General features: G+C 38.1%; 4 protein-coding genes across 13 annotated transcripts in view; 3 read left to right on the plus strand and 1 right to left on the minus strand.

Moving 5' to 3' along the window:
- Nucleotides 1-1,049, plus strand: part of DGKD (diacylglycerol kinase delta) — an 86,696-nt gene extending 85,647 nt beyond the window's left edge. For all 3 annotated transcript variants that reach the window (XM_081955118.1, XM_081955119.1, XM_081955120.1), the window contains one exon: nt 1-1,049. This exon is cut by the window's left edge and continues 2,560 nt beyond it. The gene's annotated coding sequence lies outside the window, so the exon portion shown is untranslated.
- A 3,400-nt stretch (nt 1,050-4,449) lies between these two features.
- Nucleotides 4,450-15,137, plus strand: PROC (protein C, inactivator of coagulation factors Va and VIIIa). 2 transcript variants are annotated; one of them, XM_081955122.1, is made up of 9 exons: nt 4,450-4,586; nt 5,106-5,196; nt 5,659-5,819; nt 6,402-6,426; nt 8,760-8,870; nt 9,542-9,688; nt 11,470-11,564; nt 13,020-13,137; nt 14,544-15,137. In XM_081955122.1, exons 2-9 carry the CDS (start codon nt 5,127-5,129, stop codon nt 15,092-15,094), a joined length of 1,278 nt encoding a protein of 425 aa, XP_081811248.1. In that variant the 5' UTR covers nt 4,450-4,586; nt 5,106-5,126; the 3' UTR covers nt 15,095-15,137. The 2 variants fall into 2 exon arrangements, with proteins under 2 accessions (XP_081811248.1, XP_081811247.1); XM_081955121.1 differs by having other exon boundaries at nt 4,451-4,590.
- Nucleotides 15,138-19,307: 4,170 nt separating this feature from the next.
- Nucleotides 19,308-33,781, plus strand: LOC309393578 (coagulation factor X-like). The gene is made up of 10 exons (XM_081955937.1): nt 19,308-19,353; nt 19,951-20,074; nt 20,414-20,574; nt 23,143-23,167; nt 23,577-23,690; nt 26,779-26,913; nt 28,017-28,309; nt 28,923-29,040; nt 30,616-31,473; nt 31,995-33,781. The coding sequence occupies exons 2-9, from the start codon at nt 19,999-20,001 to the stop codon at nt 31,161-31,163; spliced, it is 1,470 nt and encodes a 489-aa protein (XP_081812063.1). The 5' UTR covers nt 19,308-19,353; nt 19,951-19,998; the 3' UTR covers nt 31,164-31,473; nt 31,995-33,781.
- Nucleotides 33,782-33,927: 146 nt separating this feature from the next.
- On the minus strand, nt 33,928-55,655 carry IWS1 (interacts with SUPT6H, CTD assembly factor 1). Of its 7 annotated transcripts, none has more exons than XM_081955932.1 (15): nt 55,506-55,586; nt 53,224-53,295; nt 51,189-51,319; nt 48,922-49,711; nt 47,366-47,555; nt 47,132-47,189; nt 45,288-45,382; nt 43,996-44,146; nt 42,636-42,718; nt 40,824-40,953; nt 40,269-40,386; nt 38,903-39,014; nt 38,458-38,514; nt 38,174-38,285; nt 33,928-34,313 (listed from the first exon to the last, which is right to left on the minus strand). In XM_081955932.1, the coding sequence occupies exons 2-15, from the start codon at nt 53,285-53,287 to the stop codon at nt 34,182-34,184; spliced, it is 2,223 nt and encodes a 740-aa protein (XP_081812058.1). In that variant the 5' UTR covers nt 53,288-53,295; nt 55,506-55,586; the 3' UTR covers nt 33,928-34,181. The 7 variants fall into 7 exon arrangements, with proteins under 7 accessions (XP_081812058.1, XP_081812056.1, XP_081812057.1 ...); XM_081955930.1 differs by lacking the exon at nt 55,506-55,586 and adding an exon at nt 55,347-55,492; XM_081955931.1 differs by lacking the exon at nt 55,506-55,586 and adding an exon at nt 55,347-55,491 and having other exon boundaries at nt 51,204-51,319.
- Nucleotides 55,656-60,948: the final 5,293 nt, after the last annotated feature.

Genomic DNA, 60,948 nt, shown 5'->3' on the forward strand with positions numbered 1-60,948 from the left:
AATGAAATTATTCACATTTTTGGCAATGGTTTCTCACGAAGTAAAATTCCACTGATTTTATTTCTCCAATAGGAACTGAAAAGGCACACATTGCTTGTTGTCCCTTGAAAACCTCTAACACCTGTATTATTTTGAAATTATTTGAGTATTATTTAAAAGTGAATATAGTATGAATGGTAAATTAAAGACTGTTTACACAAAACTCGTATCTTAACAGATATTTGTGATGTAAAAAAAAAGAAAGTTGTTTTTATAAGTCATTTGATGTGTGTATTGTTAACCGTGATAACAGGGGAAATATAACTATTGCAGTGATCAGACAAAAGCATAGGGAAACATTTAAGTTCTGTACAGTCTGGGGAAGAAGGTATTGTGCCTTAAGAATATAACATGCTATTTATTATTTAATTTATACTGTCATTACCGTGAAAGCATCTCTTGTTTGTACATATTTTGCAGTTGATCGGTTGTAAATATAATGTTCTTGTATATAAAGACAATCTCTTTCTGATCTTGCTGTAAATAATTGATTTGTTGCTATAGTAATTAGAGAAACAGTATTTAATATGCCTTGTCAGTAGTGAGAGAAATGCAAATGTATTAAGTAAAACTGACCTTAAAATTATAGAAGGATCTTGAAGTATAACTATACTGAATGGCATCTGTAATGCCCACCAATTTGTGGGCAGAGGTGGAAAGAAGGAGGGGAGGAGGGAGAGAAAGGGAGAGAGGCTGCCTCAAACCATAGTTGTAGTCCTTAATACTTTGTACTTTATGATATGCATTGTGATTCTCTGTAAACAAAGAACTTGGAAGCATTTCATTAGAAGTGTGTCAATTTTTCATCTAAGAAATTCAAGGAATATTTATCCATAAAATACCACACAAAGTAGATTAGCTTAAAGTTGGTAAATGTAATTTTATAATTTGCTTTATTATTGAGATGAAGTACACAAAGTATTTTAAAAATACAACAACAAAGTAAAACAAATAGAAAAGTGTAAGCTTGGTTTTAAGAAGAACAATAAAGATGCATAACTCTAACCACATGCAACGGGTGGTTTTATTAGGAGAAAAAAATTATATAGCCAATGTTCTTGCTCATTGTTGTTTATAGCCAGATTGTGGTGAATTTCATAATTCAGATGACTGACATGACTCTTTGTGTCTGACAATTGCAATTGCAACTTTTCATATATTTTCTTAGGCAATTCTCAATACTTTTTCCTTATGGAGAATATTGTTTTTTACTCTTCTCTTTTAGACATCTTAAATTAGAAGAAGGAAAAAATATTTTGAAACATCCTGAACTGGGCACTTTAATATCACATTTTGGATTACAGCCTCTAGCCATCCTAGCAACCATAATTTGTTTAGAGACACAAAAGGTGTCTTACTGAATGGTCTCCACTCTAAAACCTGAGAGGGGGAAAAAAGAAGAAGCTGAACCTGCATTTCTAACTTCAGTCCTTATAATACAGTATATGAGAATATCACAGGTTATTTTTCTAAATCTCAAACTCCGATAAATAAAGTATGTTTTTCTCTACTCTTGTGGTTAAAAACAAATAAGATACATTATTGATAACATCAAGACGTGAGGTGTACCTCTACAAATACTTAATTGCATGGAGCTTCACATTCACTTACTCTGGATACTGACTATGTTTTATAATTGTTCTTTTAGTTCTGTTATGGACTGAATGATACATAATGCAATTTATTCATTTTGGTAGTATGGTATAAAATCTAAAAATAATGCAGAGTTTATGGGTGCTATTAGCATGCTAAGCCATAGCTTAACAAACTGTCTTAATATGTTGGATTCATGCAATTTCAGCCAAAACCAAGTCATATGGTCTATTGTGGGAAATAAGTTAATAAACAATCTATTGCAAACAATGATGCCACTTCCTAGCTCATGGTGAGAAAGTAGTCACATAATCAAACTTGGTTGTCTGAATGTTACAAGATATCCACCACTGCATAACTAGCACAATTACATTTTTGGTTTCATAATATAGTTGGAAAGAGGAAATGGGCCAAAGTTTAACTGATTCCGAAATATTCTCCTTATTTCTTGTTTAAAACAAAAGGGGGGGGGGGTGGTTATTATGTTCATCTCATAAGCAGTGAAAAGTTTCTGAAGTTGCAGGCTTTACTCTGTTTCAATTTCATGGGAAGGCTATATCATACTGGCAGGTAGGAATTCCTATAATAGATTATATATGCATTCAGGGAATTTATAGCATTGTTTACATGTGTAGTCTACTGGATTCCTGTCCTAACCGATTGCTATAGTAGTTTTATGCAAACTCTGTTCTCTGCACCTTCATTTACTTCTAGCTTATGCTGAATAAAGGTAGGCTAACATACTCTACTTGGCCTCTTGTAATAAAATAATAACTAATTCAAATTATTTTAAGGATGTGTAGAACAAAATCTAACCAAATGAGCTATTAAAGGAGAATCACCACTATCAAATACCTTTTTGCCTCAGAATTTACAATAAGAGTTGTATTCACAGAAATAATTTGTTACTAAAGATTTTGACTTGGTGGCACATAAGAAGTAGTCAAGCCATTAATGGATTTTATACATGATGGTTTATATCTAATGTGGTCCTTAAAGTCTTCCAATGGTACACCCATCACCACTGTATTATTACAGATGACAAAGACACTTGCAACTTTAATTTTGTAATTACTAAAATTCTTTCTCAAGTCTCATAATTTCCCGATCCTTCTGGCTGCCATTTGCTTTTCAGAACTACATATCAATTGTTTCTACCTTTACATGACCCCAGAGTAGAATTTTTATTTAAAACAATTGCATCATCGTAATAGATAATGTCACAACACTAAGTACCAAATCTGATTGGCTGGGTGTGCTGTCATTCAAGATAAGGCTAGAGTTTTCTGAATTTCTTATTGGTTAATTCCATGGAGGAACAGAATACCATGGAACCACTTATGAAAGCCTTTAACAATAAATTTAAATTTTAATAATGGAGAAATATGGGTCAGATGTGGCAAAGTACTTAAAAGCAGTGAATTGTTATGGGGATACAGTTTGGTAAGTAGCCGTTCACAAACGCTTGCTTTCTGCACCAGTTTTTCTCAACCTCAGCAACTTCAACTTGTAGGCTTCAATTTCCAGGATTCCCCAGCCAGCCCCATAAAACAGTCTCCATATTAAAGAAATTGTACTCAGATAAACAAACCCATTTTACCATTTCTTTGGTGACTATATATACCTGCAGCCTTAGCATTTGTTGATTTTTGAGCAGTCTTTTCTACATCCTTTTTATCCTCTCCCCCCCCCCCCCTGGATACTACTCATTACTCAATAACCCCATGGCAACAAAAAGCCACAAAAAAACTTGAAAAGCTGCAGGCATGATATGGCCTACTCAGGCCTTGAAAGATGGATATGGGAAGAAAGCTTGACTCGCTTCACTGTCTTGCATTGATACCTTGCTGGAATAAATAGGGTAGCTTGGTATATTTTCATACTGAATGTGACCAAAGAGTTGTTGACAGTGATAGAAAAGAATCGGCTTTCATTACGTAGCATGGGTTGAATTTAATTTGTGGGATGCTTTTGCAACCTTCATAATTGAAGGTCAATGAGTTGCCCATAGGATTAAATGACTTTGACATGACATAGATGATAAATGTATCTTTTTAATCAAATTAAGTAGCACCTTGAAGACATGGAGCAGATGTTTCATTCTAGCACCACAGGGAGGATGGACTAAGCTGTAAAGGACAAGAAATTACCCTTAATCAAGAAGCCTTAAAAGTAACAAAACATAAGAAAAGTGGTACTAATTAAAGTAAAAACTAAGTGGAGGCAAGAGATAACATATTCGAATTAACCTCTTGCAGAGGGAGGTGGTAGAATTCTAGGAGTTCTGGGGGAGGGGGCTTGATGTGGGGGACATGTTAGTTTAAGATGATTGCTTCCTGGCAGAATGTCACTAAATTCAGGTAATCGGTGTAAGGAGCAAACAACTATAGCTCTCTGGTGCTCTCTTGTGGTCACCTTAACTTGAAATTGTTGATAGGCAATCTTAAGAATCTTAAAGGGTCCCAAGTATAAAATTAGAAGGTGTTAGTCAAAAGACCTGGTATACTGTCCTGTTTCTTTTCGTAGCATATCTGTTGAAGGAGGACAGGCTTAAAAAAGCAATGACACAAGTGAGGCAAGAAGGACAGTGATATCTCATACTATCACGTGGAAAATTTCATGATTCACTTCTCAAATATCCAATAATTAGGCCATTTTGTTAAAGCAATAAACCTGAACTAGAGCTGAATTTATAGAATTTTTTTTTAAATTAGCCATTGCTTACCTAGACAATAAATAGAGAAGAAAATCAGGGTGGGGGGAAGCACATGTTAAAAAGCAAACCATTCCTGGTTTTCTTTTCTACATGTAGAATCCCGTAGGAGCCGTTTTTCTTTAACTGAAAGAAAGGCTGTCACAGTGTATCTCCTGAGTAAATATTTGAGATTATGGATTAACTAGTGTCCTCTGCATTCAATGGTGGAAGAATAGACTACTGTGATTCAGCCAGGGAAGTCAGTAAGTCTTTTCTGTTGTTCATATATTTCAGTTAAAATCCGAAACTATGTTTTTACCTAAATCAAATGCAAAGAGGGATAAGAAATGTAGAATGTCATCGGGGAAAGCTTAAAAGAGAACTGACAATACATTTAGTTTAGTTCTGTTATCTTGTGTATGCTTTGTTTTGGTTTTGGATTGGGTTTGGGTTCACTTAACCATGCAGTGACTAGATTTTGAAAAGGATTTTTAAAAACACCTTAAACTATATTACTGTCAAATAAACAGAAAGTTGCCAACTAGTTAATTAGATAAAGAGACAGAAGTAGTAGATTGGAAGACGTTATTTCCAAGGCCAATATATGGTGTAAAACCTAAGAGCAATATTAAACTCTGCAGGAGAATTTGGAGGCCCTATTGTAAGAATCAAGTATTAGCCTGTGCTTCCTTAAATATATAATCTTGAAAATATATAAAGTATGCATTTCTCTTAAACGAATCACCATTTATTTATTTTTTTGCTGGTGTTCTCATAGTTGTGTGGATTCGATTGTGCAATGGGTAGAATCATTTCTCTTCTGGTGTTTTCAGCTGCCTTCATATTGCTTAATGGATATGAAGCCTCAGGTATGTTATCCCTTTGAACATCAGGTTAAACATTATATTCTGCCAGCAACTGTACAAGTCTCTAAGCATAATTGAAAAAGCCCAATGTCACTTGAATTCTGTATAATACAATCCTTTTCCCAATAATTCTTAGTTACACACTGGAGATATGGGGCATATTTTACCATCATCTTGATGTGAAAACAAGTCCAGAATTACACACACACACACACACACACACACACACACACACACATATTGCATCATAAGAGTTTACATTTCATTAACAATAGTTTGGATTTTACAGAATAGCACTAGAAGCAATATTTCTGATGGTCATTGGCTTCATTATTTTACTCCAAAGCATATGGGTTTTTAAAATCATTTTAAAAATTATTTCTCATATCCGGTAAAATAACAAGACAAATATGTTTCTGAAACTAGTAAGATAAAAATATCATAAACATATTCTCCATTCCCAAGTGTTTTACAGCAGCCAAGAGGCCAATCGTGTCTTGAAGATTCAAAAGCGGGCAAATTCTTTCTTGGAAGAATTAAAGGCAGGTTGCTTGGAAAGAGAATGTGTAGAAGAACAGTGTGATTTTGAAGAAGCTAGTGAGATATTTGAAACCATGGAAAAAACTGTAAGTTACTTTGCAAGATTGGGAAATAGAGTGAAGCTTCATTATCAGTTGAAAGAGCAGAATAAGTTAATGAGCAGAAAGAAACATCCTAATTTAGTAAAGTGATCCAAGATATTCTGTGTCCCAAGCAGCTGGTGGGACTACTCTTTGGTGGGTTTGAAGGGTACACTAACAAATTATCACTCCTAACATTTGTCATCAAAACAGACAATTTGACTTCTTATTTGTTCAGCTTCTCTTGGCCTTGGTTGTTTTTAGTAGTCCTTGATCCAAATTGGATGCTTTACATGGGTGTACCATCACATCCAATTAGGTCCACTTTTACTATTTGTAATGCCCATTACTTTGGCAGTTGAGTTTATGTCAAAATAAAAACATCATTGCTTCACCAAATATTGGAAACATTTGTTATATTTTCATTGTGGTGGACAGATGATAATACATATGATGGATAAATGACTGAATAATTGTTCATTCTATTATTATCAGATTAAGGAACAATCTGCAAAAAGTTGATGCTACACAATGACTACTTATAAAAAATATTTTTACAGTTTTAACTTGAAATTTATTTCATTTCAGCTAAGTTTCTGGGCAAAATATGTTGGTGAGTAAAGATATATTGAACATTGCTAGTGACCATTTTTATATCTTTTTTCCTCTTCATTATTGTATTTACTCTGTTGCCATTACTTGTGTTTCATTAGTTAATATCACTTCCTGTTTTATGCTATTGAGAGAAGTGATTCTTTCCCTTTCCAAGAGAAGAACTGGCTTCAACTCAGTTCCATCAAAGCTGAGTAGCAGTGGGTCTTGGGGCCCCCTTGATATTATGACGAGATTTTTCCATCCTTGCAAGTGGCAGAGATTTACCACACAGCCCTCAGTGACTATCATAGTTGTTCCTGATTGGGAAGCCTTGTTCACTCTCATTCATGACCTAGGCCAGTGATGGCAAAACTTTTCAGTACCAAGTGTCCAACTCCGCACACTGGAGCACCGGAAACAGGAAGATCAGGTGGCCAGTGCGCATGCACACACCGGCCAGCTGGTCTTAGGGTTTCCGACACGCACATGTGCGCTGGCCAGCTGGTCTTCATGTGCACTGGAGCCCAGGAAACCCAAAGACCAGGTGGCTGGTACGCACCGGCCACCTCGTCATCCAGTTTCTGGCACTCTGGGGCACACAAAGACCAGCTGGGTGGTGTGCATGTCCACAAAGAGGGCTCTGTATGCCACCTCTGGCACGCTTGCCATAGGTTCTCTATCATGGACCTAGGCCTTTGGCAACTTGATGTTGTGCGCTAGTTGTACCCTTTCCTTCGGGGAGAGGGGGCGGTCTATAAATCAAATAAACTTGAAATAAACTTTCCTGGATTACAAGTCCCTGCAAACAGTCACTCAGACCCTAGTCATCACACTGAAACACTTTCTACATAAGGCTACCTTTGAAGAATATTTGGAAGGTATGACTAGCACAGAATGCAACTGCCTGGATAGTTCTGGGGACCCTTAGGGTGGTACACCTTTGTTGTACAAGCTGCCCTAGTTGTCAGTTTGCTTCCAGATTCAATTCAAGATGTTAGTTTATTACTTTCAAAGCCCTTTAGGGCATAGGTCCAAGGTACCTCAGAACCATTTCACCCCAATGGGATGCCCTTCTGCCAGCCTACCCTCCCCCCCGGCTGGCAGAAGAACATACTGCAAACCCTGTCAATCAAGGAATTCTGGCTGGTGGGGTCAAGAAGAAGAGCCTTTTATGGCGTGCTCCCATTCTCTGGAACACTGAGCCCCTAAGGTGAGAGCTGCACCCACCCTTTTGGTCCTCCAAAAGGACCTTTAAAATCTGGCTCTTCCAATTGACCTGGGACACTGATGTTGAAGTGTCCTACTGAGGTGGTTAATGGACTGAGATAAGACTCTTCTTCCATCCTGTTTGTATCTTTCCCCCTTCCTTGTCATCTTTGTTAATGTTAATGTTAACATTTATTATCTTAATATTTAATATGTTAATGCTTACGCTGTTCCTTTTACTTTGTTGAAAGGCACCTAAAGTTGCCTGAACACAAAATAAGCTGCTTATAAATTTAACAAATAAAGTCATCTTCTGGCTGGATAACTGCAATTCATTCTACATGGGGTTAAAGACAATCCAGAAATTACAATAGGTCCAGAATGCACAACAAAAGTGGTTATGAGTGTACCTTGGGATTCTCCTATAACACCATGACTCTGCATGCTTTGTCTCCCAATAAGCTTCCAGATGTAATTCAAAGTGCTGGTTATCATCTACAAAGCCTTTCAGAACCAGGTTATTTATGGGACTACCTCTCCCCAATATTATCTGCCCATCCCATTCATTCTAATAGAGTAGACATACTTTAAGTCCCATCTCTGACGCAATCCAGTCTGCTCTCTGGAATGACCTTTTCCCTGACATACGTTTGGCCCCAATCTTCCTGACCTTCAGAAAGACTTGAAAACCTCGCTCTTTCCTCAGGCATCAGGATACAGATAATCTGTGTCTGGAAGAAGATAATTGTGAGTTCCTAATCTCCCATTAAACAAGTTCCTGCTTCTCTTTTTCCTAATATCTTCCTAACCCCATTCAAAAGAAGCAAATTGCAACAAAGGGAAGAATTTGTGTGGCAGACCGAAAGGGGAACTGCATTCTGTACATACTAAGGAGTTGGATTAAGAGGAGAGAAATCCAGGTTCAAGTCCATCCTCAGTCACAAAAAGTCACCAGTGACTTGTGGCCAGTCACTAGCTCTCAGCCAAGTTACTTATAGGGTTATCATTGTGAAGATAAAATGAAAGACCATTTCCATTTAAGCACTTTATGCTCTTGGAGTAAACATTAATAGAAACATAACAAATGTTAAGTACTGTGAAGATCTGTACGATCTGGGTTTTCTGATGCTTTTTTTTTTTTTTTAGATGGAGATATGTGTATTTCCAATCCATGTTTCAATGGAGTCTGTCGGGACGGCATTGGGCGATTTGACTGCATATGTAACAAAGGCTGGGAGGGACGATTATGCCAAAATGGTAATGCTATTTTTGACACTCAGATTTATTATCACTGATATTATACCATGGGTCTCTTATCGCAAACAACTCTGATTGATTACTTACAACTATACAATGTGCATATGTGATGGCATTTGCTAACAATTTTCACTCAAGATTACTGTAATTTATAATTGTTAAAATATGGGATGGTAATGCAAATAGCTCTTTATTTACAACCGTTCATTTAACAATGGTTCACAGTTATGATAATTTGGAGAAAGGACTTGTACTCGTACTTACAATTGTCACATTTAGCATCAGTTGCAGTGTCTAGTTCACAAGATTGTGATTTACTAGACACTTGATTTTGCCAATTTCATTTTGTCACAAAGCAATAGCAATAGCAACTTAGACTTACATACCGCTTCACTATGCTTTACAGTCATCTTTGCAGAGTCTGCATATTGCCCCTAAGAATCTGGTCCTCATCTTACCAACCTTGGAAATATAGAAGGTTGAGTCAACCTTGAGACGGTCAGGATCAAACTCCTAGTATATGGGCAGAGTTTGCCGGCAATACTGCATTCTAACTTCTGTGCCACTGCATAACTTTATAGGGAAAGGATACATGATATTAACTGATCTGTAAAAAATAATTGATTTCCCTTCATAAGAACATCTCATTCCACTGTATTTTTGCTGCCCAGAGATCACCTACGCTAACTGCTCCTTTGCCAATGGTGGCTGTGAACATTTCTGCCACGAGAGTGAAAGGAACCATGACCGATACCGTTACTGCAGCTGTGCTTTGGACTATCACCTGATGGATAATCATGCTTCTTGTGCACCTTCAGGTAAAGAGATGATCAGGCAAACATACATTTATGTAAACATTATTTAAAGTGTGTTAGATTTTGCAGAATTTACCATTCTTTTATTGCTTAGAACGTAATAACTCTGAGAATATTATTCAGTACACTAGAGAAATATTGCTGTTCATTTTACTGAGGGACAAGCATTACTCAATGAATTATACAAAATACAATACAATACAATAGTAGAGTTGGAAGGGACCTTGGAGGTCTTCTAGTCCAACCCCCTGCCTAGGCAGGAAACCCTATACCGTTTCAGACAAATAGCTATCCAACATCTTCTTAAAGACTTCCAGTGTTGGGGCATTCACAACTTCTGGAGGCAAGCTGTTCCACTGATTAATTGTTCTTACTGTCAGGAAATTTCTCCTCAGTTCTAAGTTGCTTCTCTCCTTGATTAGTTTCCACCCATTGCTTCTTGTTCTACCCTCAGGTGCCTTGGAGAATAGTTTGACTCCCTCTTCTTTGTGGCAACCCCTGAGATATTGGAACACTGCTATCATGCCTCCCCTAGTCCTTCTTTCTCTTAAGCTAAACATACCCAGTTCCTGCAACCATTCTTCATGTTTTAGTCTCCAGTCCCCTAATCATCTTTGTTGCTCTTCTCTGTACTCTTTCTAGAGTCTCCACATCTTTTTTACATCGTGGCGACCAGAACTGAATGCAGTATTCCAAGTGTGGCCTTACCAAGGCATTATAAAGTGGTATTAACACTTCACGTGATCTTGATTCTATCCCTCTGTTGATGCAGCCTAGGACTGTGTTGGATTTTTTGGCGGAATAAGGTGGCAGAATTCTGTAATATGCCACTTCATTCTTGGGACAGGAAAACATTTTAAAATCCTACATTAAAAATGAAATAGCGATTTCCGCCTGTAATAACGTGGCATATCTTTTTGTGGAGGGAAGTATGGTTGTAAGCTTCTTGGAATCTGAGAAATGAATAATGGTTTGCCAGAGATTACTATCTCAAAACATCCTACATATAACTCCATCCCTGGATTTCAGCAGTTCCTATCTAATGGCTAAGCAGGAGAATTAAGAAATCTGTACCGTAGCAAACTTAGAGATAAAGAGAGAGTCCTGAAGTAAAAAGCATCCAGTTTCCCAGACATCTGTACCTAATGCATTTCAATAAATCTTATTACAGAAGACTTTGTGAACATCTTATTTTGTATTGCTAAGAGCTTAATAACAGGTAAATTACCCAAGAGATCAGATTCAGAGATTTAGTCTGATAATGCATTTTATAGTAATAGTAAAATAAAAATAAAAATCTGCCATTTCATTTTTAGCATGATGTCCATTTATTATTCTCTTTAAATGTTGTCTTTGAATTTAATATACTGTATGTATTAGTCACTAAATGTCACTGGTACTACAAGAAATAGAAAAGGGTTGTGTATATGTCTTTAATTGTATTCCACAGAAGTGTTATAAAAAAGTTCTTAGATAGACTTGATTGGATCGATTCATGAAAATATTAAGGTATTGCTGAACATTTTACAGCAGAAATAAATGAATCACAATCTCACAATCATATAAATACAAAAATGCTTAACTTTCCTTATAAAAGCCAAAACAACTGGAGGAACATTTCCCACTATTTCACTGAATTGGGAGGGCACCTTGGAGGTAATACAGAAGTTTTAGAAAGAGGCAAAATACAAACCAGCTGTAAAATTTAGGTTGAATATTGGGATAATTGTTAAGGGATCATAGTAGTATTTCAAACTTTCTTTTCCTTCCTTTTTTTTTTGCAGTGGAGTATTCCTGTGGGAGAGTAGTTGAATCCAAATTAAAGGTTGCAAAAATAATTGGGGGTGATCCTGGAAAAAGAGGAGACAGCCCTTGGCAAGTATGTAGTGATGAAATCTTCATTTTGTAGTAGCTTTGATCTTTCTGTGAAATGGGCATCTGTTTTATCCCATGTGTTGACCTGTAAGTCCTTTTTATTTCACTGTTTACAGCATCAGATACTGTTCATTATATTTTCTTGACACGTGCTGTCGTGCCAAAACTATAGGCTTTGAATATACTAGAATTGACAACTTTTAGGCATCTAGGGTACATACTTAAAAATGGAATGATGACTGGTACAAAGAGGAAGAGGATGACCTATATATCTCATTCAATGAGTAGGGTAGAGTTTGGTTTTTTTTAATTGTGATATTCTCATGTTAGGACTTACAATAGAGTTTTCCACTTCAAAATGATAGGAAGCTATGCTGTAACCTTTCAGCAACCATACAAGTAGTCCTCAACATACAACAGTTCATTTAGTGACAGTTCAAAGTTACAATGTCACTGAAAAAGTGACTTATGACCGTTTTTCACATGACCATTGCAACACACAAACCCCAGGATCATATGATCAAAATTTGGACACTGGGCAATTGATTCATATTTATGACTGTGTCTGGGAGTCATGTCATCCCCTTTTGCAACCTTCTGAAAAGCAAAGTCAATGAGGAAGCTGGGTTCACTTAACAATTCTGTTACTAATTTACCAACTGCAGTGATTCATTTAACAACTGTGGCAAGAAAAGTCATAAAATGGGTCCAAACTCACTTAACAAATATTTCACTTAGCAACAGAAATTTTGGACTCAGTTGTGATCTTAAGGGTTACCTGAGGACTACATGTAGTCAGAGGGATTGCTGAAGGCTGAAATCTACAAAAAAGATGATTTGGAGCTGATATAGTTATAATGGATTCTAGTTACTATAACCAGTTAAGGAGAACTTTCCAAATTGTGTTGTTGAAGAACGTACCAGCTTCACTCAAGCACACAAATGTCTAAGAATAAAACTGTCAGGACTCTCATCTTGGGACTGGGAGATACAGTCGCTGCATTTTAATAAAAGGACATAAACTGGGCAATGCAGAAGCAATTGTAATTTAAAATTAGGACTGACAGCACTTTGAATGCTTCAACTGCAACTCCATTTTAGAACAATTTCAAGACAGTAAAGATTTCGGCCTGAGCTGCCAACAAATTAATAATTCCATTTAGAGTTACCATAATATAATATATCCCGATGGTTTGCTGAGCATACAAGTGGCAAGTTCAATACCACTTGGAAAGATAAGTACATCAGAAGAAATTTAAATTTAAATTTATGCAGTTCCTACAGTACTTGTCCCACTGTTTTCCATTCAGAATACCCTGATCAGCAAAACATCCATAGGCTATTGCATGTGACCTAACAATTTGGTAAATTCAGAATTTATGATCACCAGCGGAGCAGTATAGAGAACGGCATGGGCAAGGCAACAGATTTAACAGCCTCTTCCTCCTTTCCATTGCAGGTTATGCTGGGCAATAGTGCAGGAGACTTTAAATGTGGTGGCGTTCTCATTCATCCTGCTTGGGTATTGACAGCTGCACATTGTGTGGTTGAAGAACCCAGAATCAAACTGACCTTAGGTAAGGAAAATCCTAATGCCTGTATTCTTTTTTAATGTGACATACGGTATATCAATAAGTCTTTTACCCTGTATAATGTGGTGTTTCTCAATCTCAGCAATTTAAAACGTGTGGATGTCAATTCCATCTTAGTTGTTCAGGTTGAGAAACATTGGTCCAATGCATGTTCTTGCAGAGATTGTTCAATTCTTAACTCTGGATAGATACAACCATCATTAAATGCAAGTTAACATGAGTTATATTGAGAGACAATCTAAAATAGTGGTGTTCTTTAAAAAAAAAAAACTCAATGTCTGAACTGATCTTTCCAGAAATAACTCTTAGTAACAAGACATTAAAATGTAAACTTTGTTAAATCTTGCCTGTGAGGCAAGGTAACTGACAATAACAATCCAAGGCCATTAACAGGAACAAGGAATTACAGTTGACATCAGAGCTATGATTCCAGTCTCATTCAAATTTAAGAAAAACAAAAGTATCTTATTAGTAGGCAGGTTCAAAGATAAGAAGGTGGGAAGTCAAGATTTCCCAGAACACCAAATTTGTTTTATTAATAATCATCCTGTTTTAAGGTAGAGGTTTAATGATGGAGGCACCTAGTCTGGGAGATTTTTCTCCTTTTCTCACAGAGATTAATTAATGAAGCTCAGTGGTGAAAGATAAACGATTAATAAAAGAGGACTTGTTGATACACCCTCTAGTTAAACTATGAAATTCCTACCACAAATGTCCATATTAATTTTGATGGCTTGAAAGGGGGGGAGTTTAACAAAGTTGCTGATGTATTGTAATCAGCATCAGACTGACAGGAGTCAGTGTGTCACTCACTGCTAGCTGTTGAGGAACACAAATAGGAGACGGGGGACTACCCAGGGCATTGTTTGGTCACAATAGGAAGAAAATGCTGGGTTAGATTACAGAAATGTATTATCTCTTCTAAACAGGGTTTTCTTAATTTTTTAAAAATATCTGGTATTTACATACTTTATATCTTGGCTAGAAGCCTGTAGCTGATGTTTTGGTTTGAAAAAGTGAAATGTGTGTAAAATGTTTTCTTGCATCTCCTATCCTCTTCAACCAATGAGCTATACAGAATGAATGGAATTCTGTCTGCCCACTTTTAATTTTCTCCATCCAATTCCATTATGTGCATATTTTCTCCTTTCTTTCCTTTTTCCTTTTCATCTGATTCTTGGGTTAACAAGAACAATATAGTAAGCAATTTTCCTATTGCATGCAAATCTATATTATAATTGCATCACTCTTTATTCCTACTATAGTTTGGAGTTTGCTTATTCTAACATTCAAGGAGAAAGTACAATCTTTATTAATGTCTTTTTTAACTGTTTAGACTTGACTTAGTTCCAAGGAAGTAGTATTTCCAAATCTTTATGTCGCTCTTACAGGTAAATACCACCGACGGCGTACAGATGAAAGTGAGATAACTATAATTGCTGACAAGATATTCTATCATGAAAATTACTCTTCAGACACCTATGATAATGACATTGCAATACTACATCTATCCCACCCAGTTGTTGTCAATAGGTATATTATACCCATTTGCCTACCTACCCAAAACCTGGCAAATCAACAGTTGATGACCGAAGGGATTCAAACAATAGTAACAGGCTGGGGAAGCCAGAGTGCGAATCATAAGAAGAATTTCTCCTCTGTTCTCAATTTTATTGAAATTCCTGTAGCATCACGGAATGACTGTATCCATTCTATGTGGAATTCCCTAACAGATAACATGTTCTGTGCAGGGATACCAGGAGATATACGGGATTCTTGTCATGGAGACAGTGGTGGTCCTATGGTTGTAAAATTCAAGAATACCTGGTTCCTACTTGGACTAGTGAGTTGGGGAGAAGGCTGTGGGGATCCTAATAACTTTGGAATCTACACTAAGATCAGTTCATATCTTGATTGGATCATCCAGAAAATGAAATCATAAAATTATTACACTAATGATCAATAAAAACAGAACATACAAGTGATTCTGTGCTGTGTGTTATTTTTCTTCAATGGTCTCACTATTTTATATACCAAGAATATGTGATACATCTGGGATGTATCCTAGTTTCTTTGCAAAAAAAAATGTTGGCAAATTTACTTTGATCAAATGCAGCAAAGATTTTCTATGACAATCCTAGTTTTACAACAATCTTGCTTTCAAGAGGACAATCAGGGAATTTCCCAACATTTTGACAGACCGTTCAGCTCAAAACAGGGTATCAGGATGCAAACTGGAACTGTATTCTACTGTGAAGTAGCTTCTTTCTGGATGCCATTTGCAATTGGTGCCTTAGTTTACTGAGTTCCTTTGGAAGATGATGTCTGGAGTGCCAGTGAAGAAAGATGAAAAACTAATTCAACTATGAATGAGTCTATGTCCATGTTTGTGTCTATAGTGTGGTGATGAAGGAGATGAAAAGACATATATTTCCTCCCTTATTACAGACTTTAACACCATCAATCATATTATCTTACTGGATCTCCTGTGGTGGTTAGAAATTGGGGAAGAGTTTTGCAGTGCTTCTGCTCCATTCTCTATGAATAGTTTCAATCTATTGTAGAAAAGGTTGGTCCAGTGACCCCATACTTATGAGGTACCACATGAATCAGTCCTCACCCCCTTGATTGTTAACATTTACAGTATGTGGAGCTACTGGGGAAGGTCATTGAATAATTTAGAGTAGGATATCATTAGTATGCTGATGATATCAAAGCATAAATCATTATCCTGAGTTGTGCAATGCTGCTGCTATTACTGTGTCTTAGTGCCTGGAACTTGTGAAGGTCTGGATGGAAAAGAACGAGCTCAAATTGAATGCAATTGGCTCCTGTGTCAAAGTGTTTTTCCATCTTATTTGGTTCCGTTGATATCAGTGACCAATTAAACTTACAATATTTGAATATTTGGGAAGATTATATTTAACATACATATGTTTTAGGAATACAAATTATTGGTCCATCTTATTTTACATATTTTAGATTGACTCCTTTCCATGTTTGTGACATGGGGTGTCTCCCATCCTCCAAATCTCTGATATATATGCTGGTCTTGTTGTATTCGGGTCTTTTCCCATGCAAGGAACTGGGTATGTTTAGCTTAAGAGAAAGAAGGACTAGGGGAGACATGATAGCATTATTCCAATATCTCAGAGGTTGCCACAAAGAAGAGGGAGTCAAACTATTCTCCAAAGCACCTGAGGGTAGAACAAGAAGCAATGGGTGGAAACTAATCAAGGAGAGAAGCAATTTAGAACTGAGGAGGAATTTCCTGACAGTGAGAACAATTAATCAGTGGAACAGCTTGCCTCCAGAAGTTGTGAATGCCCCAACACTGGAAGTCTTTAAGAAGATGTTGGATAGCTATTTGTCTGAAACGGTATAGGGTTTCCTGCCTAGGCAGGGGGTTGGACTAGAAGACCTCCAAGGTCCATTCCAACTCTACTATTGTATTGTATTGTATTATTGTATTGTATTGTATTGTATTGTATTGTATTGTATTGTATTGTAAGATGGGAAAAGACCCGAATACATGGGAATATCTTACATGGGAAAAGACCCGAATACAAGAAGACCAGCATACCTACACCTGTGAAAATCTACGAAAACAAACATATATATATATATGTATATATATATGTACGTCTTTGGTTGTTCGGGTTTTCTCCTGCGTAGAATTGGAAGTATCTTCACGACGTTTCGAAGATACTTCCAATTCTACACGGGAGAAAACCCGAACAACCAAAGACGTACATACAAACACCCGCGAAAACCTCAGAAAACATATATATATATATATATGTATGTATGTATGTATGTATGTATGTATGTATGTATATGTATATGTATATGTATATGTATATGTATATGTATATGTGTGTGTGTGTATACCGTGTTTCCCCAAAAATGCAACCTGTCCTGAAACTGAAGCCTTGCCACATTTTTCTCGTGGGCAAAAATATAAGCCCACCCCCGAAAATAAGCTCCTTAGATAATCCCCCCCTCTGGCCAGGCAGAGCACCGCTCGCCGACCTAGCGGTATCCTGAAAGCAGCAAGCCGTGGGAACGAGGTGGGGGCAAAGGCGCTCATGTTGCTTGGTGCTTTTGGGGTACCGTTAGGTTGGTCAGCAGCGCTGTGCCCAGCTGAAGAGGGGAGGTTGCTGCGGTCAGGGGAGGCAGGGGAGGCAGAGCCGCACCGCTCTCATCATGAAAATAAAAAAAAAGGGAAAAGGGAAAAGGGAAAAGGCGCTGAGGAGCCTTCTGCACACGTGGTCGGGAATGGGAGCGCTCCGTGGTCCCCTTCATGTTGACTCAGGAGTCAGGAAGGAGGGGAATGTGACCACGTGTGCAGGAGGCTCCTCTAGCCTCAGCCTCCCTCCTGCGCACGTCCCATTCCCCGCCTTCCTAAGTCAACATGAAGGGGACTGCGGAGCGTGAGCCGCGGTCCCGCGGAGCACGCTCCGCGGTCCCCTTCATGTTGACTTAGGAAGGCGGGGAATGGGACTTGCGCAGGAGGGAGGCTGGAGGGATTGCGGAGGAGGGATCGCGCAGCGGGAGCCGTGGTCCTTTCATGTTGACTCAGGAGTCAGGAAGGAGGGGAATTCCCCTCCTTCCTGACTCCTGAGTCAACATGAAGGGGACCGCGGCTCACGCTGATGACGTCACCAGCCTCACCAGCCGTAAAGCTCACCGCACGTCACTGATATATACTGTATGTATGTGTGTGTGTATATGTATATACACACACATATACATATACACACATACATACATATACACGCATACATACATATACATACATACATACATACATACACACACACAGAAATGCACATATTGCTATATGAATTATCTTCCAGCTAGAAAACATGTTGAGGAAGACTTTTAATTCAAGGCATCTGCATGTGCTAAAAGCAGAATATTATCAAAATAAATATTCTACAGCTACAGCTGTACAGCTCAGTGGGATAAAAGTGCAGACATCCAGAAAACATTGCATTTGAAGACAGAGGAATAGAAGATTTTGTAAGAAAGTGTCTTTCAAAAAGTCATTTGTGGAATGATGAATAAATTATAGGAAAGGATTCTCCCTCCCCTTCCCCAAGTTCCATACAAATGTGGGGACGACAAAAAACGACGCCACAAGTAAGGACAAAGCTTTTAGAATCTGTTTAATTTTAAAATGTTTGGGCTGCAGTGTTTTTTTTAATTTTTCCATAGTATCCTGAGACCAGAATGTCTATGTCAATATTTGCAATAGTTTAATCATCAACATATAATTTTCAATAGCTTTCTTTCCTAGCTTTTGTAGCTGTTCTAAATAGCATTTTCCCCTTCCTAATCAGGTAAGAGAACACAACATTTCTAATTTTCTGCACACACAAAAAAAGCAGACTCTTTCTTTTAAAACTGCCTGTTCCCCCCCCCCTCTTTATTTTGTTCCTCTTAATATGTACCTGGTTTCCTGAGTGACAACGTTTCTGTTATTCAATGCCAATTGTTATTTGATGAAATGCGCAAAATCAACAGCTCTCCGAACATATACTGTATGTATGTGTGTGTGTATATGTATATACACACACATATACATATACACACATACATACATATACATGCATACATACATATACATACATACATACATACATACATACATACATACATACATACATACATACATACACACACAGAGAAATGCACATATTGCTATATGAATTATCTTCCAGCTAGAAAACATGTTGAGGAAGACTTTTAATTCAAGGCATCTGCATGTGCTAAAAGCAGAATATTATCAAAATAAATGAATAACTACAGCTCAGTGGGATAAAAGTGCAGACATCCAGAAAACATTGCATTTGAAGACAGAGGAATAGAAGATTTTGTAAGAAAGTGTCTTTCAAAAAGTCATTTGTGGAATGATGAATAAATTATAGGAAAGGATTCTCCCTCCCCTTCCCCAAGTTCCATACAAATGTGGGGACGACAAAAAAAGAGGCCACAAGTAAGGACAAAGCTTTTAGAATCTGTTTAATTTTAAAATGTTTGGGCTGCAATGTTTTTTTTTATTTTTCCATAGTATCCTGAGACCAGAATGTCTATGTCAATATTTGCAATAGTTTAATCATCAACATATAATTTTCAATAGCTTTCTTTCCTAGCTTTTGTAGCTGTTCTAAATAGCATTTTCCCCTTCCTAATCAGGTAAGAGAACACAACATTTCTAATTTTCTGCACACACAAAAAAAGCAGACTCTTTCTTTTAAAACTGCCTGTCCCCCCCCCCCCTCTTTATTTTGTTCCTCTTAATATGTACCTGGTTTACTGAGTGACAACGTTTCTGTTATTCAATGCCAATTGTTATTTGATGAAATGCGCAAAATCAACAGCTCTCCGAACAAAATGAAATGCGATCTGTTCCTGTAAGGTGCCTCTTACACACTTCAGTTTTAACAGGAGATTAAAAGGAAATAGGCCTTATTTGCTTGCACTGCTATTCTTCAGATGTTTCCTCACTCGGACATATTGTATATATAGCCATTGCTAGTGCATCAGATCTTCTATCTTCCTCAACATGTTAATTTTTCCTTAAAAAGCAAAATACCTGAGTTATTATTCCAGTACAAATAATTTCTGGTTTTAGGAGATATGGCTTCTATTCTCTTTATTTCTAGATCTGTAGCCTTCTCTGCTAGTCTCCATCTTTGTTTTTCATATGCACATAATTCTTATTGTCCAGTTCTCTCTTTCTCGTCTCAGTACTTGAAGAATAATTTGTTTAGTCTTGTTTTCTATGTGTAGGTGACTGTCTCCAAATCAGTATATTCTACTATTCACTTTGGATATACAATGGCTAGAATTTCCTTGGGGCCAACCTTGGTTTTCTTAATCTACTGCTTCATCACCTTTTCACATTCGTTATCAGGTACCTATTATTCATTAGCAACAGTCACAATATGGATCATGTATTAACAACCGTAGTTAATTTTTAAACTCATATGTTTCTGATTGTTACCTTAAGAATAAAAGTATCTTATTTTAATTTCATAAGTGTGGCTTTGAGATAAATGTTGGAGATGAAACTCAATCAAATGTTTCATTTATGGATCTGCCCCACCCCATATTTAAGCCCTGGAGAAATAACCAAACATATCCACCACTTTAGCCCTGCAGCATTCAGTATGTTCAGTATGAATATAAATATATATTTACCCTGAATTGAAGAAACTGGAATCCTTAGTGATACATTACTCTTTATCTACAGTATTTGTGAAAAAAGAGAAGGCAAACCAGGTTCTGAGGATTCAGAAACGTGCTAACACTTTCTTGGAGGAGATTCTCCCAGGAAATTTGGAGAGAGAATGCAGAGAGGAACAGTGTTCATTTGAGGAGGCAAAAGAGATTTTCAAGTCAAAGGAGAAAACGGTGAGCAATGGAAATGGAGGGACATCTGACTATTTTTTGCAAATGTAAGAGGAAAGTGCACCTATTCAAGTATCCCATAGAAACTGCTTGGTTCTTCATTGTTGTTGTTTGTCCTTTGAAGTCAGGACACCTGGTATTGACACCTGGTACCTGGCTGGACAAGTTCTTTTAATTTTCTTGGCAAGAGTTTTTTTCAGAAATGGTTTGCCATTGCTTCCTTCCTAGGGCTGAGAAAAAGTAACTGGCCTAAAATCATCCAGCCGACTTTGTGATAAGGCAGAACTAGAATTCACAGGTTCCTAGTTTCCAGCATGGTGCCTTAACTACTACACCAAATTGGCTGTCAGAAACCACTGTAGTTATTGTTGAAACATTTAAAATTAACAGAAATTTGGTAGAGCATTAAAATCAATGCATACAAAATTACACATACAGTGCTTGTCTGAGCAGTTGTACAAACTGAATAAATAAGTTAAATTCAAGGGGCAGCAATCTTCTGGCTTTCAGTGGCTGGAATAAATATTTTGATTTCTTTAAAGAGTCAGCAAAAAATCCTCACATATTTAAAATTGAGTTGTATATATACTTTTTCAGCTGAAATCATGATTTCCTATCATTTGCCCTTCACCTCCTATAGATCTTACAGGATGCCATACTAAGGTGTGGGAATATTTTGGCCATTTTTCTTATACCCAAATCCTCTTTGAACAGGTCAACTGTGCGATATATAAGAAGGAAATGGTGAGGCAAAGCATTTACACAATGGTGTATAATAACAGCTTGCCTCCAGAAGTTGTGAATGCCCCAACACTGGAAGTCTTTAAGAAGATGTTGGATAGTCATTTGTCTGAAATGGCATAGGGTTTCCTGCCTAGGCAGGGGGTTGGACTAGAAGACCTCCAAGGTCCCTTCCAACTCTGCTATTGTATAATCCGCATCAGTCTGGGTTAACGACAAGGTTGTGGAAACTATATATATATATATATGTATAATAGAATATTAGTTCAAAAGTCTTAACTAAGAAAAAAAAAATCTGCACTCAGCAAATTGCTTCGAATGCCAAATCTGTTCAGTGCCCAGACTAATCTTGGTATGCTTGATTACACTCGCTTTTTAGCTTCAGTGACATAATTGAGGCTGAAGGAGAATCAATTCAACGAGACACCTCCTGCAGATACAGGCACATTTAACAGCATTAATAAATAAATAATAATTGCAGCTAGTAAGTAGAGTCTTACTTTGGAGCAAGCTGCTGTTTAAGTTACTATAGGCCCCAGTGACGTGCGGTGAGGTTTATGACTGGTGAGGCACTGACAGTGCTGGTTTCAAATATTTTTAGACTTGTGGACTTCAACTCCCAGAATTCCACAGCCAGGCATGCTCAGTTCCATTTTAAAGCGACAGCATTTGTTTTTCTCCTTTGCTCCTCCTTTCTTTTTCTTTTTCTTCTCCTTCCCCTCCTTCCTCCCTCTCTCCCTTCCTCCCCCTCTCTCAAACACACACACACACACACACACACACACACACACACAGAAGTTGGATTGGACTATCTCTCCTACCCCTTCCCTCTCTCACTCACTCTCAAACAAACCCCCACACATACAAAAGTTGGATTGCATATCTTTTCCAGTGGCTTGAAAGCAGCTCCTCTGCCATTCCCCCCCCCCCCATTCCCCTGCTGCCTTTCCCAAACACCTCCACCATTGCAAATGCAGCCTGCTGTCTTGGTGGGAAATGCCTGGAACACAATAAAGCCCACCCACCACCTCCTGCTGGCAGGCTGGGATGAGAGGAGAGGCAGAGAAGCTGGAGGGGAGCCGAGCCGAGCCTTCCAAAAGAAAGAGGCTGGGGGGAAGTGTGTGTACTACAGCATGGCTCTTTGCCTGGCTTCCTGCCTCCTCCTGTGGTCTCCTCAGTGCTCCCTTGTGCTCTCCCTCCCCAAGTGTAGTTTGATTGCAGGTGGAGCCACGTTGCCTTTTCAAACTTGTAATCAGTGAAGCTGGGCTAGATTTTTATATAGTTTTATCCAGCTGTGTGTGTGAGAGAGAGAAATGATTGGGGGCCTGGGGAGGAAGTCACTACACTTGGGGAGGGAGAGCACCAGTGAGGTTAAGCAGAGTCATCCACGGTGAGGCAGCAACTAGCTCAGCTTTTTCCTTTTACTTTTTTTTTTCATGATGAGAGTGATGAGGCTGTGCCTCACCTGCCTCACCTGACTGCACGTCACTGATAGGCCCTTTCCGTAATACAATCGACAGTCTTTTTTTTAAAAAAAATCCAGGCTTTTTAGAGCTTTTAGCTTTACAATCCTCTTTATGTATATATGTGAAAGTTAGAATAATTCAGAAGTGGGTTCCATATATATTTGCATTTGTCAATAATAAAAGATTTACATTCATGATGCAAATCCTCAGAGCCAGATCCACGTTTTGTCCAAAACTTTTCTATAGAACCAGGTTGATTTTAAATCATAATGTGTCTTAATTACTTACATTGAGTTGTTTAAGTTAATTTATAAAGGTACTTTGGTCTAATCACATCTGTTTTTATTTTTTATTTATTTTGCAGACGGAGTTTTGGTTCGAATACAAAAGTAAACATTTTATTCATTTTCTGTGTATTCTGCATAAATAATTATTCACTAAAACTTAAAGCTTATTATGCTAACTTTGGCCCCATAAATCTTGAGTTTTTATACATTTTGAAATCTATTGAAGGTTTTGCTTTTGTTCTGGCAAGAATTTTGTTTACATGATAAAATTACTTTAATGTATTGTTCATATAATGAACTGTTACAGTTTTCCTCCTTTGCTCATTAATCTACTGTATTTTCATATTTCATTGACAATACTATTTGTGTTGTTGTTTATAATTTTAATATTTTAGATTGGGTAGTCTGTTATTGAAACTGAAGTGGGTAAGAAACTAATGCATAAAAAAGAAATTACTCTAAATACTTATCTGGATTTGATTTGTATCATTAAATCTCTTTTTCCAAACAGATTCCAACCCCTGTAAAGAAAATACATGTCACAATGGTGGAATATGTAAGGTCAAACACTATACATATTCCTGTACATGTCCCCCGAGATATGGAGGAAATCAGTGTGAAATAGGTGAGTGAGGTATAATATTAGCCGACCTGCTATTGTTTAAGAATCTGCTATCTTTTGTGGTAGCTTTCTAGCCAGGTGAGACTTTGTTGGCCAAATGTCATACTGGTGACGGATTTAAAAGGATAGTTCAGAGCAGTGGTCACCAACTGATGGTCCGTAGAGAAATATTTGCATTTCTCTCGGGGAGTCCAGTCGAAGTTTCCTGCGCTGCTCACGCTTCAGCATTTTAACTCCCAGGGACAGGATGAGGTCCTTCAGACAGTTAGCTTGGCCGCCTATTAGCAGAGAGAAATGCCCAGGATTAACTCTAGCTTTGTTGTCCATTGCCGATGCTGGATCTGCCCCCTGCAAACTCTCATCCCTTGAGGAGCGCTCTCTGAAGCAGTGTGGGTAACTTCGGCAGGGCTCCTCGAGAGACAAGAGTTTTCAGGGGGCCAATCTAGCATCCGCAATGAACAGCAAAGCTAAGGTTGACTCCAGCTGCTTCTCTCTGCTGTAGTTCTTCCTGGACAGGGCTTATCACTCTGAGTCCCAAGCAGCAGGAGACGAGGGCTGCCATGGGACCACCAGCTGGTACAAATATACTGCAGTGAAGGCAGAATGCTGATGACACACAAATGCAAGTAGCGCTTCACTCCCGCAACTTCCAGTACTACCACAGGCCAGTCCCAGAGCTGTAGTAGCTCTAGTAGTCACAGGACTGGCCCTTTGGTCATCCCAGAGCAGCTCTTCCACCTGGGGAACTGGCAACTCCCCTGCAGGCCAGTGCACCCGGGTGGAGGAGCTGCTCCGGGATGACCAAGGGGCCAGTCATGTGACTACTACAGCTCTGGAATCTGGGACCAACTTTCCCACCAACGTCAGCAAGCCACCGTCAGTCTGCTCGTCTTTAGTTTTCCTTCACTCAGATTGACCAAACTTCTGCATCAACACAAAAGAGGTTTCTAGGCTGTGTGCCTGGACCAGGTGCTGTTTCTCAGGCCCCCCATCCAGAGCCTTGCAGAAGCAGACAGGTAGGCCCATAAGGTGGCTGAGCCTCCCCCCACCAGGGACATGCGGTCAGGGGAAGCAGGGGAGGCAGAGCCTCACCTCTCTTCATGAAATAATAGTATATAATAATAATATATATTTCGTCCCATCCCTTTTACACTGCTCCCGCTACGTTACGGTAAGGAGAAGAGCTTTTGGGGAGTGAAGAGGAAGGCAGGAGGGTTCTCGGAAGTGCCAATAACCTTCCTGCCTCCGTTGTACTTTGTGCGCTCCTCGCGACTGCAATAGACGTCCAGAAGTGGCAGGGGATGTTGGGCTGGAAGCCCAAACCCCATTAGCCACAAAAGCCGCTTCTGGACATATATTGCAGTCGCGAAGAGCGCACGAAGTCCAGCAGAGGCAGGAAGGTTCTCGTCATTCCCCAGTTGCTTTCGAGGACTGCGGAGCGTGAGCCGGCGGAGCATGCTCAGGAAAGCGGGGAATGGGATCACGTGTGCTGGAGGCTGAGGCAGCCTCAGCCTCCAGCACACGTGGTCCCATTCCCCGCCTTCCTGATGACGTCACCAGCCTCACCAGCCATAAACCTCACCGCACGTCACTGCCCCCCGCCAGTGGTCTGCAGGATTTCAAAGTATGAATGTGGTGGTCCCTGAGGTCCAAAAGGTTGGAGACCCCCGGTTCAGAGGGCATATGTCAGGAAAAGCAGTCATGCTGATGGGTAGTAAAAGAACTGGCAACCCACCACTGAATTTAACCAACTCAATATCTTTATTTCCTCCATCATTAACTGTACTGTACGGGTAGTCCTCAACGTGCGATCACAATTGAGCCCAACATTTATGTTGCTAATTGAGAAATTTGTTAAGTGAGTTTTGCTCCGGTTTATTACTTTTCTCATCACATTTGTTAAGTGAATCACGGCAGTTCTTGAATTAACACGGTTGTTAAGTGAATCTGATCTCCCCATTGACTTTGCTTCTCAGAAGTTTGCAAAAGGGGAATCACATGACTCCAGGACACTGCAACCGTCATAAATGTGAGTTAGTTGTCAAGCGTCCAAATGTAAATCCCGTGACCATGGGGATGCTGCAATGGTCATAGTCTGAAAAATGGTCATAAGGCGTTTTTTTCAGTACCATTGTAAGTTCAAACTGTCACTAAATGAGCTGTTGTAAGTCAAGGACTATCTGTATGGCATGCAACTACTTAAAGTTGAAAAAGAACGATAACATTCTTGTTAAATAATAAAAAAATATATTTTATATGTTATTTTTTAAAAATAATGTTGGCTTCTATTTATTTATTGTGTGATTAATCTATCTCCCCCACCAAAGGAGGACAGGCTGAATTCCCTAGTTGCATATCGCAGAGTCCGAAGTTTGGTGCTATAGAAATATATTTCTTTTTAATGTATATAAATGGGTTACTTTTGCTCTAAATGGGTTGGTGTTCCCCTTCTACTTGCTAATAAGAGGATAGCCTGCGAGAGTCTTCTCTCACATAAATGGGGATTGGAGAAAATATCAGGTAGAAACCCCCTCCCCCAGAAAGTAGGTGGTGGTAGCAAATAAGCTGCTATGTTAAGGCAGAGGGTAAAGCTGGGATCAAAGAATTCTAAAATTCTAAATCCTAAATCCTAAAAATTCTGGGAGAGATGGTGTGAGATGCCAATTTTTCTCTTAGGGAGTAAGTCATAATACTAAACACCATAAACTGGTGATCCAGTGGAATCTGGAGAGCCAGTTTAGTCTAATCCAGTGCTTGAAGGCACTGGACTAGAAACCATGAGATGTGAGTACTACTCCTGTCTTAAGTATAAAGCCATCTGGGCTATACTGAGCAGTCACTGTCTCTCTCATCCCTAGGCGGTAGTAATCGCAAATAATTGCCAAGAAAACTGCATGGACTAACTCAAAGGCGCATGCACCCCCACCCCACCCCCACCCACGAATAACTTGAAGATCCCTCTACTAATTTTAAAAATGATAAATTGTGATTTGGGTTCCCATTACTGATAGTCTATTATTAGAGGATCACAGTCTGCTGGAGAGAGTAAGTAGTAATGACTTAAGAACCACCTCCCCTGTCTCCAATGCAGAGAAATTTGAATGCTGGTACAAAAATGGAGAATGTTGGCAATATTGTCAAGATACCGAACATTCACGTCATGTGATCTGCTCCTGTGAAGCAGGATATACGCTAAATGAAGACGGGAAGCGTTGTACGCCCTCAGGTGATCCTCTTACTGGTTTAAAAATGTGGGTTTAGAAACTAAATGTTCCAGAAGCCCTTTTCAAACTGGTTTTCCCTAAATGAGCTGATGTTATGGTTCCTGAATTTCCAACCAGTCAGCATGAAAAGCAACAGATTGTCTACTTTAGATGCACAGACCATGATTATGTTGAATAAATCAACATAAATAAATGATTATGTATTATGTTGAATACAATTTGACCAAATTTCCTCTTTATATGTAGAATAAGCACTCTGTGAATGCTTTAAATGTTGAATTCATTTTGCCCCAGCACAGCTGACGTAAGTGAGGGGTGGCAGTTTAGGATAACCTACTGAAGTATATTTATGGGTGTTATTTAGCTAGTTCTATAAGTAATTAGAGGTAGCAAGACTGCTCAGACATTTTCCCCAATCAATGTAAGCAGGAAGGTTGCCTAAATCTATACTTAGGTATTTACCATAATTTAACTTGTTGCTTCTTGATTCCACAAGATTTCCCAATGTAGAAAAGATAGCAAGAGAATTAGTAGGCAGAAGGCAATTATAAAGCTGGAGTTATTAAATAGAACAACTTGGGAAGGGGAGGATTTTATCCCTTGTTTTATAACCTAAAAATATTGGCCTGTGACCAACTGGAATATTGTTAAGACGGCAATTAATGGGAGAATCTAGCAATTATTGGAAGTTCATATTCTGGCTGGCTATTGGTACTTTTATCCATCAGGCATGCTTTGATTTTTCCTAGTGTTTGACAAGTTACATCCATTTTTTATGTATGTATTTATGTATGCAGTATATGTTGAGAATTTTATACAAAATAGAAGACAAATTTAAAAAGGAACAAAAAAGGAAAAGAAAGAAAATAAGTTTTGAAATATGACTTTTAACCTTCAACAGATAATTAATAACAGTTTAATAATCTTTTCTACCTCTTAAATGTTACACAAATTCTTTCACCTCCTCCCTTACTGTAGGTGACATCTTTTAAAATCCTCAAGCCCATAAATCATCATACCTTTTTTTCTTTTTTCAGCAAAATAAATAAGGACACAATGTAAATTAAGTACAGTTACCCACACTGTTTAATCTCCCTGATTTTAGATCGCTTTCCTTGTGGGCTGATTAAGCGATCCACACGTTCTTATGAGGGAGGAAGAGTCACACAAAGTGAAACAAATGCTCGTGAGAACATTACCAACTGGAATCAGACGTTAAATAGGACTTCCTCAGGATGGTTGAATCTCACAGCAGAAACTGAAGATGACATGGAAAAGCTAGAAAGAAATTCCACAGAGGAGGATTTACTCGGATGGCCAAATATTAATTCCACAGATGAAGAAAACACCAGAATAATTGGGGGAACTTTCTGCCGCCCAGGAGCATGTCCTTGGCAGGTAACACTATTGTGCTTAAAGGGTTTGATAAAATAGCCTCATTTTACAGGATATTATTAGAATTGCAGGGTCAGATTCCTCTATGAAGCAGCAGGGCGCAATCTTTTTCAATGGAAGTTAATTCTGAGTGGCAAGCTAGGAGATGAATTCCAAAAAGCAAAGAGAGACAGAACACAGAAATTGGAACTCTCAATAGTTCATAACTTTCTCATATTCAAGATATTTAGCAGCATCTTTTGCAGAGACCCAGGTCTCTTTAAGGCTGAGGAGAACTGCATGTAGACTTGGAGGCTCAGGTCATGAATGTTTCCTTTCAACAAGCACAGTACCAACAGGACCTCTAAAAAATCTTCCAGGTGTGTCCTTAAATGATACCTTTGCCTCTCAAGGGAGGACAACTGATTGTAGGTGCTGTCCTTTTGTATAAATATTGGAAAAAGGAGGTTTGCAATATTGTGGGCATATGAAAAAATGTGTTGCTTGACATCCCTGTATTTTTGTGTATGATGATCGACCTCTGATTCAAAGCTAAATATTTCAAATGAAAGTGTAGAAAATTCATACAGATTTGCAGTTGGGTTAGACATCAATTTATTTTTCTTTTTCTTCCTAGGTACTGATTCAAAACAATAGAGGTTACGGTTTTTGTGGGGGCAGTTTGATCAGTAGTCGGTGGGTACTTACTGCAGCACACTGTTTTGAGAACATTATTTCACATCACGTTACAGTGGGTAAGTAGTAGAGATGCAAACAAAATTACAGTCTTCTAATGTTTGTTTTTCCCCACAATGTATTCCTGAAGAAATAGTAGATTCTCCTGTTCTGATATCATATTCCTGTTGTAAAAAAATTAATGCATTTCTAACCTTTGAAATTATAGAAGCAAACATACATCTTAATGTTTCTTAGCCTCAGTACCCAGAATTCTCCATCCAGGAAGTCAACACATCTTAAAGCTGAGATTGAGAAACATTGATATACTTTAATTAATGTTATAAAATGATACTCTACCCTGATTATTTACTGGCCTGAGTATGTTATGCAGGTGTACTTGATTTCAGATCACCCGATTCGCCAAGGCCTTTGGAGAGAATTGCTACCATAATGCTATTTTCTTTCTTTTTGATCCCTTCTGGATTTATTTTCATTACTATCATTGTTCTTTTGTTTTCTGCTGTTTTGATAGTTTTTTAATATTATTCTTTGTTTTTTAATGTTTTAATGACTTCGGTCTTAAAGGTATCATCACATGATATAAACTGTTCTAAGTAAAGCTGCCTTTTGCAATTGACTGATGTAATTTTGTCAATGCTGATGATGTTCAAGTGGTGCTCCAGATGTTTTGGGATTGTTCCCAAGGCTCCTAATACTATTGGTAATATATTTGCCTTCTTTGGCTACAGTCATTCTACTTTTTCAGTTTTCATATATTATTTCAGAGACATCACCTAGCTTGTTCTAGGACAATCCTTTGGGCTAGTAATGTAATGGTAGTATAATTCTTCAATGGTGAAATTCAATATTCTTTACTACCAGTTCTGTGGGCATGGCTTGGTGGGCGTGACAGGGAAAGGATATTACAAAATCTCCATTCCCTCCCCACTTCAGGGGAAGGATACTGAAAAATCCCCATTCCCTCCCAACTCCTGGGAGAAGGATATTACAAAATCTCCATTCCCTCCCCACTTCAGGGGAAGGATACTGAAAAATCCCCATTCCCTCCCCACTCCTGGGAGAAGAATATTACAAAATCTCCATTCCCTCCCCACTTCAGGGGAAGGATACTGAAAAATCCCCATTCCCTCCCAACTCCTGGGAGAAGGATATTACAAAATCTCCATTCCCACCCCACTCTGAGACCAGCCAGAGGTGGTATTTGCCGGTTCTCCGAACTATTAAAAAATTCCGCTATCAGTTCTCCAGAACCTGTCAGAACCTGTTGAATTTCACCCCTGGTATTCTTCCCTTAAAAAAAAACAACCTAAATACCAGTAGAAGAACAATGATAATGTGACTAATAGAAGACAATATCATTTCAATTTCCCATAGAGTTCTCTAAACATGGTAAGACAGCTGTACAATGACAGCTTTATTTAGAAGCCCCCTTGTTTTTGAAGTGCCTAAGAAAAAAAATCTGCATACTTTAAAGCATTTTAATGTACGGAATCAGTATTTCAATAACCAAATGACACTATTTCTACTTGGATTTAAGGCTATTCTTATGTTTTTGTTTTTCAGTTTCCTTGTTTTCCACTGTCAATACCTGCTTAGATTTTTCTACACACACACTTTTATTTGCTTTTCAGGAGACTTTGACAAACATCAGCGAGAACGAGATGAACAAAAAGTAACAGTACTGCGCTACTGGAGACATCCTCAGTTTAACTCACAGAACTACAACAATGACATTGCTTTGGTCCAATTGACTAGCGATGTGATTTTTACTCAGAACGTACTTCCTATTTGCCTTCCTCGTCCTAACCTAGCTAATTTGCTGCTTGAAGACGTAGCCCATGGAATAGTTAGCGGATGGGGTGCAACTCATGCTAAGGGTAAGTTAACTCGCTTTCTCATGAAAGTTAAGTTGCCCATTGTGAGCATGGAGACCTGTCGGCAGTCCACCAAGAAGCTCATTACAGACAACATGTTTTGTGCTGGCTATGATGAGGAAGGGCAGGATGCTTGCAAAGGAGATAGCGGTGGACCTTTCGCTGTGTCTTATCACAATACTTGGTTTCTCTTGGGGATTGTCAGTTGGGGAGAAGGTTGTGCTGAAGTGGGAAAATACGGAGTTTATACTCTAGTGCCCAATTATATTTCATGGATAAAGGAAGTAATCGAAACTAATTCTTGAAGGGTTTTTTTTGCCTAACCTGCAGTGAAGGTCAATCTGTATAAAATATTTTTTAATGTGTTTGGTAATATTTAACAACTTGAATAGCCAGGTCACATTGCAAGTTTGTTTCCTACAGCTGCTCTTAACTGAAATAAACAATTAAGTTGCCCTTTTCTTTGTAAACAGAATTGTTCTATAAATCTGTATCAGCATCCAATTCAGATTTAAGCATAAGCAACTGGATAGGTAGAAATACTGCCTCAGTCCCTCCTTCCCAAAGTGATTTTTTAATCCTTGTAAAGGATTTCAGGGATACTGACAAAAACCAGTTGCCTTGTCGCTCCGCGCGTGTGCCCTGCTCACTTTAAAATGGTGACCACCAACCACGTGGTCCGATGCCTAGAGCAGCTCCGACTGAGCCGCTCCTTCTTCTTCTCGCTGCCTCCGGAGTCTTTGTGGCTCCAATGGCTTCCTCTTCTCGTCCGGATGGCAGCAGGCGACGAGGCTTGGCTTTTGCCCCCCCCCCTTCCACCGGAGCTGGTGTTGCGGGGCCCTTGGGCTGCAGCTGGCGCAGGAGCGCTTAGGCAGCCAGACAAAAGGGTGCGAAACCGAGGCAGAAGAGGCAAGATAGGCTTGCTTAAGGAAAAAATAATAATTTCTAACTAACTACAAAAACTCTATCTAAAATTACTGGAGTCACTGTATAGCTCCTGTTAGGCCGAAGACTGAGGTTGATCTGGGGAGTCACCAGGAGGAGCAGAGGGAGTGTCCTCAGATTTACCTCAGTCTCCAGGCAATTGGGCCGTAACAATACCCATACAGTGACTCCTCCCACACCCCACCTCGGAGACTCAGTGTCATGCCACAAGTTGTTTCTTTCATGTTTGAACAAGATCACGATAATTGTTAAAAAGTGTGGGACTTGCAAGGTGATCCTACAACTCTTTCATCATTCTGACCCTATCTTGAAATCTTTCTCCCTACCCCCACCTCCACAAATGCCATGGGGTTGTGCGATCCTGCAAAATGCAGTAGGCTATGGTGGAAAAGGAAGACCTGTGTTTGTGTTTATGTGAACATGCATAATTTGATGACTGACCAGACTGACAAACCATTGTCATGGATTCACAAAATACATTTGAACTCTAAAATAACCAAAGATGAGAAACCTGCAGCTGCACAACTTGCCATATTTAGTTACTGTTACTCTTAAATAGCTTTTTGTGTTGGCCAAAAAACACCCCGCAGAAGCATACCGCTGCAGATTTTTAATTGATCTGGTTAATTGTATCTCTTGAAATCTGTCCTATAGAGGCAAAATGTAAATACATAAGGGATATTTTTCAACCCCCTTCCGATGCCCATGATTATAGTTCTTCCCCACTCATTCTGATGAATAGTATTCAGAGACATATTGAATGTGGAGGGAGTCTCAGGCACAGAACTGAATTATTCTTAATGATGTGCTGTGACTTGCATTCCATAAAGTGGGTAGAGAGCCAAGTGAAAGAAAAGATTAGACAATTTGATTTCATTCCATTAATTAAATTTAATGAATGATTTAATGAATAAAATATGGTTCATCTTGTTACTTTTGGAGCAGTATGCCTAAGGATACGTACTTATGCCTCATAGTTGTAAGAATATCAGTATTGTATCCTGCAGCGAGAGGTTGGAACAGTAGTGCCAATAGCAAACCACAAGGATGGCCAGAATGGCAGGTGCTTGATGACATTAGACTTGCATTTTGGCATCGGCTGCTCACCAGTCATGCCATTTGCATGACATTATTGTCAGGCAGATTTTGCCACTTGCTCCCCCACGCCCCAAGCTCATAACACTATCTACTTTGGGAACTCAGCCCAAGCTGATCTATTTGCATATATCTGAATGACAAGACAAAGCTCTTCTAATATGGAAAACAGATCTACAGAACATCATCTTTTACATGATTTAAGCAACTGGCGAGGGGAAAGATTTCAAGAAAGGAATGTTTCACATTCTTCAAATCCTATTTCCAAATATAGCCAGGATTGGTTCAGAATTAGTCATGGCACGTAAGCAAAAATAAAGCTTTTGAGCATTTTTACAACTGAACAGATTCGAGACCCTGTGACCCTAACCCTAACCCACCAGACAGCAAAACAGATTGCAGGAATTTCAATGAATCCATGTGCTCCTAAGCATATTAATGACTCCAGATGAATTATTTTAATAATCGGCATCAGGCCATTGCAAAAGGCAGCTTTGTTTGGAACAGCTTGCATCCTGTGACAATATCTCTAACCCCTTCAAGTATTAATAGCTGTCAATCATCCCAGGTCGTTGAAAATAATCTGATGGATAAAATCCAGTCTGAACATCTGGCTGACTCTATAGTAGGAAATGGAATATCATTACTTCCAACTATTGTTGCTTAAATACAGTCCTTCTGTGATAAGCATTAAAATAAATGACAATGCATTTACAGAAGAGATGAAATAGATTATAAGGTTCAGAAGATTCTTAAACCCCATGACATAAGCATACTAAATGTTTAATATGTTATTTCTTTCTCTAGAACAAGTTCCGAAGTAAAAATGATATTTTAAAAGAAAAAGATGGCTTATCATAGTATTTGATTAGTTAACAGAAATCTATATACAATATGTAAACAAACACACTTTATCTTTAATTATCAAAATATAATGCAAGAGTGCAAGCTCTTGTATTCTTTGAGGCTTCAGAATAGTAAAACTTCTATATACACATTCAATTCACAAAATATCACACAAACCCCATCTCAGAAACAGATTTTAATGTATGAGATTTGCAGCAATACAAGGTTTTGTCTGTACAAAGGAAACGAGATCAAGGTTAAATAAAACCATAATGAACAATGTCCCAGGGTTTATCACCCTGAATCTACATGTATTACAATCAGTCGAACCAACAATTTGAAGATGCGCTTAAAAACCCCAAAGTTTGTTTTTTAAAAAATGTAGACATCTTCTGAGAGTCTATACAGGAGACCATCAAAGGTGATTCTGGGGAAGGTCACAATGGCATTTTATTGCCTTCGATGCTGATTTTTACAGCATGGGATGTTCTGCTTTTTTTCCTAATGTCTGTGAACTTCCGCATCTGTTTGTCCAGGCGACTGACCCCTTTCTTCGAACTTGCCTGAAACTTGAAAGAAAACTTTCATTTAGTACTAGAACATTAATCAATGACATCTTGATGTTTATAAACCACAAAAACATACATATGGCATCCCTTGTTGCAGTTGCTACTGTTCATTACAGCTGGTAACACTGTGAGGGACTCTCAATAGCTTACTTTCAAATGAAGTCTAGAGATGTATGGTATGTTACAGATATACAAAAGAAAGTGCTGCTTTTTAGGGAAAAAATTCTGGACACAATTCTTTACATGCTGCTGAAGTTCAGAATCTAGATCGTGAATTTAAAAGTCAAGCATTAGCTCAGCTATTCAGACAAACTCATTCATGAGAGACGGATAGGAAACAAGCATTCCATACATCACACGAGTGTGCAAAAGGGAGAGTTCACAGGAACATTAAGGACATTATAAGGAGTCTATTAATGACTCTCTGATGTCTTAGGCCAGGTTTATTTTCTTCTTCTAATTTAACATTTGGTCTTGTTTCTAAGCATTAAAGGTAGAAAGAAATATTTAGAAGATTCTGATAAATATACAATTCTGACACTCATAAATGCACTGCTTAAAAACTGGCTAATGACGTAATTAATTGTTCTCAAATTTTAATGCTGTGTTTCAAAATGAAGTTCTTTTTCCTGTATTGGATTATTATGTTTTGGGTTTCCTGTTGTATATTAAATCAAATAAAAATCTACTCTAAAAGATTATTAAGTCTGCAGTCTTTTGCAGAGTGGCTTGGTAAATACTGTACAATATGGAAAATATCACTCAGGATGAGAAAAAGGGAATATTTATGATGCATCACCACCCCTAACTAGAATATTAATTTATTGAACCCCATTGGATTTCCTTCGACTAGCAATTTTCTGTCCAACAGTAGGTGACTAGAAACTCTTTGAAGGGAATGGCATCTGTTGAGCTCCCAAGCAGCTATATTTTTCTCTCCTGTTTCCCTTTGGAAAAGTCTAATGAAATTAGAAATAATAAGAAGCATCAGAATCTACATGTGAATGGGATTTTTTCTTCTTTTTATGACCTTGTAATCATGGAGTGGCTGAATGGACCTGAGTGTTTACTGGCTGGATGCCCTTCCTGACACCTATGCAAAGGTTACAGCAAATATTTTCTCTTTGCACCCTGATAAAGAAACTTCTGTTGCTGCCTAGGACTGAACTCTCAATCTCCGGATTGCGAAGTGAGTGTCTGAACCTCTTAGCCACCTCTGCATGTGAATGGGATTCAAAACTATGAAAGTCCCTAGTATACATAACAACATATTGTATAAGACAAAAGAACAAGACAAAACAAAGAATATTATTAAACAGTTCCATGAGGAATGTTTTACAAATTTAGCTTACACAGTGGTATTCATGGCAACAAAAACAAAAAGCAAAATGCTTTGCTGCATTCATAGAAAATATCTCCAAATCTGTATTAGGACAAAACCTTTATTAAACCTTTTATCAAATAATGTAAAATATCTTGAGTTGTGATGTGAATTCCCAGGACTTTTGGGAGAAGATAGCTGACTGAAGACAGGAGTCAAGACAGCTCCACAGACAAGCGGAACGGACAATACAGCTTTGTACATGGGAGTGAAGGCAGACTAGTTCCCTTTAATCTTTTCTAGATCAAACAGAACAATGTGAGATTCTCCCAAGCTGATTCTCCTTCTGGCCATTCCTTCTGCTCATAAGGACACCACAAGACAGCAATCTAGTGTGAGAGCAGGGGGAAGGAGTCAAGAGACAGGGAATTCACCATTTTGCTCCAGCTGCAAACGGGGGCCTTTCAAGGACACAGGAATTTTTTCGAACAAATTTGTAATAAGGATCAACAATCATCTGAATGGGTCACAGAAAAAAAAACTGTCTTACATAAAAGGAAACACACACACACACCCTGTAAAGTTTATGTATTTGATCAGGGATAAAATAGATGATGTTACTTTTCTGGGTGATTCTTTCTGGATTATTGATATATTATTGGATTTGTCCAAAATGGATATGATGTAGAATCTTCTTCCCATACCATTGTATGTAATTATAATTTTATATTACTTAAATTGGTTTTACACTCAACTGTTCTTCTTTAGTGAAAGTTAAGGAAATTTGGAGATTTTTTTAAAATGAGAAATTATTTCTTTTTGTTATGTTACCTTTAGCTTTTTTTAGAGTTCTCAATTTATAGGTATTTGTTTAGTGACTATTTAAAGTTAAAACAGCACTGAAAAGTGTAACATAGGACTGGTTTTCGCATGACCATTACAGTATTCCCATCGTCATGTGATCAAAATTTGGGGGCTTGGCAACTGGAATGTATTTATCACAGTTGCAGGGTCTTAGGGTCATGTCATCACATCTGTAACTTTCCAGGTGGTTTTCATACTGTAATGAAATGGGCTGGGGAAGAAAAACAAAATTACCCATTTTCTAATAATAATAAGAATCCAAGCTAAGACACATAGCAACCTAAATTCATAGTTCTTTGTGTTATTCCCATGAAAGCATATTTCTCAATTACAGGATAATTAGGCCTAAGGAATGTGTTAGGATGGTGGAGTACCAAAGGATTACTTTAGATGACATGCTGCTTCTTTTATGCCAGAAAATGTACAAAATCAGTTCAAACCAATCTTCTCAGGAATTATGTTTATAATAAACTACTTCATGCAAGGTAATTTGTCTAAGGTTGAGATTAAGGAGATGAACATGTATTATATTTATCTATACTGTATTGAAAATTTTTTTCATCATTAAGAAATTCTGTTTAATTATTTAAGTTCATACATGGCAAATAACCTTCTATAGCGATTTTCTCTAGCATAATATTTTTATTTTCCAGACGTCTTGGGTTACAATTACAATTTGCACCAATGAGGTCAACTGACTAATCAATAAAATTATTGATACTCATCTGGAATTAGTATGAGCTAAATTGGTAAGAATTGTTAGGATACAGTAAAAGCAACAAGTTGCAACATGTGGAAAACTCATTGCCACAAGATAACGGTATATAAGACTGCTGTTAATATCCTTACTGGAAAAAATGCAGTTTTTAAATAACAACGCTTAGTTTTAGTTTTTCAGTCACAAAGCCCTGGAAACCTCAAAAACAAACAATAGCAACAACAAAGCCCCCAACGTATTAGTTATTTTCCCTGACCGGAAAACTTTAATGAAACCTCAGCGTTGCTGAAAACATGCCCTTTTGTCTAAATGGATAACAATGGCAAGCAGTGCAGCACATGCACCCTCTTTCAGGGATACCTCTTGGATCAGGGACAAGAGAAATATAAGGCTACAAGGGCATCCTGTTGCCTTCAATGCTGAACTTGACAGCTCGATGCATTTTGCTGAGACGTTTCCCTTCAGCAAACCGCCTCTTGTGTTTTTCCAGACGATTAATACCTTTTTTAAGAGTGCTGGGCTAGAAATTAAAGAATGGACTACTGATAACAGGCAACACAATCACTTAACGCTCATTTGCTCTGCCTTGTTTCACATATAAAAAATAACAATCAGAAGAGAGGAATTGCTTTAATTTCATACCGTGATGAACAGTAAGAATGGAGCAAAGAAAGACACCTACAAGCTCTGTGGGATAATTTATGGGATTGGATTGAGAAGAACCCTTTGTGCAAATATTTCAAGATCGTAGCCATAGCAGCAATATAAAACGGTTAATAAATATACAAATATTCACACTGGAAAGCATAGTAGCACATGGAGTACATGGATGGAACTATGGAAACGATACTAAAGGAGAGCAGTAGTGTAGAAGAATTTCAGTGAATCCTGCACAACATCTAACGCAGATCTAATTTCAATGTTACAAAATGTTTTCCTTTTCCAATAGCCACTTACCCGAGAGGACTCCATTTCCACATTCCATTTTGGCCTCACTACATAATCCTTATTCGAGGGCATTGGAACTCTGGCACGAGCACAAAATCCTGGATCACCAGGTCTGAGAGCTCTAAAAAAATATAACAAAGGTACTGCTAAATAATACAAGGGTATTGCAGGCTCTCCCTCAAACCATTTAGTTGGCCTTTTTGTCCTACAAAAGCTCAACATTCTTCATTACAAACCACAGAATGTAAGTGTGAGATATCAAAATGATATTTGAAGAATTAAGTCACACATACTTTTCCTCTCCTGTTAATACTTTCTCCAGGTCCCTGCGGGGTGTCTGACCACCAGAGCTGCAAAAACAGAAGAAGGATGGTTAGTACTACAAAAGATGAGTAAACAAATCATAATCCAAATAGTCTCTTTCCTATAAATCAAAATTAAAAAAAAAACAAATAATAGAAAAAACATGTTTGGCAAACTGCAACTCACAGGAACAAGAATGCTCCTAAGGAAGAATGCTTCAGGAAGAAGCAAACAGTTTTTGAAAATAAATATGACTTTTCATAAGATCAAAAACATTTACAAAATGAATGACAAGTTTCAAAAGGTTCCAGGGAAGGGACTCTAAGCTATATACAGCAACTTTTTGGATTACTCTTTAAATTATTACATAGCTGAAATCACTACAAAGCTTTTGTAGTCAAAACACTAAAGGCATTATACATTTGTATAAGATACCTGCTTAATCGCCTTCGTTGAGGCATCTGCTCCAGATCTCTCTGTTCTCTTTCTTCTCTGGTCATTCCCTTATAGTTTGATGTTAAACCAAAAATGGGCCGGGACCATTCATCTATTTAGTATTATTAAAAAAGAGAACAGAATTAATTAAATAAAAGTAACAAAACAGCACATACTCAGTAGCTACCCAATAAGAAACTTGACCTCAGGCAGCCACTTGAACCGCTTAACCTTAAACAGAGAGTTTAGCCCATTTAACTAAATCTGAATATGTATGTATGTATGTATGTATGTATCATAAATACCAAAAAATATACATTGTAGTTATTGTTAAATTCAACACATGTATAAAAGTACTATACCAGTTTGACATATTTTTAAGACAGCTGTAATTGGCATTTGCCCAGGAATGGAAGAGCAATCAAATACCAATGGATAGGGCAGTAATAAATAAAATTAATGAATGCGCAGAATCGGATAGACTAACAAAATTAATTAAAGGAAAAAAGGACTCAGAATTCTATAACTCGTGGAAGAGGTGGTACAATTGGGTACGGGAACGACCGAATAATAACAACTGAAGCAATAATATATGTTTAAATCAGATACTGGTAAATAATATTAATCAGAAATTAATGGACGAATAAGAATTGACGATGTAGGTACGCTGACTAGATGGGCTGCATATAGTGTAAATGTTGGTGCTAAATATTAGGCCTATTATTAGGACGGTAATGTTAAGTTTAGTTATTTAAACGTCATGATTTCTTGCGCTGTGACGGCAATATGTTTGAAATTATGTTTGTATGATTTTATTTTTATAAGAATAAATAATTTTTTTAAAAAAAAGACAGCTGTAATTTAGTCCTTTCACTTAATAATGAGTTTTAAAAATTGGAATTTAAAAGCTTTATGTATATTTAGGCCTGCATTTATCAATGCTAATCTTGTAAACATTTACCTGAATTCCCGAACACAAACAAAATGAAACATAAAAAGGATTTTTATAAAAAATATATTGAAAATACAATAAAATAAGCATTTTCTATTTTAGAAACAGATTAGAAAAAAAGAAACGAGTGAACCATTAAGTCTGCCCTTTGAGGGTTTTTTTTTGTTCTTTCATTAATTAATTTTTTTAATTATTGTTTTTATAGTTTGTCTATAAATTATTTTTATAGTTTTCTTATAGTGAACCAGAAGGTCAGACTGGATTTGGCATTTTATCCATTTATTGAGTCCTTTCAAAAGACTTGAGATAGATGGATTATTTTTAATTTATTTAATTTAATTTTTTAATTTTTGTCAGATGGAGGACTTTTATGATGATTTTTTTTAGTAGCCTACAGTACATCAGTTTACTTACTAATTAGCTTTCCTGCCATATCCTTGTTGGACCGCGATTCCTTTGGGTGTTTGTAGAGATACATCACTGCTCTTCCAATCCCACTGTGTTTTAAGGTCTCCTGGCTCACACTAGGTAACTACAAAAAAGAATGACAGAAAACCATACTCTGCTTAAACTTCAGAATTGCAGCTTTGTTTTGATAATAAAAGCATATTAGGTACAATTATCAGGAAGGATTTTTTTAAAGTAGAAAGAAACAGATGCTCAGGTGAGCTATGGCATTCCAGACAGGGAAGCTGGAAGACATTAAGCATCTATTGGAAATAAGTAAATTCAGAGATTCTCCTATGTTCAAGTTTCTTTCTTAACTTTTATAGAATTTGGTTTTACAGAGCAGCTATACTTCATTATTATATTGGTTTTAAAATGAAACTACTTCTGTAGGTACTGAAACTTTGCAGGCATCACGATTCATCTTATTGCTATGTGCTTATCAATCTCACAAAGATAAATTTTATACAGAGCAAGGCTGCCAAATAAATTATGCTGACTCTACATGCATGGGAGGCTGACCTCTTGCAGAATCTTCAAAAGCTCTTCTCGAATTTTCAGGGCAGGAAGACTCCGATCTGGTAATGGAGAAAGCCACTCTTTGATGGCTGACATCACACCACTGTCAATGAACGTTTCCTTCAAGTCCTGCCTAAAAATTGAAAACAAAATGTTAAGCTACTTCAAAAGTAAGGAAAAGGGTATATTGTTGGAAATGCATCCATTTCTTTCTTTATTGCCACTGAACAGTCCATGCTTAAAATGACAAAAATATTAAGAGAGGATGGGAAGCTTTTTTGAATTTTAAATCATCTACACTATATTGCCAAAAGTATTCGCTCACCTGCCTTTACTCGCATATGAACTTACTGTAAGTGACATCCCATTCCTAATCCATAGGGTTCAATATAACGTCGATTCACCCTTTGCAGCTATAACAGCTTCAACTCTTCTGGGAAGGCTGTCCACAAGGTTCAGGAGTATGTTTATGGGAATTTTTGACCATTCTTCCAGAAGCGCATTTGTGAGATCACACACTGATGTTGGACGAGTTTATGTAGCCTACCACTTCGTGGCTGAGTTGCTGTCGTTCCCAAACACTTCCACCTTCTTATAATACAGCTGACAGTTGACTGTGGAATATTTAGGAGCGAGGAAATTTCACGACTGGATTTGTTGCACAGGTGGCATCCTATCACAGTTCCACGCTGGAATTCACTGAGCTCCTGAGAGCGACCCATTCTTTCACAAATGTTTGTAAAAACAGTCTGCATGCCTAGGTACTTGATTTTATACACCTGTGGCCATGGAAGTGATTGCAACACCTGGTTCTGATTATTTGGATGGGTGAGCGAATACTTTTGGCAATATAGTGTATGTAGTCACCTTCTGGTTACAACACTTTGCCCTGTTGATCTATCCGTTTGATTTCTATATTGGGCAAGATCTTTGAACAGACTATCAAGCAGCATCTCTATGAGCACTTGAGTTAATTAACAGGAGCAGGCAAAGTATTTTTGCAAACAAACCATACGAGCCTAATTTTATAATCTTCTTGGATAAAATTATTAGTGGATCAGGGAATGCATAGATAAAGGATACTGGACATGTACCTTAGCAAAGCCTTATAACGAATTGCTTCATAGCAAAATACAGGTTAAATTGGTTAAAATCTTCTGGCTGAACTGTAAACCAGTGGAACAGTCTGCCCTGTGATGTATTGAATTCTCATTTGCTAGATGTCTTCAAAAGATACGGATTGAGACAGGATTGTCACCTGTCAGATAGCCTTTTGGATCATACTCTAAGCAGGTAGTTGGACTAGATGACTTCTAAGTTTCCACTGAATCTTATGATGCTTAAACACTTAAAGAACAACTTTTAGAGGATATAAGCTAATTTGGTGCAAATACCTAGTTTGAATGCACATGAATATGTAGATCCTAGTTATTATAAGTAAATGATTCACTGATACTGTCAACAGATTTGTAGCTAGATGGGTTATACTTCAAACAAGTTATTTGAAAAAAAAACTATCATGGTAAATGTTATTCACATCATTTAAAATCATTTGAAAATCCAGTGATTTTAATAAAACTTTCCAAAGTATATCAAAACTTTAAAAGTCATGTTATTTTCAACAGAATGTTAGTCTTCAAAAATTTTAATTCATCTCATTTTAAAAATAACAAATCCAATTTATTTAAACGAAGGAGAATTACAGTATCTACTTATCTAGATAAAAATAAATAACGGTTAGCGTATGACCATCAATAATATATCATAGCTTTTTTCCAATACTGTACAGAAAAAACAATTAAGAGTTTTCCTTACTTTTTAAGATGCATGACTACAGTTGGGAGCAAAGTTAATTTCTTTAGTGCTGGTTTCTTCTGTGTGTTCAACTGTCTGTCCTCCTGCAAGAAATTATATATGGCATTAAAAATAAGCAGAAAAAAGCAAAATGCTTAAAACGCTTGCAAATCAACTACTATCTTTTTAGAGAGATAACTAAAAAAGGAAGCCTAAGCCTTAATCATAAAACTAAGAAAAAATAGCAATTATGCTTGTTTAAATTTCACTGATATTTCTTCATTTATATATGAGGGTTTTTATGTACTGAATTTTTTATGTACTAAAGAGACGCGGTGGCTCAGTGGCTAAGACGCTGAGTTTGTCAATCAGAAAGGTCGGCAGTTTGGCAATTCAAATCCCTAGCACCACGTAACAGAGTAAGCTCCTGTTACTTGTCCCAGCTTCTGCCAACCTAGCAGTTTGAAAGCACGTAAAAATGCAAGTAGAAAAATAGGAACCACGTTCCATGCGCCTTTGGCATTTAATCATGCCTGCCACATGACCACGGAGATGTCTTCAGACAGCGCAGGTTCTTCAGCTTTGAAATGGAGATGAGCATCTAGTCACGAACCTTTACTATGTTCTGAATCAATGAGATTTCTGTATCCAGATAGTTCACAGAATTTCATTCAGTGTACCCATCAGCCACACAAGAGCACATATACTCTTTGTGATATTTTTTTAAAACCTCTTGATACTCTCCTAAGGAATGTGAACGAACTAAATAAGAAGGGCAAATTTAACAAGCAATGCTGTACTTTGTAAACAGAAAGAATGTGATGAGCCTCTTTTAAAATATTTGCAGATTAGACATCAGCATTTAGATCACTATAAGCTTTGGCTCTACAGGTAATCCTCAACTTATAACCATTTATTTAATGACCATCGAAAGTTGACAGCACGGAAAAAAGTGATGTGACAGGTCCTCACATTATGACTGTTGCAGTGTCCCTGTGGTTATGTGATCAAATTTCAGGTACTTTTTGACCATTCTTCCAGAAGCGCATTTGTTTACAGAAGTTGTCAGTGTCCTGGAGTCATGTGACCAGCATTTGTAACCTTCCCAGGGGGCTTCTGACAAACAAACTCAATGGAAAAAGCTGGATATGCTTAAATGATTGCAGGAAAAAAAAGGGTAGGCGAGGATTTAAAATCAAGCACAGCTCACTTAGTGACTGCATTGCTAACGGCAGAAGTCTGGTCCCAATTTTGGTCATAAGTTGAGGAATCCTGTACTCAATTCAGTGAGACAAACGCAATCCTTTCCCACAATCCAGCTTAAAATAATTTCATTTGCATGAACTATATCCTTACAAGCCTTGGAAAGCAACAAACGCACCTCTGCGGCTTCATTCATCTTAACAATCATGGCACTGACTACATCGTCAGCATCACTAATGAATGTCCCACCATCCCGATTGCGCCGGCGTTTGCCACTCATGCTCTTTTTCCGTTGTAACATCATATCAAAATCTGACATGAAGTCCATACTGAAAGACAAATTCAAAGATTAACAGAATATAGTAACATCTTAAACAAACTTAAGCAAGGATGGCTCTCTTACATATAATACATGACATCTTTGGTACAAGTCAATCAACACAATAATAAAGAGCACTTTATTTACTTCTAAAAATTATGATGTAGAATTTACAACTTTGGCCGCAATCCTGAAATTATAAATGTGCTGGTATTTAAAGAAAAAGAATAAGCTAGCAGCCTTAAGAATCACAAAAAGCAATAGTATGGAAATGTTCTTGTTTTGTTACTCATGACAAACAAAAGTTTCAAACTGTAAATTAGGATTTGAGTTATCTGTTATCATCACAGTATAGAGTACATGAAACAGCCAAGTGTTTTTTTTTTTACATTTTTATCACTTTAGGACTATAGTTCCATTTTTTACCTTGAATCCCATGGGATATGTTAAAGCCGTGGGTCTCAACCTTCCTAATGCCGCGACCCTTTAATACAGTTCCTCATGTTGTGGTGACCCCCAACCATAAAATTATTTTATGTTTTCCGCATTTTTTTTAAAATATGTGTTTTCCGGTGGTCTTAGGTGACCCCTGTGAAAGGGTCGTTCGACCCCCAAAGGGGTCCCGACCCACAGGTTGAGAACCACTGTGTTAAAGGATCTGCATAGGCAAAAACACACAGAGCCTAAACAAAAGTTTTGTGAAAGCAAGTTGGCTATGAAACCAAAAATACAAACAATGAAAAAGTGCCTGGCTTTCAAAGGGTACCTTGTCCAGTATATGGTATAGGAGCATGGTTGGAATGGTTTTGTAGAGGGTTTGATTAATATCAGAAATTTATTGATCTACAGAAAACATTGACATCCTCATCTGTTTAGCTCTGCCTTCTTTGTAGAAGGCGGCAACATAGAATTCGAATAAAAACAAAACACTTGCCCCAATTAATTTTTTTTACTAAAGTTTAGTATGTGGGTCTTCCTCAAACTTGAATTAGGATTAGGAAAAAATAATTTTAAACTGGGGAGGGGGAGAGAAATACTGTATGTATGCTATGTTGAAATGCCTAAAGAAACGGCAGGATTTTTAAATGTGATACATAATTTGATATACATCAGATCAATTTGGTTTCTTGTAACTATTATAAGAGACTTACTGTTTTCCTCTTTTGATATTGTCATCAGAATCTGACTCATCTGCTACTTCTTTTCTTTCTGCTTTCTCCTCTTCCAAATCCTCTTGGTTAAATCCCTTGGGTTAAACACAATAGAAGTTGGTTAAATATAATGTTCATTTTTAAGAACACTTAACAGAGATCAATCATAGCATTTAAAGCTTTGAAGGGTCACACTAATATTTCATCCATGACATCACATTTCCAGCTGGCAAAGGCTATCGATTGTGCATCCAGCAACTGATAAAGCTAATAAACTAATGCAATTCAAAGGTGATGAAACAGCATGCAGGATTTTGGAAGTGTCCAGAATATTTCCATCAGGCAAGATGATAAAAAGGTAAAGAGAGATAACCCGGCTTCAAGCAAAACTGATATCCTTACGTAGGTTTTTTAGCATTATGGAAGTAGCTTGCTAATGGTCTTCAGAAGATGCAAATATAGCTAATCTCTGGGACTAAAGCAAATAGCATGGCTTCAACACCAGCAACTTATGTTTAGTTAGGTTATTCTTTTTCTGTTTGTTTTGTCTTTATTACTATTTATTCATTTTTATGTTTTTATTGTGTTTTTATATTTTACTAGCTGTACCCGGCCATGCGTTGCTGTGGCCCAGTCTGGTTAAATGGAAAAGAAAGAAAAGAGAAAGTGCAAGTCCCCCAGCAGAGGTGGCCCCCGCATGGAAGTGAGCCACGGTGGCCCCTGCAAGAGCCGCCACGGAAGACACTCCCACAGGCCCTGGCCTGGCTGAGCTGAGGAGGAGAGGAGGAGGCGGCCGACGCTCCCAACCCAGCTTCTCTCAGTGGTGGCGGCAAGAGGAGGCATCCGGCGTCCCCTGAGGAGCAGGAGGAGGAGGAAGGAGCTGCCCCTGGCGATGCAGATGCGAGGCAGCCCACGTTGGCCGCAGCCCCATCCAGAGACGCCGTCACCGCTGCAGTCGCCACCTCACGGGGCACCCAGCGGCCGCCCCAGCCCCACTGCGCCTCAGGCTGACACCGCTGCCGCGCCGTCGGAGCTGCCTTGGTGAGGCCGTAGCTGGCTCCCTGTGAGGGGGGTGGAGAGCGCGTGCAGCCGGCTGGGCTGAGGAGACGCTCTGCCTCTACCTCCTCTGGAGCTCCACTGGGCTGGACGGGGGAAGGCCGGCTTAAGGGTGGGAGGAGGTGGCCGAGGAATGGGGCAGGCGCCGCCCTGCTGCAGACAGCAAAGGCCTGGCGGGAGGGGAGGAGAGGGGAGGCCGAAAGGCTTCAGCTCCCTTCGTGGAAATGGCGAAGCTCGTCGGAGGGGAGGAAAGGGGAAAGGGTGCAGCCGCAGCCCAGCCACACATATAAAGGGACCATCGGGACGAAGCTGGAGAGAGGCCGAACTGTTCCGAATATACTCAAGAAATGAACGCTATGGTATAGCATGTGTTGCTTTTACGTCCAGCAGATGGCGCTTGTTTTCTAAAAAGCATGTTTTTACAAAAAAAAAACATATATAAAAACGTTCGCGTAGTCGAATACAACATTGGGTCAAAATTTCAAAGCAATCGGTGAAGAACTTTCGGAGATTTGAGATTTTGGACAAACAAACATTACATTTTTATTTATATAGATGGTATACAGTGGGGGTTGTCTTTCAAATCCAGGAGCAGGAAAACAACAACAGTATTTTCCCAATGAAGTGTGGTGAACTTGAAAAAGGCTTATTATTTTGTTATCCCAGTCTAAGAAATCTATTTAACTAAGATGAAAGTTACTTAAAGGAACATGCATTGGCAGATGCCTCCAAAGTGCAGGAAGGAGTGATGTTATGGGAGGAAAAAATACAAATTCAAGATAACTTACCGTAAATTCTTCTTCTTCCTCATCTCCTGATTCTCCAAATATATCTGCTATGAGGTTTCTAGGGAGGGAAAAAGCTGATGTTCATAACCATTTTCTGCTATCTAACGCTACAACTTTTCTTTATTTAAAGAATTTATACGGCCACCTAGCTTAAAACACCACTGGATAGTTTACAAAAAAAATCAAATATATGTCTCATCTATTTAATACTGCTTGTAACTTAAAATTACTTACTCTTGCTCATTTCCTGACTCGCTGTCACTTCCAAAAAGATCTTTTTCTTCTTTTTTCTTTCCACTGTCATCCTTATCATCATCTTCCTCACTATCAGAAGCGATAGATTTCTTTTGCTTTTCATATTTCCCTGATGTAGCATCACTATCCGATTCATCACCATCAGAGATAATGCGGCCCTTTTTGGCAGCTGCCAACAGATGAATAAATAGATGAATCAAAAACTGAGCCAACATGGAGCAAAATAATCATCAACTACTTGAGAAAAAAAATCTCCTTAACATTAAAAGCAAAAGGAATTATTTGCAACTGCAGAAAAATTAAACTTGTGTCAAGTAACAGCTAGTCCTCCTAGCTTTATTAATAATTGCAGTAACCACTCTGAAGAAATAAGATCCCATTTTAACACCTTTGTTATATAGTTTGCTTAAAAACAGCATGATTCCCCCCTCTGAAAGATTTTAGATCTCTGCCAATTCATTTTTATCATACGTCTTGTTAATTAATTGTACCAAGGCAAAGTTTTCAAGCTGCTATGTTGCAATGTCAAATAGCAACCGTTTGGGATGAGTACAATGGGCAACTCTATGGTCCATTTTCTTTTAATGAAGAGAAACCATCCACCATATGCACCTTAGAAAGTTCATTTTGGACTGCTGCAGTATTTGTAATACAATCAAGACAGACTGAAGAAGTCAATTGGATAAGCGGTGTAAGGTTTCAAACCAAAAAAGGAAAGACGTCCAATTGCTATGACTCAACTTCCAGAGAACTACACTGGATAAATGAGACTCTTCATCGACATACTGAAGATTGAACGTAATTTTATTTTTAAACACGAATATTAAAAGAAATCTGCACTTTATGCTTTGGTATCTCTGATTGCTCCTATGTATCCTTTATTGAAAAAAAATATATTCCTCCAATATTTGATTACTCATGTGGAAAGAATGGATAGAACAGAAAGTGCTAAAGTTGGAGCAGAAAAGTACAAATATATAATGTATATCTAGAGAAGTTGCAACAATGCAATAGTTCTACTTTTCTCTACAATTAATTGAACACACTAAATTGCTTTTCGTGTACTTTTCTAAACTGGACATAGACTGAGGACAACCTCTAGCAGCTGGGGTTCACCAGTGTCCTTTTTACTGTGGTGGCTTAATGTTTCAGCAGGTAGAATAAGGGCATACTGATATCAACAGAATTTGAGAAATGTTTCAGATCCTTTCCTCCAACTTTTGAGGATTCAGCTTTTAAAGATGTGTTACATTTAGTATATTCTAAAGTACGAGAAGGTGATACGGTTAGACATATCAAAATGAATCACCGTTCACACATACATTTGCACATTTATCCCCTGTCCTGCACGGTTTATTTCTACTGAATTTGCAATGCCTAATGGCAGGATTGCTTATGCATTTTATTCACCTGGAAGATGCAAATGATAATAAGCTGATGTGAGACTCATCACATATAAATGTTCAGAGCCAAACCTTTATGTCACACACATCATAGCATATATGAAAATTAGTTCTGAATTCATTTTTCCTTACGTGTTCTTTCTTCATCTTCACTATCAGAGAGCACAACAGCTTTCCTTTTGGTCAATTTCTCCTCCTCTTTTCCATCTTCTTCATCACTGTCTATCTTCTGTTTTTTGGGACTTCCTTCTTCTTCACTGTCAAAGCCATGAAGTTTCTTTCCAATATCATTATCTGAAAGCTGAGCATTATTCACCAGTTCCTCTTCTTTCTTATTTTCTCCATCACTGTCACCTATCTCTATTTTCTTTTTATTTTTGGAGGGATCTTCAGATTCAGAGTCACTGGACTGAACCTTCTGCTCCTCATTTTCAGAGTCACTGACAACAGGCTTTTTCACTGTCTCATTTTCTGAATCAGTGTCATGACTTTTTGGGTGCTCCTCCGTTTCGGAGTCACTGGTTGGATGTTTCTGGGGTTCTTCATTTTCTAAATCACTTTCATGCCTTTTATGCAAACTCTCCTGTTCGGAATCACTGCCCGTGTGCTTTGGAGGTTCCTCATTTTCAGATTCACTGCCGTGGCCCTTTGGAGGTTCCTCAGTCTCAGAATCACTGGCCTGATTATTTATAGCATCCTCATTCTCAGAGTCACTGGCAGGTTGAACAGGATTGTCTTCAATATCAGAATCACTATCTTTCCCTCTATCAACCCCTTCATTTTCTGAATCACTGCCATTATGATTAACGGCATCCTCGTTTTCTGAATCACTATGTTTCTCTCTCGGTGTATCTTCATTTTCCGAGTCTGTCATGGGACGTTCTAGAGTTTGTCTGTCATCTTCCCCATCACTAAGTTCATTCTGGAAAAATAAAAATATCAAGGTAGCTGCTGAAAGTAAATGAAGGCCAACTCAAAAAATATAATTACATTAAAAATGATCACAGGTATTACAGATGAAATGTTTAGCATTAAAATAGAATTTAACTGTAAATTAAGTACAGGTAGTCCTTGCAATAAGACCGTAATGGAACCTGCCCATTACATGCTGTGATGGTTGTTAAGCAAAATGGCTTCACTTAACCTCCAGCAAGCACGGGGACATCAGGCCAGTCGAAGTTTCCAAACTCCAGCAAGCAAGGGGACATCAGGCAGTCTGGAGCCTCCAAGTAAATAAGGGGAGATCCCACCTAAGAACTTGCAAGATTTGCCTTACTCTAGGTTGCAGTAACACTCAATTTACCTTTCTGTTTTTTGCAGCTTCTAAGAGAGGCACCCAACCTGATACAGGATCAGTATCTTACTGACACAGCCTGGTGGCAAACTCCTGCTATTTTGCAACAAGGTTTTGTTTATTTATTTGTTTTAAGGAGGCTCCATTTTTAAATGAGGCTCCATTTCTTTGTGGAGGTTCACAAGAATAGCAATAGCACTTAGAATTATATACTTCACAGTGCTTTACAGCCGTTTCTAAGCAGTTTACAGAGTTAGCATATTGCCCTCCATAATCTCGATCCTCATTTTACCGACCTTGGAATCAACCTTGGAATCAAGACTGAATCAATCTTGAGCTGGTGAGAATCAACTCCTGGCAGTTGGCAGTCGGCAGAATTAGCCTGCAATACTGCATTCTAACCATTTTGCCACCACTTGCTTTGTCATTAGGCTAGGTCTGTTAAGAAAACTGACGGCTAGTGATGAATGCACTCTAGGAAGACCTAAAGATTAGCTTAGGGACAGATCATGAAGAAAATCTAACTCCGTGGTTACTAAGAGTTGACATCAACTTAAAGGCATGTACTAAATCATTCATTCATATTAGCAATGTTAAAAATTTTCCATTCACACAACATAAAATCAACAAACACTTAAATAATATAGGAAAGTATTATGTGAAATAGTTTCAAAGGCAACCTTCTACTCCATCCCAAATTACTTTTTCAGCCTGGACCCTTTTTCAAAATGGTTCAGTTAACAGTACTAATAGCTATATAGTAATGAGTGTTATTGCAAACCTTGTTGAAATATACATATGAAATCTATGCAAAATTTAAAAAAATGTTTATTATTTCTTGTCCATTTTGAAAAATTTAACTGTAGTGCCAAAACATTACTATCCTATAGTGAAATACTGTAATTTGCAGTTACTTTTAAAAGCTCATATAAATTACATATTAACTATTAAGAAATCTTTTGCTTAAACAGATAGGAACTATAGGCAGAATAATTTCCAGTTAATTTTATATATATATAAATATATTGGGCATCCAGGGGTTGTAACACACACACACACACACATATACACACACACATATACACATACATACATACATACATACATATTTCATGACTACCTCTGAATGTTGTCCTATGCTGCCATTCTCTGATCCAGAGTGTTGTTCATTTCTGTTATCTTCCATGTCCGATCCTGAATCACGCTCATCCTGTACTGGTGTGGCTCCACCATCATCTGTAACACATTGTTTAAATCAAACTAAAAGTTGATGATGATTTTCAATACATAGAAACAATTACATCAATGCAAATGAATATTGTACTAGTTTTAATTATCTCTATATTCTTGCCCTTTGTTTAAAATCAGTATGAGACTGCTGAGCATGGTAATTTACCACTTTGGAGTCAATACATGCATAATACTGCACTTTCCCCTTCAGCTTTGATGGACAATTTGGAGGTCTCCATGTGTGGACTTACCATTTCTGCATTGCATCATTGTCAGCTAAGACATACATTGCATAAATCCATTTTATGTGCCATTTATTCATTATCTAGACCAGGAAGCTTTGGGACGGTCGCTCATACTCTGGTCACTTCATGCAATGTGCTCTACTAGGGGTTGTCCTTGAAAATCACTTGCAAACTGTAGCTGGTGTGAAATGCAGTGCCATGGACAATTATGGATATATCTTGCCAAGCCTGTGTAACCCTTTCCCTTGTGCTTAAAAGGTCACATTTTGTGACCTTTTATGCTATATGCATCATTTTAAATTGGGCAACCTTGAAAATGGCTAAAATAAATAAACAGATGAATAACAGAAACAAAACATTGAACTAAAATATTCCATAATTAAGGTTTGTTTAGACATTCACTTTCAGTCAGGAGCTGGAATACCATGGAGCTAGATATTCAACATAGTCAAGTTTATTGATCCTGAAATACTGTAAACATATTCAGTGAACCATGGAAACAGATGCTCATTCCATACAAATAATGTAGAAAGGTATAGGAGTGGGGCAGCAACTATTTATATAATGTTCATTGAGAAAGTTTATGTTCTGGACTATTTAAAAAGGGAGACATAACTAATTAGCTTATCAAAATGAAATTAACATGACTTAAAATGTTAACAATATAATTGCATTTTTAAGGCCTTGGCCTAATAGTTCCCATTTACAAAAAATGGCACTGAACTCTGCCAGATTACTGGCTCATCAGTCTCCTCAGCATTATCAGTAAATAACATGTCAGATATCTATTCATTTAAGTTCCAGCATTGGCCAGACCTAGAAAAATACAGTGTTAATCAAGAAACAAGTTGAATTTAGAAATGCTCACTCTACTTTTACCATGCACTTATTCTTCAACATCTGAAAAAAAATACACTTAAAAACCATGTGCAAAGTTATATGCAGCCTTCACTGATTTTATAGCGGTTCTTGATTTCATTTCCCATCCTAATCCAGCATATGAGCTTCAAAACATTTCTATCTATAGATAGAAGGTTCTTTCTGCTTATCTATAAATTATAGGACAACTCAACTATAAAGGTCAGATGCATCACCCACAATCATTACATCAAGAAAAATTCTGCTAACAAAAGAGTTTGGCACAGATATATTCTGGAACCATTATTATTCAATTATTACAACAATTCTTTAGTTGCCAGGATGAACAATTTCTCCCATTATCCTTCAAAATAGGCAGAGCAATATACAGTAATCTGTTTTTAAGCCGATGGGAGTAGTTCTGCTTTCCCAGTCCTATATTGGTCTAAATAGAGCATTGCAAGTTTTGGCTGAATATTGAATACAGTAATCCTAGAAATCAAGTATAGTAAAACAAAGGCACTGATGTTTGCCAAACACCGTAAAAATACATCTGGAAATTAAACAATCATCCAATTGAATTTAAATATCTAAGTACACCAAGATTTAAATATCTTAGTGTTGTATTTTATGCCATACCTACATGTAAAATGTATGTTTATTATGTAGCTCAAAAGCTCCAAATCAGCTACATCCCTGCAAAAATTCTTTTACAGTAAATGGTCATTTCTTATTCTTGCTGCATTTTGAATGCGCTCAGAACAAGTTCAAACACAATTATCATTTGGTGCCTAGATAGATTCATACCTCTTTTGCCCCCTTGGAAAGGGTTCAGACTAAGTTCCTCAGGAGCATATTCCAAGGGTTCCATATGTAATTCTACATTGAGAGGATGGTATCAGTAAGATTGAATCCAGTGGTTGGATATGAATTGTCAGGTAGTAAACTAGATTGTTCTTTTCCCCAGAAGATCTAACTCCTTGGATTCTTTCCAATAACTTTGTTTCCCTTTGAACTAAGGCAACACAGAGAACTGGAACTCCTGGGGTTTTTCCTAATTTCATTATGTATTCTAGGACATGATTATACAACAGAAGTAATCAAATGCTACAAAAAAAAACCATTGTTATTCAACCCAACCTGGTATTTCTCCTTAATGACATATTTTAAATAGTTCTTGCATACCTCTCAGACCTGCCACTTATCTAAACCAATTGCTATCCCAAAACTAAGGATGGCCTTAATGTTGGCACAATTCAATATACTTCTATCAGTAATTTTAAAGGGCAGATACAAGGATAACCCATTCAAATCCAAATTATGCCCAACCAGAGGACCCACTGAAATCACCAAACTTATATTGATTTATGCTGACGCCTGTCGTGAGCTGTTAACTAAGTTTCCTGATCATTTTCATCAGTTTTATTTAAAGCTCTTATTCCAGGCTCAATTCTTTAACCAGGGCCAAATTATATCATGCAATATGTAAGAAGAGCAACACTTTGATTGATTTGCTTACTTACTTAATTTATTAATTACTATTGGTATTATGTATATGATGTACTTTATGGACTAGTCACTGGCTACAATAATATATATATTTCTCTCTCAATTGCATTTCAATATATTTCTATTCTACACTAGACATAAAAGTGAAAATCGAGTAGGTTCCTTAACATACTGTCTTCATGATTTTGGACTACAATATCTCTCACCATTAATTATGGTGTTTAAAGCTGACATAAGCTGTAGTTTAAAACACCTGGAAGTTAATAAAAGTCGTCATCACTATTCTATAATTACTATACAGAAGCAAAGAAGAGGAAACTTTACTTGAAGAATTGGCTCCACAAAACATTTCCTTTCTTTGGGAAATGTTACTAACTGAAAGCTCATTCTAATTTTCCACTTCGTAGTAGAATAAAAATAAGCTAACACGAAAAAAGATAAACCTATTCATCAAGTGAAATGCATGCATCCCATTCAAACATTCAGTCAACTGAAAGCCAGTTTGGTGTAGTGGTTAAATATTCTGGCCTAGAAACCAGGAGACTGATTCTTCTAGTTCCACTTTAGGCATGAAAGCCAACTGGGCGATTTTGGGCCAGTTTCTCTCTTAACTAATCTCACACGTGAGGAGTTCACCACTTGAATTGCTCATATAGTGGTAAAGGTGGAATAAAAATCTAGTAAATAATAGATCTCCATTCTTTTTGAAATTATACTTGCTATCCATACTTAATTAAAAACTTCAATAGTATAAATAATACTACAAACAACAACCCACCCAAAATTCAGTATTTGGGCTCTACAGAGATCTGGATTTAATGGGCATCTCCATAACACACACTACCACCACACACTACTCTAGCCATACAAATTGAATTCCATTTTATCTTTGTTCCCCCCCCCCCTCAGTGATTAGAAAATTAAACAAAAACTTCAAGAAGTGAGTTTGGTGAACTGGAGAATGTTTCCCTCTTTTGTCCTCCGCAAAAGGTCTAAAAGCATCACAGCTCATAGGAGAAGGACAGAAATCTATATTCCCTTCCTTGTTTTGAAACTCTATTTTGAAACCTATCAATTATCGAAACACAACATAGCAACATGACACCCAATTAAGCATATTGGGCATATTTCTTTCTCCCTGCACTTTCATTCAACATATCAGCTTCGTCCCGACGATTACTGGAACGGTAGCCCAACTGATCTAGAGGCTCTCGGGTTGAGGAGAGGCTGGGGAACTCGGGCAACGGTCAGGCGCCAAGAGATTCATTAACACAATGGGGCCTAACGGATGTGCTAAGCACCCAGTTGCCGGAGCAGCAAGAAAGCTCGTGAACCCCCTTGCTCTCTCCCTCACATGCAACCCTACAGTCCAAGTCCTACCAGCCGAGCCGAGCTCGCCCTCCCGCCTCCTCCGACTGTACCTGACTGCTCCCCACAGTAATACTCCGTCTCCATAGCCCCGCCACCCACTACAACTGGGGGGGGGGGCGCTCCGATGGGAACGGCGGGAGCCAAAGAGGAGCTCAGACACCGGATCGAAGCGGGGGGGGGGAGGGGAGGGAAGGGGGGGTGGGAATCACCTTCCAGTATCTAAGCCGGAAGCAACAGAATCCACGATCTTCCCATCAGCCCTCGCGCCGTAGTTCGGCAGTTCCGCAGGTCGAAATGGCGCCCCCGCTCCCCTCCCCGAGCGGAAGCCATGCGCTCTTCCGCTTGCGATGATTGGCAGGGCCGTTGCCGTCGCAGGAGCGTGTCACGTGGAAGGGCGTTGGCTCCGCTGAGCCCGTCGATGCGAGGCTCTCGGACCAGAGAGATACGAAAGGGGGAAGAGTAGCCCTTCGGGTACACCTTGGAGATTTTTGGCGGGTTATTATGAGACTTAGAATCGCACAATGTTTTGAGGAACTACGGTAGATAGGAGAAAACTAATGAGCGTTTATTCTTCCTGGGATAGTTAATACACAAAGAAAAAACGGCAGTATAGAACAAGGAGTTAGTACTCTTATTTTCAAACTCTTGTCACGTGTGTGTGTGGGGGGAAATACAATGGGCTTTGCAGATTTCCTGTGCTTAATCCCTTTTTTTTTTTTTGCCTCGGACTTCAAAAAGCCGCACGCATTTTAAACATACAGGCAGTTAAGCCGAGTGGCAGTGAAACGAAAACTTTAATCCTATTGTTTTAGCCTCCGTTTTGGCGGTTTTCATTAACTAAAGCCGCGGTAACATCGATATACTATATAGACCATTCCCATTTCAGCCTTGAATAAAGAGGACTACAAGTTCTTTGCTACAAACATCCGGCCAGCCACTAGATAACAGAATAATGTTCCTGCACCTTGTTGATGCCAATTAGCTGTCGTGCGTGTTCCGGATTATATTGTGGGAAGGGAACTTCACCAAGACAGTGTTGTATTAGGAAGACTATACAGCCCATAGCCAAACTAGAAGTCACTAGAATAACAAAGCCAGCATACATTCTAAAAGAAACATCCTGAGAATAATTACCAGGATATCAGGACAATTAGAAATAGCTGCAGAGTACAAATAAGACAAAAGACCTAGGAAGTGCAGGAAGAAGCTACCTTTAAGAGAAGGAAAAGGTCAGAGTGACAACAAAGACTGGTTAGCTCGGGGGCGAAGATGGAAAAATAGGAAATACAGTAGAAGACACTAGGGCTCATCCCTGTCCCATGGGAAGCACTTTAGGGCAGAGGAATAACAAAACTCAGGACAGGATTAGAACCATTAGCAAAGGCACACACAAAAAGGGATAAAACAATAGTACAAAGAAAACAAAAGGACTTCAAAGAGGAAAATGGTATAAAAAATGTACACTTTCTGTATGTCGGGGTCAGCTCACCCAGGAACGCTGATCCACATCACTGTTGGTCTTCCTTTCCTGAAATAATAAAGTCAACTTGCTTTCAAACGCAGCGTGCTTCGATTCTAAATTCATTCTCCCAGCCGGGAAATCCGAACCCGCAGAGGAAACCTTTTTCCATTTAACAATATTAACCCGTGAAATGACAGCATCTAATAGTGTAGCCCATTGTTATTAATTGAGGTTATAAAAATATTGATTTGCATTTGCAGTCACACGGCCCTTCTAAATCTGAAGTAGTCTTCAAGTGTAGGAAGTTATCACCCAGCCCTCTCCCAGAAAAATGAAATATCCTAGGAAATATTGAAAAGGCAGAATATTTCTCTGGATATGAAAAGAAACATGTTTCAAAAAGACAAGGTAACTCTCCCTGCAGCTTCCTGCCCACACCTTTTGTCCATGAGCCATTAATGCCCGAGCTAGTCCACTTTACATAATAAAAGACTTCTCCCCTTCAGCTCCAGGGGGATGGGAATGAAGGCATGGTAATATAAGCCTTTACTCAACTGACCACATGGCATCTGAACTCAACCAAACCTGGATTCAAAACTTAGCCTAGAGGATTGCCCTTGCATGGGCCCATGTGAGTCTGAAACCAATCAGAATACATTTCTTACACAGGAACAGGAAACAGAGAGGTGGGGCCGAACAGATTATAAAAAGCCCTGCAAGCCCTTCTTTGACCCTTCTTCCCTTTCTTCTTCATCACCCAACACCTGGAAGCATGTGATCACCTTTTCCCCCAGGACCTCCAGCCATGCGTCCTGTCTTCCATTAAAACATTAAACCATCTTTGTAAGCAGCCTCCATGCCTCCAGTGCATTTTTCCCCACTTGGGGGCGAACCCAGAAGGACATTTCTTCCAACACAAGAATGCAAAAAAGTTGCCTCTCACCCTTTGCTGCTTTCCCTAGTAGAGAGCTCTCTGGGCTTATATTTCAAGAAGGGAAAAGTCTTTAAAAAGTTTAAGCAGACTGTAATAACATCTAGTGAAAAGCTATAGCATGCTAGCCTCAGAAGACCATACTGTGCTAAAGCCCCTAAAAAAAAATCAGAAAACTTTTTTGGGATAATTGTGGAAATTTCCATATAGATCAATCTCCGACTTATCACCATAATTGGTACCAACATTTCCATTGCTAAGCAAGGCACTTAGTGAGTGACACCCAATTTTATGGCCTTTTTTGCCATAATTGTTAAACGAATCACTGCAGTTGTTAAGTGAGTCTTGTGATCATCAAGAGAATCTGCTTCACACATTGATTTTGCTTATCAGAAGTTGGCTGGAAAGGTCACAAATGGTAACCATAGGTCCCTGGGACACTGCAGCCTTCATAAATATATGCCAGTTGCCAACCACCCAAATTTTGACTATTTGATTGTGGGGATGCTGCGATGGTTGTAAATGTGAGGACCAATCGTTACTTTTTTCAGTGCCATTGTAACTTCAAACATCACTGAATGAATCGTAAGTCGAGGACTATCTGTACGTGATTCCTAGCTAATGACTAATACCAGTGATGCAACGGTAAAACCAATAGATGAAAAAGAAGCCCTTGTTCTGCAAAAAAATTGAACATTGGCCCCCAACAATTGATTAGTAGTTTCAGCAACTCCACAAACTTCACATAAATTATCCAGCTTTCCAATAATAAATGTATCCCTTGCAGAGCAATATCCAGGTAAAACTCTCAAAAATGAAAGCTGTTGGGCTCTGCCAGAAATGTCAAAAAACTGAAACCCACTAATCTGTAAATGAGGAATGTGCCCTCCAGCCAGTAATATCAATATCCCATTCCTTCTGCCAGATGTTTCCTGTATCATGTTTAACCCAATTCCTGACCTTGGTTCCACTAATTCTGAGTACAGTCTTGGGTGCCTTTCACATCATGTTACATTGGCTTTGTCTGCTGCCACACCTCAATGAATGGCTGCTGCATACGTTGAAGCATCAACAGACTCCTGTGGAGGCAAGTATCAGCTTCCCAGTGCACACTGCTACAGTTTCCCAATCCATAGTTTCTCTTCACAATGCCAGTATGGAGCCCCTACCTGCACCCAGATTCCTGCTGCAATCTGAAGAATCCATCTCCTAGTTCTGGACACAGCAATTGAACAGCTGATATATTGGGTTGCACAAGCCTTGTGAGCAGTTGCAGCATCATAACATAAGACTTGCACATTGTGATGCCTACTAAATGCAAGCAGGTCCTTAGGAACATTGTCAGGGAAGCACTCTTATTTGTGGTATGTTTTTGCTGAATGCTGTTATCTATCCACAATGCAACAGTGCAGAGTTTTCACTTTCACTTAGGCCTTTGGTCATAATATAGAGTTAACATCCTATCAAGTTACTTCTGGGGTATGGGTACCTATGGATGATATGCCAAAATATGTATTTATTTAAAACATTTAATTATATAGCGTCCCATCTTATATTGAATTCTGAGAAGCTCCCAATAAAAATCAAATCAAAATGCTGGTCATGATGCAAAATCAAAGCCCATCTACTTTCTTCTGTGTGTCAATGCCATCAGCCACAAATTATAGTTCAGATGGAGGGTGTATTAAAGGATTTTAGGTTGTGCTTATGTCATCAGGAGTGAATCACTCCAGCCACATAGCCTTCTTAACTGCACTATTGTGTGGATTGTTGTGAGGAACAATAGAAAATAATTTGTACCCTGCCTTGCTCCTGTATAATATTTGGAATATAAATTTAACAAATAAATAAAAAATAAAAAAACCTTAAAAAACAAAACAAAAAATTAAAGGAACATCCATTATGTGCATATTTTATATATGCTGGTCATTGTTGAGCTGAAGATAATTGATAAATTTCTGAAGCAATTTTCTGGATCAAGATTAACCACATTTATTAATCTGAATTGGTAATTCAAGATGTCTGGTTAAATGCTGAATTTAGTGGAAAGGAGAAAGGTGTTTGTCATCATCCTGCTGAATACTGAATAAATCCAGCCAGTGAGAGTGTGTTTATATGGGGTTGTTTAACAAACCATTAATCATGGTTACAATTAACTAATTTATTGTGATGTCACCTGCTAAATTTGGATGATTGTATCTCCACACAGTACTCTCACAATGCACTGTGCAGAGACATTATATTTGGTAGTGTGGAAATTATATTGTCTCATATGCCAAATCATTCAGGCTACAGCTTCTCTGATTTGTTTACATTTTAATATAAATGGTTAGTTTTGAGATCCAAATCTAAAAAGAGTGTTTGTATTTTGGCAAAGCAGCAGAAAAGTTCAATTCATATTCTTCCCTATCTAATTTGGGAAATGGACAAATACACTCATCTATTAATAAGGAAATACGTTTTTTCACATTATGCTACATCTTTCTGGTATACAGTATGTGGTATTCTGCACAGCTTCTTGTAGAAACAAGGATAGGTTTGTGCCTGTACTGCTCCAGAGGATTTGGCAGTGAAATTAACACAAGTAACATTATATCCCCAGTGATCTGTTCCTGTTTTTATTAGAATTTCAACCATTGCCCCAAAAGCTTATTAGGAATGATTGGATTACTCATCTGCCCATCCACTGCAGCAGACCTTCTAACATACATAACCTGATGCAGCACCCTAAAACTTTAAAATAATGTTTAAGCAAATAGAAATGATCGTATATGCTCAGGATACAAGCATTATTATTGTTGTTATTTTGAAGAATTATAATTTCTTATGTAACTTGTAAATCAATTACATTATGTATTCTAGAATGAAGTTATATTACAATAATTTTATTATGTGTAAGAATAAAAATGTTTTTCAAGAATTTAACTCCAAAAAGCAATCTAATAAACTTATAAATATTTGTAGCTTTATCGCTTCTTTCAGCTATGTCCACAAATATTTGCTTGGCTTAGATGAGCCAGGACTTGACACAAAATAGGTTCAATATATGCATTTAATGCTTTGTTGGCTGGATCCCAAAAACAGGGATGGATGGATCACGTAGGTTGTAATAAGATTGCCCAGCAGGAAAGGATGAACTTATAACATCCAGAATAAGAAGCCCTACCTTGGTAGTATTTATGTCCAGGTACTTGGATGATAACCTATTTTGACTTTATTTTCACAGATGCATGAATGTGGTAATGATATAATGTTTGGG

This window comes from Natrix helvetica (genome assembly GCF_964273705.1).
Source record: "Natrix helvetica genome assembly, chromosome: 5".
Lineage (NCBI taxonomy): Eukaryota > Metazoa > Chordata > Lepidosauria > Squamata > Natricidae > Natrix > Natrix helvetica.

Excerpts from the sequence above, each read along its gene's own strand:
- PROC (XM_081955122.1), top strand. The coding sequence starts at position 5,127 with ATGGGTAGAATCATTTCTCTTCTGGTGTTTTCAGCTGCCTTCATATTG. Across the intron at positions 5,197-5,658 it reads TAATGGATATGAAGCCTCAG|TGTTTTACAGCAGCCAAGAG; the intron begins GTATGTTATCCC and ends TCCATTCCCAAG. Across the intron at positions 8,871-9,541 it reads GGGACGATTATGCCAAAATG|AGATCACCTACGCTAACTGC; the intron begins GTAATGCTATTT and ends TTTGCTGCCCAG.
- LOC309393578 (XM_081955937.1), top strand. The coding sequence starts at position 19,999 with ATGGCTAGAATTTCCTTGGGGCCAACCTTGGTTTTCTTAATCTACTGC. Across the intron at positions 20,575-23,142 it reads TCAAGTCAAAGGAGAAAACG|ACGGAGTTTTGGTTCGAATA; the intron begins GTGAGCAATGGA and ends TTTATTTTGCAG. Across the intron at positions 28,310-28,922 it reads CAGGAGCATGTCCTTGGCAG|GTACTGATTCAAAACAATAG; the intron begins GTAACACTATTG and ends TTTTCTTCCTAG.
- IWS1 (XM_081955930.1), bottom strand. The coding sequence starts at position 55,380 with ATGGAGACGGAGTATTACTGTGGGGAGCAGTCAG. Across the intron at positions 49,712-51,188 it reads CAGAGGTAGTCATGAAATAT|AATGAACTTAGTGATGGGGA; the intron begins GTATGTATGTAT and ends TTATTTTTCCAG. Across the intron at positions 38,286-38,457 it reads GTATTAACAGGAGAGGAAAA|AGCTCTCAGACCTGGTGATC; the intron begins GTATGTGTGACT and ends ATATTTTTTTAG.